At 37.7% G+C, this 60948-nt stretch overlaps 1 protein-coding gene across 8 annotated transcripts; it reads right to left on the bottom strand.

Annotated features, from left to right (window-relative positions):
* Nucleotides 1-950: 950 nt before the first annotated feature.
* SPDL1 (spindle apparatus coiled-coil protein 1) lies at nucleotides 951-26785 on the bottom strand. Of its 8 annotated transcripts, none has more exons than XM_068534606.1 (12): nucleotides 26656-26785; nucleotides 22254-22429; nucleotides 19949-20125; nucleotides 15351-15545; nucleotides 14341-14490; nucleotides 14143-14241; nucleotides 13956-14066; nucleotides 11843-11983; nucleotides 6726-6829; nucleotides 5952-6139; nucleotides 3677-4016; nucleotides 951-1410 (listed from the first exon to the last, which is right to left on the bottom strand). In XM_068534606.1, exons 2-12 carry the CDS (start codon nucleotides 22410-22412, stop codon nucleotides 1263-1265), a joined length of 1812 nt encoding a protein of 603 aa, XP_068390707.1. In that variant the 5' UTR covers nucleotides 22413-22429; nucleotides 26656-26785; the 3' UTR covers nucleotides 951-1262. The 8 variants fall into 8 exon arrangements, with proteins under 8 accessions (XP_068390707.1, XP_068390703.1, XP_068390699.1 ...); XM_068534602.1 differs by lacking the exons at nucleotides 951-1410; nucleotides 26656-26785 and adding exons at nucleotides 23113-23181; nucleotides 26307-26613 and having other exon boundaries at nucleotides 3478-4016; XM_068534598.1 differs by lacking the exon at nucleotides 951-1410 and having other exon boundaries at nucleotides 3478-4016.
* Nucleotides 26786-60948: the final 34163 nt, after the last annotated feature.

Genomic DNA, 60948 nt, shown 5'->3' with positions numbered 1-60948 from the left:
AGTTTATTAGTTGATTTATTTAGAAGTGAGAGGCAATTTCCTTTTGCCTAACATATTTCAATAGACATCTAATTAACCCACTGTTAATGGTTAAGTATGTGTCAACTTGGCTGAGCCACGAAACCTAGATATGTTGTCAAACATCATTCTAGATGTTTCTGTGAGTTCTTTTGGATGAGATTAACATTTAAAGCTGTGGACTCTGAGTAAAGCAGATTTCCCTCCAGAATGTGGGTGGGCCTACGCATGCAATTAGTTGAAGCCCTGGATAAAACAAAAGGCTGACCTCCCCTGAACAAGGGAAGCTTTTGTAGCAGACAGCTTTTGGACTTGAACTGTGCCATCAGCTCTTCTTTGGGTCTACAGCCTGCCAGCCCACTCTGCAGATTGTGGACTTGTCAGCCTCCCTATTTACAAAATGCAGTTCCTTAAAATAAACTTCTCTTTCCAATACATCCACTTAATGTATACATGAAATTAAGTTATAGACCAGGCTATAATCATTTACAGGAAAAAGTCTTTATTTGTAAAGTTTAGAATTGAAAATATATATTATATGTGTATGTGTATGTGTGTGTGTGTGTGTGTGTGTGTGTATATATATATATATAAATTATATGTACCAGGGAATTAAGAATCCCTGAAGTTTCTTTTTTCTTCCTTTATTCCCTTTGATAACACGCTATTATCTATACAGAGTAAAAAAACAAAAAGGGGATAAATTATAGCAGTTTTATTTTAAATTTCAAAATTATATTTTTCATGTAATTGAGACATAAAATTTAAATCATGTATATGAATACAAAGATGAACATATGCGCTTTATACGCTGACAAAATCTAGTTACAATATAATATATATTTTTAAACCAAGTTTTCTATTTTCACAACACAGTGAAAAACTACGTTCATAAAAATGTACATAGGAAAATATAATAGTTAATGTGTTCTCTTTTCAAATATATATGGCTCTGAAGGTACTTTAAAAATCTATATACAATGTAACCAATAAATTTGTAATAACACTTTCCTTCAGCTAATGGTTTATTCACTGTGATTCATAGTTCATCACTTAAGGAACTCTCCTGGCTAGAATCACAAACACATTTTGAATGTTTGGTCAAAGGAGCATGAAAATGCCAGTTCCTGGCACAACGAGTAGAAGGAAATAACCTACAGGATGGTATACTTCAGATAAAGACAATCTTAACTAACCTCCAGAGCAATCTTTTGGGCAAGTGGTACCTTACTCTCATTAAGTCTTTACTGCTGAGGGCACTGGGTCTCTGGAGTTGATTTGGAGGACACGTATACAATAGGGTGTGATTTCTTACAGGTTGCCTTTTCCAATTTGCTTGCAGTTTCTTTCCCTTCTTTAACTTCTGTTTGAAGCCTTGATTCAGCAGCTAACCTACAGGCATTAAAGCATCCACTCTGAATTCAAATGTGGTTAGGAAAAATTAAAGAAGAAACAATCCTCCAGTATAATGGACCTCTTAATGAGACATGGTGATTTTTTTTTTTTTAGGTATATAAGGAGAAAAATTATAGTTGACTTCAATACCATTAAAAAAACTCATTAAAAAAACTAAGTCACTGCTGCACTAAAAGAACCTTTTTATATCAATAGACTTAATTTTTCAAATGTCTAAAGAAATGTCTTTAAGGTTGAATAAAAAGCCATGTCAAAGCCTAAATTAAAGAATTAAAATATAATGAGGGTGCCTATCATGATAAACACAACTAACAAAAAAATTTTTAATGCTAGAGCAGTATTTTAATGTTAACATGACTTACAAAAGGCAAATGCAAGATAAAATTTAACAAGGAATCCTGGGCTGCATGAATAGATGTCTATTTATCTACTAAAAAAACTCAAATTGAATTTCAACTAGCAAAATAATAATTTAAGAAAAAAAACAGTAAAGAGATATTTTAAAGTGCCTATAAGGATATTTTATAACAAGAGCATCAATTAAATTATAAAGCATGCAATAGTGAAGTTCCCAATAAAAGCCGTATTTATTATTACAATATTACCATAGGATTGTGTGTCTAAGTTAATCATGCAGAGAGCAAAAGGTTGGAAACATCTAAAGTTAGCAGATGGACTCACACACACACACAAAAACAAATGTTTTGTTATTTTATTTGTTTTTGTTTAGCAAGACAAAAAAATTCCAACGTGCTACTTGAGTCAAACAAGTAGCTAAATACATTTGCTTAAATAATTTTTATCAAGCAAAAAAAGGCAGAAAAAGAAATGAAGACAACATAGATAGTAAGGTTTGCACTGATCAATTCTGGAAATTCACCTCCAGGAATATACAATGGTCAAAACAGACGTACACAGTGAATCACATATATACAAGCATAACCTGTTGAATTCAATTCAGAACTACTCGAAACCATGTGTGTATCAGATATCATTCATTTAAAGCTGCTTCTTCCTTGAGAATATTAATCTTTGATTTTATGTGACTTATGGGTTATAATGTGATTACATAAAATTTCAAGAAATGGAGTAATACATTACTCCTATTACTAATTCTAATAACTGCAATATTGTTGAAGTGCTTTCTTTGTTGAATACTGTTTAGTAGCACTGAAGACTTGAAAACAAATCAGATAAAACATACAAGAAAGCCCTTTTACATAAGGTGGGCTATGTCTTACTATTTCAATTCGAATGCATACTAGTAAAATGTCTTATTCTGTACCCCTCCATCGAAGACTGACCCTGGGAGTACCTTAAAGATCTCCTTTCATAGCAGACAATCCAAGCTAACTATTTTCACATCAATATGCTTAATTTTTAGAATGTCTATTTATTTTAATTACATTTATCATTCCACTGCATAAAGACATCCTTCATCTTTTATCACCTTCTCCATTTTCCACATTCACTTCTTTTTTGCCCATTCTTGGTCCTGCCACACACACCAAGAACGTGTTTCTTATACCACCCTAACCTCAGCCACTGTACCTACCTTTTCCTTCCACTCACTTTCTCTCACCTTCTGCCTTCTATTATTTTAATTTTTTTTTTAAAGGATAAGGTCCTTAAAACATTAATTCTTACAGACATACATGTCTGACACTTCCTCTTTTAGTCACAAACTCAATTATGCAGAAACTAGAGGCTTTGAAGTTTGGGTGTAAATTGAAAATGAATTACCTTTGATATTTTAAAATGTCAGAATAGGTATTAAAGCACATTCTTGAAGGCTTAGGATAAACAATTTCAAAAGCCGTAAAACATTTCACCTAACAGTTTTTTGGAAGGCTGAAATTTCTTAGACTAATGGAAAGCCCTTTTAGGAGATAAGTTAATTTTTTTTCATGGCAACTCTTGAACCAGGAAAAAAATAAAACTATACATTTATTCAAACCAACAAAACATTCAAAGAGGTACTAGACTGTGGTATTTCTGCCTCATGACACAGAAAAGTGTTACTTTTTAAAACAATTCCCTTATTCAGGAGTCCTTTTCCCCTGTAATCATTTTAGTCTTTCTTAAAGTTTTAGAAAATCGGAAGGTAGGCAGATGAAATTGGGGAATTATACTGCATGCAATACTAAGAAAATAGATAAAGAAACAGATAGTGCAGTTCATGCAGCGATAGAGAAGAGATGGAGAGGACTGCTCACTGCCTTGAAGGAAAGAGGACACTGACCTGGGAGAGTTAGGGGTGTTTCCACTTCTTTCACTTAAGGCTTCCGACTCAGCTGGAACTCCTATAAGTTTCACACATTTCTTTTCCTTCCTTGGCTGAATACCCACGGACAGATTTTTGTAAGGAGACAGAATGACTCCTGATGTGTTTACAGAAACTGTCTTTTCCAACTGCAACTTATCTTCTAAATTGTTAGGACAGGACTGTACCTCCTCTTTCTGAGGTGGTGATCTATAAACTTCTTCCTCAACAGCACTGGTGGTACATACATCGTTAGGGGTGGTTATATCCACAGGAAGTACCTCACGCCTCTTTTTGAGTACAGGCACTTCAATTTTCTCTGAGAAAAAAAACAATTAAAAATAGACCTAGTCAATAAATCAAACACACAATCAACATAAGGTAAAACTAGTTATAAATGTATTTTTTTCCTTTCCTTTTTTTCCACTTCCATTCCTTTAAAACCCATTCATCTCCTTACTGAAATACATTGTCTTTAATCCTTTCTTTTTCATGGATTCCATTAACTATATCTTTTCAAGGTTATCTGGCTATAAATTTTTCCTTGGGATCTCAATATATTTGACTCTAGGAATGAACACTTAAATGTTCTCTTCTAGGGTTATGATGAAAGTTGCATGGGGCTTCATAAGATCTCACCATGGAAATCAGGAAGGATATAGTGGCGAAGAGTCAAGGAATCCAGGTACTAATCCTAGTGCTAACAACACTCTGCAGCTGGGTGACCTTGGGAAAGTCCTTAACCACTCTGAGCTTTGTATTCTTTCTTTTTAAACCTTGAATATAATAGTCATCATTTATTGAGCAACTACTAAGTGCAAAGCACTGTGTTAATCTGCTATATGCATTCACATTTAATCTAAGGCATGAGCTTTGTTTTCTTTACCTGTAAAATGGGGATTAAAAGCACCCATTGAGTGAAGACTCGATACTGTGTCTTACAAGGATTAACATAACATCATTCCATCCCTTATGCGGGTCCATATACACAGTCACAGAATTAACTGTTCTAATTACCTTTTCTGTATCCCCATACCAATGTGTCTTTCATTTTCAAAATCAAAATATTAGTGAGGTTGGAGAAACCATGGTTGAATGTGGGGTTGGTGTTCCTGTTGGTATCACTATTGTTTTTAAATCAGTATTTTCCCTTTCTCTAGCACTGCTCCTTTGAAATCCACACCATCTAGATTCATTATACTTCCTCCTGCTTGCTGTATTCAGTTCACAGCAGACCTTTGAAATTTGAAACGGATAATTCTTAATCAGGACAGGCTATTAATCAGGGAAGGGAGAAAGGATGAGAGAAAAAGAAGCTATAAAGAAACTATAAAGAATCCTTATTATTGCTGACAACCTCCCCACTATTGTTGAGAATCACTTCAGTCACTGAAATAATAATGAAGAGAGAGTTGTAGACATGTGAACAGTATAGGGGCTGAAAAATCTATAACCTAAAACATGTAACAGAACTTTTTTTTTGGTCTAAGGACCATCACATTCTTAGACTCTTTTATTTTGGGCCTTTTATTTTTTAATTTACGTAATGTAAAATCACTTTTTTAAATGTATAATATGCAGAGCCTATATGCTTAGGCTATTTCCTATCTCAGTGATTAGACTTGATAGTTGTCCTCTAATATCTGTCCTGCTATTCCTTAATAGAATCCCAAAGATTTAGTTGGGAACGTGGACCCTGAGAATCAAGGCTGAATTTCTCTGCTATTCCTCTAGGCAGGTAAGGCCACGTGACTAAATTCTGCTCAAGGAGATATATGTTGATGAACAATGCAAAAGAAGCCTAGATCCTGACATTGACCAGTCTTAGAATGCCCCCTCCAGACTTTTATCAGGGAGAGGAATAAATACCTATCTTGTTTAAGTCTCCATTATTTTAAGTTTTCTATAAACATTAGTATTAACTAATATAGCTCTCAAACATCAGTTGCCTCAACAAAACTGAACTCTTTGGTATTACATAAGATGCTGCAATCTTAAATGGAAAAGTCTCAAATGTCAAGGTTCTACTATACAGATACCCAAAAAGAATACCCATTACATTCATGCACATCTAGTACCCAGTTTCTCTTTGAATTTTCCTACACATTTTGTAGCAATAAATTTATTAAATACAGATACATAGCCACAAATTAGTTTGTAATATGATGTGCATAAAGCTGTAGCAAGAAAAAAAACTGATATGATCTCTCAGAGCTTCTCGTGATATAAAAAACAAAATATGAGACATACATACCTTCAGGTTCATACTTCAGTTTTAACTCATCTAGTTTAGCTCTCAGTTTCATATTTTCACTTTGGGAAAGCTGGAGGCACCTTTCATTCAAAAAAAGTTTTCGCTCAATATCCAGAGCCCGCTGGCTCTCAAATAATGCTTTCATTCGCTGGATGGACAATTCACCTTTAGTTCTTTCATTTTCTTTACTATATTAATAAAAAAAAAAGAGAACCAAGGAATATTAGAATAACACAATAAGCAAGTGTAATAGTTAGTACAAATTATTTACTATATTATATATTTGAACTCTTAGTAAAATATATTTCCCTGGATTTTTAGTAACAAAGAAACAATAAGCAAAATAAGCTTTAACAATAGCAGTTTCAAATTAAAAAAATATCTCGTTTCAAAGGAAATGAACAAAGGGGAGCATATTTTCCACATTTATGCATGGATAAATAAATTCCTTTAAGTTTTACGTTACATGATATTTATTCTTTAAAAATTTAGACTATAAGAACATTTTCTACTTTAAAGTTCTTTTTTACTTACTAATCTGAAAAGCTTTATGAAAAACATAAAGAACTACAAACATTTCATTATTCATTGAAAGTATTTTTCTTCAATAACCAGCACTAATTATATCCTGAATAAATCTCATTTGCTGCACAGAGGTATTTCTGTTGCCATTCCTTTCTGGAATTTTCTTTTGGCAATTTAAAAATGAAACTATTACCACTTATTATGAGCAAGTCAAAAGAGTCTCTGTCTTCCCAAGCCCCCAACACTTACTTTAAGTTTTCAAGCTTTATTTGAAGTAAATCTGTGTAATAGGTGTCATCTTCCAGAGCAACAGAGTTGGCTGAAGGCTTAGATTCCATACTTTCATATAAACTCTAAAGAAAACAATTCTTATTACTTAAAATAAGTAACAAATTAGGTTAGCATAGGTTTATTAATAATGGTATCAGCTACCACTTATTGAATGCTTATCATATGGCAGACACTGTGCTAAGCACTATCCACTTAACTCATTTACCTTCTGAAGTAGGTACAAGAATGAGCATTCCTCTCCTACAGATGAGGGAACTGGCTCACAATGCTACAGGCAAGTAAACTGAGAAGAGAGAATCCGAACGCAGATCTGTCTCCAAAGCCTGTGGTTCTAAGTACGCCTGTATCCTCCCTCTGGTTTCTCTCTTCTGGCTTTTAAAATGGAAGAAACAAATACTCACAGGGTTTAATTCTGGCCTTTATGACAAAGCCATAAATTACAAAAATATGAACAAGAGTGGAGATCCTTACAGTTATTTTTGGTGCCCACTCTTCTGAGATTCTGATGGAATCTCTGTACAATTTCTCTAGGGGGAAAAAAAATGTAAATCTGCTTAAAAACATGTAAACAATTTCAGAGATTGCAGGTAAAAGTCCCTAATTTAAAGCTGTAATTTTCAAAGTCTAGTGCAGAGTCCACTAGTGAGCCACATACACCGGCCAATAGATGTTTTGCAAATTTAACCAAAATTGCAGTCCTTTCAACAGTTCTTACAAGAGAAAGAAAGTTATATAAACTTAAAATTTTATGATACACTAACGGCTACAATTTAGAATGCCTAAAAGGTTATTAACGTTTACAAAATATGTCATTTGTAAACTTTAATTAATTCTTTAGTGAGAAGATATCTGTGCTCCCTAAGTTAATTTATAAATTCAATGCAATCCTAATAAAAATGCCAACAAATTTTTTTTGGAGCTAGACAAGATGTTCACAGGGAAAAACAAACATGAAAGAATAGCCAGGAAAAATGCTGAGAAAGAAAAGCTATGGTGGGAGAATATCCTTACCAGACAAAACATACTATAAAACCTCTAAAATTAAAAGCATCAGTCTGATGTGCAGAGAGGTAGGCCAGTGGAATAGAATGGAAAATCCAGAAATAGACTCAAGCATAAATGGAAATTTGATATATGGTATAGGTGTCATATTAAATCACTGCCACAGGAACTTCCCTGGTGGCGCAGTGGTTAAGAATCTGCCTGCCAATGCAGGTGACATAGGTTTGATCCCTGGTCCGGGAAGATCCCACATGCTGTGGAGCAACTAAGCCCATGTGCCACAACTACTTAGCCTGTGTTCTAGAGCCCGCGAGCCACAACTACTGAACCTGCGTGCCCTAGATACCATGCACTGTAAATACTTAGCCCACTCGCCGCAACTACTGAAGCCTGCGAGCTCTAGGGCCCATGTGCTGCAACTACTGAGTCCACGTGCTACAACTACTGAAGCCCACATGCCTAGAGCCCATGCTCTGCAACAAGAGAAGCCACAATGAGAAGCCTGTGCACTGCAATGAAAAGTAGCCCCCGCTCGCCGCAACTAGAGAAAGCCCACGCGCAGCAATGAAGACCCAATGCAGCCAATAAATAAATAAATAAATAAATAAATAAATAAATAAATAAACCACTGCCACCAAGATTGACTTCTTTTTTTTTTTTTTCACACACACACACTGTATTTTATTTTTACAAGAGATAAATAGACTGACACCAAGCATTGTACATGGATGATCACAACAAAAGCAACGATGATTGCAATTACCAAACATGAAACACACTCATACTATGTCATAATATTGACATTCAGTCCAGTAATCCTCCACTGTAACAGCTCCTTTACTTTGCAGTGAAAATTGATTTGTATATTCTTTGCCTCTGAGTCCTTGTGGGATTTTTTTTTTTTTAAATTCAGACAGAAAGTCACAAAAATTATACTTATACTTTATACTTAATAAATGATGCTGGGACAACTGGCTAGTTATTTGGAAAAGATAAAGCTCGACTTATATCTCACACTATACACGAGAATAAAATTCAATAGAGATCAGATCTCTAAATGTAAAAAGTGAAACTGTACAAATACTACAAGAAAACGTGTTAATTCCTCTATACACGCAGGCAAATAAATACACCTATAAAACAAGCACTATGATACATTATTGCCAGCGGGAATCTAAATTGGTACAAGCCATGTGGAGGAGTTTGGGAACATCTAACAAAACTACGTATTAATTTACTTTTGACCCAGCAATTGCACTGTAGGAATTATCCCTGATGATACATCTACAACAATAAGGAAACGCAAATATATGCAAAATGTACTTTGTAGCACTGTATATATAGCACTGTATATAATTGCAAAATAATGGAAATAATCTAAATACCCAGACACAGGAGAATGTATGAGAATCCATACAATGGAATTCTTTGTTGCTGTTAATAAGAATTAGGAAGTCTCTCTAAACTGAGATGAAGTGATTTCCAGGTTAAAGTTAAATGAAAAAAAGGAAAGTGTAAAAGACTGTGTTATGCTACATTTTGTCCAAAAAAAAAGGGAGAAAATAAAGCCTACATAAAGCTGCTCTTTTTGCAAAAAGAAACAGCATGAGTAAATCAGAAACAAATGAAACTGGCTACCTAAAGGGGTGGGGTGGAAACAGCATAGAAGGGATGGGGAGACAGATAGGTCTCTGAGTGTATCTTCTTTATAGTTCTTTTAGAACCTTGTTTATGTTTCACTTGGAAAAAGTATATACATAAATTCAACAAGGATGGATGGAGGGCAACAAAACAAAATAGAAACAGAAACAAACAAACCTAACTGTATTTCAGATGCTTAACACACTCATACCAAACAGGGGTAAGGGAGGAGGGGAAAAAAAAAACCCAAGTAACTTTTGAACACAGTATTTTGACTATATACCCTCAGGCTAAAAACAAAAAGAACTACAAACAAATCCTGAACTTTAGTGAGTAGGGTAATTCCGAAACTATCAATATACGTATCCTAAGAATGAGTAAATACGCAAATATATTGAGGACAATAACCGCCAGGTTTTCCACTGTTGGATAAAATGGGGTAGGCAATGAAGCCTGTGGTATCAGATTCAAACTGGAGTTATTAAGTATGAAATCAAGGTTTTCTTATGTGTGTATATATATATATATATAAATACATACACTCACACAAACCTATTCACACAAAACATTCATAAATATGCATATAACACATGCATAAATACACTAAATATACGCACACAGACTTCTAGCTCTGTCTGCTAAAAGGGTCTAGAAGCGATGACATTCCAGTAAGCAATAAGCACATCTAGTGCCCAGTTCTTGGTTTCTAAGTGCCGTTGTCCTCTTAAAGGAACCTGCACTCCTTGCAGAAATGCTGATTCCAAGGCTGGGGCAGGTGAGCTAGGAATATCTTGTAATGGCAGAGTAAGGAAGTATTCCTACTGGCCAAATCTGGGTGATCAGAGTAAATAAAGAAGTTACAGACTACAATCCATAGGATAAAATAAGAATTCATGAGGCTATATGATATCAATAAATAAATAAGTGAGGAGGAAAATTCTTTTCAATCTCTTTATTATTCTTCTAACTAATAAATGTAGAAGGAATGATGAAATTATCATTTGGCAATCATCACAGTAATACCTGTTTCAGGCAAGAATCATCAATGGATGTTCAAGTATAAGGAAAAACAGATATATACTTGGTCTAAGAACTCCCCACAAGATATTTATTAATTACAAAGGGAAGAATCGTAACCGTACACTGGAGAAACCTGGCAGGCATAACCACAACCAATCAAGGTTAATATAACCAGTTATGGTACAAACAAACATTATGTACCACCTGATGTACACATTGAGAAGGGTATAATAATACTCCTGTAGTATTCCCGTCAAAAATACATAGCCTGAGTCTAATTATATCACACACCCCCTAAAATGAGAGAAAATCTACAAAGCAAACGGCTGTACTCTTCAAAAATGTCAAGGTCATAAAAGTTAAAGAAAGCCTACAGAATTGTTCCAGGTTAAGGGAGACTAAAGAGACTTGGCAATTAAAGACAACATATGATCACGGATTGGACCCTAGAAAGGAAAGCATTTGGGTATTTTTGTTTTCCAAGAAGGACATTAGTGGTAACTGGTAAAATGTAAAAGGCAACTTAGCTAAAACTACATATCAATGTTAGCTTCCTGATTTTGATCATTGTATCAATACTATGGTTATGTAAAAGGATAAGCTTCAACATTGAGGTACAACATAAGGGTTAAGGGGTATCTGGTTTGTAACTTACTCTCAAATGTTTAATATAAAAATGTACACACATGGAGAGAGAGAGAAAATAAAAAAGCAGATGTGGTGAAATTGATAATTGGGGAATCTGGGTGAAGGGTATATAGAAATAATTTCATGACTTTTCTGGGAGTTTGAATTTATTTCAAAAAATTTTAAATAGTTTATTAAAGACCTCTATGAATTCCAGTTGCCACATAATATTGGACAATGTGACAAAAATATTACTATGCATCCATTAAAAAACAGAGGTGGAGAGCACTGAAGAAGAATCAATTACTGGTAACACTCAACAGGAGAAACAAATCTCACTGACATAATGTTGAGTGGAAGACAGAAACAAAAGAGTATGTAATGAATGATTCCATTTATACGAAGTTCAAGAGTATCTGTACATGTAAAGCTGATAAAAAGTTAGAAGGTAGGAGTACTCACTTAAAAGGGACATGACGGTGCTGCTCTGGAGTGCTGGAAGTATTCTATATCGTGAGCTGGGGAGTAATTATAAGGGGGTATATGTATGTAAAACTCATTAAGTTGTACACTAAAGATATGGGCACTCTGAGTATAACTGAGTTACAATTTACAACAGCAACAGATATGAAAAGCATAAAGAAACTAGAAGAAAACATTAAATATTGGTAAATCTCAACGGAAATTATACACTAATTACATAATAAAGAAACTCGTTCAAGTTAGAAGTATTAAGATACTCAAACCAAAATTTGGCTGTGTTTTTTAAAGGTGTTTATACATACCTTAAATTTCTCCAGATTCCTAATTTCACCTAAGAGATGTTTAATTTCACCATTCTTTTGCTCCAGCATGGCAAGTAACCGTTCCTGCTGTTCAAATTCAGCTTGAGACCCTTTCATTTGTAGCAATGTGGCGATTTGTAGCTAGAAAAAAAAAATCCCTCCCCCCCCCATAAAAATTGAGTGGGGGAGAGGAAGAGTCTGATAACCATATTTTCGATACAGTTCATATTTTGTACTATATTACTTTGACCTCATTTTGGAAGCTAAACTAATTAGCTATTTCTAGTCTAATACTAGACTAGAAAAATTTGAAAACATTTTATACCAATAATCTAGTTAGACATAACTCTTTAGTACTTATTTAGACTACTTATGAGTGATATTTGAAGTCCATAACAATTATTTGTACTTCTGTGGAACATAATTGAACTGCATGGCTGTGGTCTGGAAGCACGTCACTTACGCAGTAAATGGGCCTGGCCAAATGCTGTGCTGTACTCATCATATGCACTCTCATTAAGGGTCTGAAGCAGTTTCTCAAAAATTTTGATTAACTTCAGTAGTATTAAGTGGGGGAAATTATTAAGCTACTCACATTCACAAATGTAAGATTCACAAAGAACAAGGATGGAAAGCAAAGGTAAAAGGCAATCTAAGGATATTGAAGCAAACTTTAATACAAGTATAAATTTATTTTGTAAGAGCAGCAATCAACTTACCTAATTATGACTCCACCTAAACCTGGAGTTACACAGCAATCAGAAGGAAATTAACTAAAATCTAAACCTAGCAATCCTTTCTGCCATGGGAAATTTCTGGAGTTCTTAAAAAATGTCAATTAATTTAAATACATTTTTGAGTAAAGCAAGCAATGATATGAAGTTTTAGCTATGGTTACAAGTAAGAGAGAAAGGTGACTTTTAACATTTTTAAGGATCCACTCTTTGTTCCTGCTTCAAACTGGAGGCTAGACACATTTAGCCTCGGAAGATTCAGAATGCTACCTGTGTCTAAAGACAGTTTGGGGTATCATGGGAACATTCAGAGATTAATAACAGTAGCCCAACAAATACAAAAAGAAAACAAAGAGCAAATATGAGAAAATTTACAGAGAAACAATTCCCAGATAGGGGAGAGCCTCAGTAAACCAGATGGCACAGTTAAAATCCTTAGAAATAAAAGCCACAACTATTGTTTAAGTCAGCACTTCATTTAACTCCAGGACAACTCTAAGAGTCAAGTTGTATCATCTCTATTTTACAGATGAGGTGACTGATGCTCTGCAAAATAAAAATACTTGTCCAAGGTCACACAACTAACAAGTGACAGACTAGGATTCAATCCCAAGTTCATCTAATGCCAAAGTTTAATCATTGACCTTTCCTATTTCTTTGGTAAATCTCATCATCCTGAAAGAGAGGCAGGAAGCCTTACAGACTTCTAGTTATCACCTCAGGAGGGTTAGGCATAACAGATCAGGTATCAGGAGTCTAAGGATTGGTACAATACTGGAATCTTTCCAGCTTCAGCATGTTTTTCTGTTACCGGCTGTTTGAAATGACGCCCAACAAACGCTTAAAATTACAAGGGCTTATATGCTTGACTTGAGAAACTACAAGGAAAGGAAATTCAAATTTCAGTCTATAACTAAGCCTTTGTGGGAGAATTGAAGAATTGTGGGAGAGCTAGTTTTAGTTGAAGTAGGAACCTTAGAGCTATCCTCAGAAAGAAACTAGGCCAACAGTAGGAAAGAAAAACTTTTTAATACTTGTTTTTTCCCACTCCACAAAGAAAGAGCTAATGGCAAGGCTAGTGAGTAACAATTAAAAGCTCAATCTCTCTGGAAAGGCTAGTGAGTAACAATTAAAAACTCAATCAATCAATGGATGCTAAAAATACCACTACTAAATCTACACAGGATTAATTTTTTAAAATAAAATATAAAAGGGATCTTTCATTCAATTAAAAAAAGTTTTTTCTAAAATCATGCAGTTCTAGAAATAATTATGTAAGTATATTCCTTGAAGGAAAAGATGCTTTCTTTGATATATTTGTACATGTAATGCTGATTCAAAATAGGTTTAATAAATCTTTGATCATAATAATTCTGTACCTTCATTCTTTGCATCTGTTCTCTATTAAATGCATTTTGCTTCTTTAGTGACTGATACTTGACTTTCATGCTGATAAGCTGACGTTCCATTGCTGCCCTTCGATCTTCCACCTAGAAAATATTAACATGTTTAATTATGTTTTTATTAAGTGAAATGCCAATTTAATCAATGGAATATTTTAAGTACCTCTGCAAACAAAGAGTTGCCTTTACTGTTAGGGTCCAAGGCTTGCTGGAGTGCCTGGTCTAGCTGCACCTGAAGATCTTGATTTGCTACACGAGCTTTCTAAATTCAAAAGAAAACAATTTAGCTAATAGAGATTAGATTAGCAAGAAAACAATTTATTATAAATTGGAAAGGATGATGTTACTGTAATCACAACACCTCTAAGGCATTATAGTAAGAAACTGCTTCTTTCTGTCGCTCTTCTTTTTCTTCTTTAAGCCGGTCTACCTGGCGCATTAAATTAGTATTAAGAAGTTCTAGTTGTTCTTGTCTGTACTGTAGTTCGTTCACTTCTTCTTTGAGGGTGGTCTATTCAACAGAAATGGAAAAAGAAGAAACTCTCTTGAATAATCCTTCATTTAGCAGCTGTTCAGTTTATCTATCAGCAGTGGTTCACACCCAAAACTAAAACTAAGAAACAGTCAAAGGTTATAAGGTGCATAATAAAATTTTTAAAAAATTATACTCATATACATATCAACTTCCATGCTGCCAACTTTTTATACTGGGCTTTTATGACACAAACTAGGATCAGGATAAATGTCTTAATTCTTCCAGAAGTTTTATTAATCTAAAAGTAAAGTCTGCCTTACATAATCATGTAACCTAAAGCTTTACTTTATTTGAAGTAATCCATCTAAAAATGCTGTAAGGCTGCCCTGGTGGCGCAGTGGTTAAGAATCCACCTGCCAATGCAGGGGACAGGGGTTCGAGCCCTGGTCTGGGAAGATCCCACATGCCGCGGAGCAACTAAGCCCGTGTGCCACAGCTACTGAGCCTGCGCTCTAGAGCCCGCGAGCCACAACTACTGAGCCCACGTGCCACAACTACTGAAGCCCACACGCCTAGAGCCTGCAACAAGAGAAGCCACCACATTGAGAAGCCTGTGCACCACAACAAACAGCAGAGAACTAGAGAAAGCCCACACGTAGCAACAAAGACCCAATGCAGCCAAAAATTAAAAATAAATAAATTTATTTATTTTAAAAAATTAAAAAAATAAAAATAAAAAATAAAAATTCTGTAAAACATTTTTTAATTAGTTAGATCAAAGTTAGGCCAAAAAATATTTCAGCCTTAAAACTAGCTCATAAGGATTATTACAAAAACATGGAAAATATACAAGGGAAAAAAAGAAAACTCCAGAATACACATGCCATAAAAATTACCTTCATACTTTCCATTTCAGTTAGCTCAATTTGAAGAGCCAGCATCTCTGAAGAGATGCTTTCGTGTACACGTTCAGACATTATTCGCATTTCCTCTGATTTGCAAGAAAGGAGTTCCTTCTGATGATCCACTTTGTGCTTCAGCTGCTTTTCACTAAGCCTAGCTTCATCTAATTCGGCTTTCAGCTTTTCTAACTAAAGTAAAAAAAAAAAATCACAATCTTATAAATCAAAAGGTAGTGAAGGTCATCAGAACATACAATTGCAATACAAATTGTTCTGGTATCTGCAGGATAACTATTTTGGAAGGTAGTCAAGCTGAACAAAACTATTTAACTCCTTTTCCCAAAATGTCACATAGTTCCAAATCTTGGAACACTAAGAATACAGGCATACCTGTCTTATTGCATTTTGCTTAATTGCACTTCCCAGATATTGCATTTTTTTTTTTTTTTTTACAAATGGAAGGTTTGTGGCAACCCTGAGCCAAGCCAAGTCTACCAAGCGATTTTTCCAACAGCATTTGCTCACTTCCTGTCTCTGTGCCTTATTTTGGAAATCTTTCCAACTTTTTCATTACTATTATATTTGTTATGGTGATCTGTGATCAGTGATCTTTGATGTTATTATTGTAATTATTTTGAGGCATCACAAACCACACTCATATAAGACGGTGAACCTAATCGATAAATGTTGTGTGTGTTCTGACTGCTCCACCGAATGGTCATTCCTATCTCTCTCCCTCTCCTAGGGCCTTCCTATTCAAGACACAACAACTCAAAATTAGGCCAATTACTAACCTTACAATGGCCTCTCAGTGTTCATATCTCTCACTTTAAATCAAAAGCTAGAAATGATTATGCTTAGTGAGGAAGGCATGTCAAAAGCCGAGACAGGCCGAAAGCTAGGCCTCTTGCACCAAACAGTCAGCCAAGCTCTGAGTGCAAAGGAAAAGTTCTTTAAGGAAGTTAAAAGTGCTACTGCAGTGGACACACAAATGATAAGGAAGCTAAAGAGTCTAACTGCTGATATGGAGAAAATTTTAGACGTCTAGATAGAAGATCAAACCAGCCACAACACTCCCTTAAGCCAAAGCCTAATCCAAACTCTCCTCAATTCTATGATGGCTGAGAGAGGGGAGGAAGCTTCAGAAGAAAATTTTGAAGCCAGCAGAGGTTGGCTCATGAAGTTTAAGGAGAGAGGCTGTCTCCATAACATAAAAAAAAAAAGTGCAAGGTGAAGCAGGAAGTGCTGATTTAGAAGCTGCAGCAAGTTATCCAGAAGATCTAGCTAAGATAATCACTGAAAGTGGCTACACCAAACAATAGATTTTCAATGTAGACAAAACAGCCTTCCAGTAGAAGAAGATGTCATCCAGAACTTCCATAGCTCGAGAGGAAAAGTCAGTGCCTGGCTTCAAAGGACAGGCTGACTCTCTTGCTAGGGGCTAATGCAGCTGGTGACTTTAAGTTGAAGCCAATGCTCACTGCCCATTCTGAAAATCCTAGGCACCTTAAGAATTATATTAAATCTACTCTGCCTGTGCTCTATAAATGGAAAAATAAAGCCTGGCTGACAGCACATCTGTTTACAACATGGTTTACTGAATATTTTAAGTCTACTGTTGAGACTTACTGCTCAGAAAAAATATTCCTTTCAAAATAGTACTGCTCACTGAAAATCCACCTGGTCACCCAAGCGAGATGTACAACGAGATTCATGTTGTTTTCATGCCTGGTAACACAACATCCATTCTGCAGCCTATGGATCAAGGAGTAATTTCAACTCTCAATTCTTATTACTTAAATACATTTTGTAAGACTATAGCTATCCAAGATAGTGATTCCTCTGATGGATCTGGGCAAAGTCAATTGAAAACTTTCTGGAAAGGATTCACCATTCTAGATACCATTAAGAACATCTGTGATTCATGGAAAGAGGTCAACATATCAAAATTAACAAGAGCTTGGAAGAAGTTAAATCCAACCCATGGATGACTTTGAGGGGTTCGAGACTTCCGTGAAGGAGTAACTGCAGATATAGTGGAAATAACAAGAGAACTAGAATTAGAAGTGGAACCTGAAGATGTGACTGAACTGCGGCAATCTCATGATAAAATGTTAATGGATAAGGAGTTGCTTCTTATGGATGAGGAAAGAAAGTGGTTTCTTGAGATGGAATCTGCTCTTGGTGAAGATGCTGTAAGATTATTGAAATGACAACAAATGATACAGAATATGACATAAACTTAGTTGATAAAGTAGCAGCAGGGTTTGAGACAATTGACTCCAATTTTTAAAGAAGTTCTACTGTGGATAAAATGCTAGCAAACAGCATTGATGCTATAGAGAAATCACTCATGAAAGGAAGAGTCAACTGATGCAGCAAACTTCACTGTTGTCTTATTTTAAGAAATTGCCTCAGCTACCACAATCTTCAGCAACCACCACCCCGATCAGTCAGCAGCCATCAACATGGAGGCAACACCCTCCACCAGAAAAAAAGATTATGACTCACTGAAGTCTCAGATGGTTAGCATTTTTAAGCATAAAATATTTTAAAATTAAGGTATATACATTGTTGTTTTTAGACCGAATGCTATCGCACACTTTAATAGACTACTTTGGAAACTAAAAAATTCATGTGACTTACTTTACTGTGATATTCACTTTTTTGTGGTGGTCTGGAACTGACTCTAAAGTATCTCTGAGGTATGCCTGTATGTAGTTTAAAGGGAACGAACTTATAGCAGAAGGGTGAAACTTTAGGGTCAGGCCTAGGTTTAACCTGTCTCACTTACATTCCTCAAATGTAAAACTGTTAAGTGATTGTACCTACCATCACTGTGTTATCGTGAGGCTCTCAACTGAGACTGGGTGGGTAAAACATTCGGCACCACACCTAACACTCACTAAATGGTTTGTTATCAATAAAAAGCTTTTGCTTGATGTCCAGGGTTATCATTATCATCTATATTGAATTATCTTCAATAGGGTCTCAACATTCTTAGAATATATCCTGATATTTGTTTTCTATTTAAAAAATAAGAGCCTTCTAGCATAATTTCTTTTCCCTTTTCTATTTTCATCATGTGAAATAAAAATTTCAGCTGATTGATCTATGTTGAAATGTGGACATTCTTCTGAAAAACATCACTGAATGACCCAAACTTATTGTATGATGAGATGATTGGGGTTTCCTATTTGGCCAAGGCTAGGCATCTTTTAACAGACAGTGACATGCCTCGTTTTATAAGCATACAAATAATCCATACAAGTAATCAGAGTAGGTCTGGATTCCTGGCCACTTTGGCTGCCATGTGAAGAATGAGTGGTATGACAGCAATGATGGAAGCAGGCTGCCTGGATAGTAGGGGAGAGACAATGGTGAGCTGGACTGCAGTGTTATAGCAGAGATGGGTATTTCATAGTTCAAGTTCTGAGAACTTGTTGATGGATTAAATATGAGAAATAAGTGAAAGAAAGATAGCAAATAAAGCTCCAAATTATTGGCACAAGTAATTTGAGAACATCAATAAGACTGAAAATTTTTTTTGAATTATTTAGTCTTTACTCCACCAAAAAGCCATCTCTATAACTGGCCTTACTTCAGACTCTGAATACTTCCTACATTACTCTTTTTGGTTTAGGTAATGAAAATTACTGCTAAACTGAAAATAATATCCAGGAAAAAAAAAAGCATCATTAACAGTTATTGGTGTCTCAACTCAGAGTAGCTTCAGAGAAGCTGGGGTCAGAGTGGTATGCAAGATGATTCTAAGTATTACATGAAAGCATATTTTGATAGTTATGTTTTACTGCATATCAGGACAAAACATAACCAGCTCAAATATATTTCATTGATACCATTACTTAAAATGAGAAAACATTTAAAAAGGGAGTCAATTTAATGAGAATTAATTAACAGTATAGGTGTTACAGGTATATATAAACATCTTAAAAGATGGTACATGAAACACAGTGAAACAGGCTTTGAAATCAGACAGCCTCAGTGCAAATTTGGACTGCTAATTTCTAACTCTATAAACTTATCCAACTTTACTCACTCTGTTTAAACAATGGCTTTCTCATCTGTTATATGGAGGTAATAATGGTACCTCCCTTATGGAACTGTGTAAGAAGTGGATCATATGTATTAGTTTATCTTCAATAAACAAACTATAAAGTATCAACTCTAGTGTACATTAATTTACCAAAAACTATTGGCTTCTTCTGTGGAATTGTAAAGTGCACCACTAGTTGCAGTGAAGGTTAGGGAACTAGTCTTTCTGAAAAGGGACTCGCATACTAGGCACTCTAAGCAAGGAGGTTATGCTGATCACTAAACTAAAACTCCCTAACAGATACTCAGTTGCTAAAATTAAATAATCCTATTTAATTAATAGAATGTTATTTATACAAGTCTCTTAGGTGAACTATTGTTTCTCAGTGTTCCCTCTCCTAATATTAAAATGATGGAGCCCTTAATCTCAGCTGTTTTGCATAGATGTTACTAAGAAAATCTTCTATCACCTAAAGTTTACAAATGGTTGCATAAGCATGAAATATTTTTGTTCTAAAATACAGAGATATCCAAACCTTATTTTTTAGTTCATTCACTTCCTGCCCATGGCTTCTGCTCAGCTGTTCTTCTAATTTCTCCAGGTGCATTTTTTGTTGTTGTTTAATAGCTTCACATTCAGAGCTCAAACTTTCTAACATTCGACTCTTGAGCTCAACTTCTCTCTGAAGAGTATATTTTTCTTGTTCATAATTCTGAAAACAGATTCAATTATAATTCAATCACATAAAAATAACTTAAAGCCATCACACATAAGCAGTTTTCACCTTCAGCTGAATCATTCCTGTTTCACACATTTGCTGCTTTCTAAGTAACAACCACATGTTAAATCTGAAATAACTGAAGTTAATATTAATGTTAAAAACCCGAGAGGTATTTTGAGACTATATTAATGTTCGTGCTAGGGATATGGTAATTGCTTCTATGTCCTGCCAATGAAGTAAAAAGTGCTCTAAGGCTGTCAATGAGTCAAGTTCTCTCTGCTAGGGAAAAAAAAAATTAATAGCATTTAAGTTTTCCTAGTGAGAATTATTTGGTTTGATAATAGTATGCTCTACTGGGCTTCCCTGGTGGCGCAGTGGTTGAGAATTTGCCTGCTAATGCAGGGGACATGGGTTCGAGCCCTGGTCTGGGAAGATCCCACATGCCACGGAGCAACTAGGCCCATGAGCCACAACTACTGAGCCTGCGCGTCTGGAGCCTGTGCTCCGCAATAAGAGAGGCCACAACAGTGAGAGGCCCGCACACCGCGATGAAGAGTGGCCCCCGCTTGCCGCAGCTAGAGGAAGCCCTCACACAGAAACGAAGACCCAACACAGCCAAAAAAATAAAAATAAATAAATAAATAAATAATAATTAAAGGTGAAAAAATAATAATAATAATAATATGCTCTACTTGTAGCTCTGAGTAAAATGAAAAAATAGTGGACAAGGTATAAACAGAAATACTGAATTAGCTCTCACTTTCAGAATGTAGTCATCTGAAAAATGTTCATAAATGTTCATAACACCACTCAGACGAATACAGTGCTAAGACAAAAGTAGTATTTAAGAGGGCTTTTGCTTACTGTCAGGGAAGTTTAAAGGTAAAAAGGGCATTAGTACAAACTTCTTCAACAAGCTTTAAAAAATAACATAAATAAAATCAGATTTAATATGAGAAAAATTTTAAAAAAGGGTTGCCATTAGTTTTTTTTTTTTTTCCTGATATATTTAAACTTTGAGATCAAAGTTTAAATACAATGCTGAGCATTTACTAAATAAAACTGACTTATTCATTCTTTCAATAAATGTTATGCCAAATATTAGGGATATGGCCGTGAACAAGACAGACAAAATTCCGTCTCATGTCATGTCTCTCATGACAGTGGGGCATGAACCACTCAGATGGAGGCAACAGCTCCTGTAAAGCCCATAAGGCAGGACTAGTATAGCTAAAGAACAAAGGAAAGTAGTTTGAGATGAGGCCAAAGGTTGAAAGAGGTCAGATCACATGGGGATCTACAAATCCAGGTAAGGAGCTCAGATTTTGTTGTAAATAAAACTGGAAGCTGCTCTATGCTTTCAGCAGGGCTGTGACATGATCTTTTGCATATTCTTCAATGACCACTTGGCTGATGTGTGAAGAATGAATGGTGTGAATGGCAAATGCAGGAAGCAGGCAACTTAGTCAAAAGGCTACAGTAGTAATCTAAGGGAGAGATGACGGTGGTCTGAACTAGAGTGGCTGTGGTATAGATATTTTGTAGGTCAAGTTCTTAGAGCTTACTAATGGATTAAATACTAGAAATAAGGGACAGAAAGATATTGAGTAAAACTCCTAGATTTTTGGCTCAAGTAACTGGATGAACGTTATTACATTTACTAAGTAAGGTAAAGAATTCTGCAAGAGCATGTTTGGTTAGTGGGCAGGGAATTAACTATTCTGTTTATGTTAAGTCTGAGATGCCCATTAGTGGGTAATTGAATACAAAAATCTAAACTTTAGGGGAGAACTAAGGACTTGGTGTAACAATCATGGGGCATTTAGATGTTATCAAAAACTATGAAGCAAGTGAGGTCACCTAGGAAGAGTGCAGACAAAGCAAAGTCTAAAATTCAATATGTAGTAAAGAGAGTGAAAATAACTTATTTTTCAAACTCAGAACACACTGAGTCAGAAAAAATATTAGAAATTCATTTAGTTCATTTCCCTTTAATGGGGATGGGTGGGAACTAGGCCTAAAATCCTCAGAAAAGAAAAATAATATTAATAATTGCTGGACAACACAGATCTTCAGTAGCTAAGCACATCTTTGTAAGCAGAGGAATCTAGTGTCCTACCTCAGTCACGGTCATCATTTCATTACGACATTTATCCAATTGATTCTGCAATTCGTTCTGGCTCTCCACTAGTTGTAAACCATACTGTGCAGCTTTTAGTCGCTCTTCTTCAACTTCTTTGAGCTTGCATCGAAGATCTGCTATTATATCTGCCTCCATGATTTTTTTCCTGTCTACTGTAAATAAAGGAAATAAAAGCACTTAAGGTTAAACAAAAAACTCCATATCAATAATAAAAGATATGTGTGTGTTTGTGTGTTGTGTGTGTATGTATATATTCAATACCACTGTCATATAAAAACACAGCATTAAAGATTTTCTTCCTGACTTTTAAATGGTCAAATTTGCATTCTTGTTCTAAGAGCCAGGTCTGACTATTTTGTTACCCGATTTGAGACCAAACACAAAAAAAGATGAATACATTTAATTTTGCTTCTAAGGAATGCAGTGTCAGGAAACCATTCAGTTATTGTGTGCTAAGCTTCCTTAAATGCTAAGGTAGGATGGTCTCATAATTATATCACTATACAGGTAACCAAGTTAAGAGAACAATAAAAGAAGTCAAGAAACTTTATAGTAGCATAACTGCTACTTAAAATATAAAAAGATGGCTTTGAATAAGATTCATAAGGTAAGGACTAGCATGTCCACAATTTTTCACAACAGTGTTAACTTCCTGAACACATTAAATTTGCCACATTAAATGTGCTTTATTGAAAACAGACTCACTAGCATTTTCCTAGTTATTCATAAGAAGGCATGCAAAACAGACACCATGTTCAGAGTAATTAAAGAACAATCTCATTCTAGATTTTCAAGCAAGGACTTAAACATTATATATAGAAACATTCCACTTTACCTCAACCTCACTCATCATCCTTTCCAAATTGGTTCCAGGCTCTTAGGCCAGGCTTAAACTCAGCTTTGCCTTCAAAGAGTAACAAGCCATTATTAAGTTATTCTCTCATGTCTCCAGTCAATGTAGTCATTTCATTCAACACATACTTCTTGAACGCCTATGTGCCGAGCTCCATTCTGGGCACTTCAGACACATCAAGTGGTCAAATGGACCCCAAAAAAGGCTCTGCTTTCATAAAACTTACCCTCCAGTAGGAGAAGACAAGCAATAATAATATAACTAAATGCATTAGAAAGTGGAAATGGAAAAAATAAATAAAACAGGGTAAGTAAGCTTGGAAGAGGTGGGTGTATCCTAACTAGGATGAAATTTAAAATGTGTTGAATGGGGATCCCCTCAGGTGACTTCTGAGCAAAGCCTTGCAGAGGATAAGAGAATTAGCCATGTACTATTTAGGGAAATCATGTTCCAAGTAGAGGGGTAGCACTACAGTTGAAGGAAGTCCAAAGAATGAACAAGATAGAGTATACGTCAGAGGAGATAACAGAGGAGAATATGGAGATCAGGCCATTGTAAATAAAGGCTTTAGCTTCTACTCTGGGTGAAATGGGGAGTCACTGCAAAGTCTGGAGTAGAGATATGATACATTTAAAAGGATCATTTTGGCTGATACGCTGAATAGTTTGGAGGGAAGCAAGTTGGAAGCAGAAAGATCAGGTGGGATGACCACTCACACCAGAGTGGCTGCCATAGGAGGTGACGAGAAATGGTCAGATCTAGCATATATTCTGAAGGGAAAGCCAACATGATTTTCGGACAAATGGATTATGTGGGATGTGTGAAAGAGAATTTTAAAATGCCTCCAAAGCTTCTGGCTGAGCAACTAGTAGAATAGATTTGCCGATAGCTGAGGCATCAAAAACTGTGGGTAAAGACTGTTTGGGAAAGAAAATAAGAGGTTTAAGTTTTAAAACATGAAATGTGTCAAGTAAGCAATGGCTGTAAGAGTAGGAGATGGGTATGGGCTGGAGATATAAATTTGGGAGTTATTAGCATAAACACATGAGCTTTGTTATCACTAAAGTATGAGCATAATTAAAGAGAAGAGGACAAAGGTTGGAGCCCTGTTATGAGGTGGGAAAGAAGACTGCAAAGTATACTCAAGCATGACCAAGTGAGGTGGGAGGAAAATGAAGAGCATGTGTTGTCCTAGAAGTCAATAAACAAAAATGTATTAAGGAGGCAGAAGGTCAACTGCACCAAATGCTAAGTTAAATAAGGTGAAAACTGAGAACTGGCCAATGGATTTGAATTCATGGAGGTCAATTAGGAGATGACCCTAAGAGTAGCTTTGATGGGGAGATGTGGGCAAAAGCCTGATTGGAGTGAATTGCAAAGAATGGTAGGAGAACAGTAGACAGCAAGCATACTTTTGCTGCAAAGAAGAGCAGATAAATGGGGCAGTAGCTGGAAAGAAAGTAAGATCAAGTTTTTTGTTTTTTTTTTTAAGACGAAAAATTTTTTAAGAAAAAATAATTTAAAAAAAATTTTAAGAACAAAATTACAGCATGCTTGTATGACATGGGATAGATCCAGGAGAGAAGGAAAACTAATGATATAGAAACATGGAGAACTACTGGAGTGATGAATGTGCAGGGTCTGATTTTTGGACAGGAACATGAATGCTTCATCTAAAGTAAAGGAAAGCATATGGGTACACTGATAAGTAGGTAGATATAGTGTTGGGAGTCTGCCTAAGTGCCCTTCTAATGTCTTCAATTTATCAGTAAATTAGGAAGCAAAATCTTTGAGAATGAAGATGAAGGAGGAAATACAGGATTTTAGAAGCAGGGGGAAAAAAAAGGTATCCTATGTTATCCAGGGCTGGCTGTCACTGCTCTAAAATGCAAGACCTTTCCAAAGCCTGTACATGATGGGGCCAGCCACTAATTGTTGCACTGTTAATAATAATTTATATTTGCTAAGGATTTACCATTTGCCAGGCAGAGTGCTTCAAATGCATTATCACATTTAATTCTCTTAATGGACCTGAGCTAAGTACTACTGTCATCAGTATTTACCAAAGAAAAAATGGAGCTAGCCTCAAGACATCCCAACCAGCAATGTCCAAGGCAACCTAAAAATTAGCTCTCATTCATTCCAAAGATTTGCTGGAATTCCTATTTTGTGTCAGGTACTGTGCTATTGCTGAGGATACGATGTGATCCCCAAACTAGACAATATCCCCGCCTTCCTGAATCTTACAGTCTATTAGTGGAAAGGCATTAAATCAAATAACTGATATGTAAAGTTACAAGTGTGATAAGTGCAAGAGGGAGAGGTACATGGTGCTGAGCCTATAACAAAGGGCAGCTGTCTTAACCTGGGTAGTGGGATGAGGACAGGGTCGGGGGAATATGGACAAGAAAGATTTCCCTGAGGAAGTGACTTTTCAACAGATGTAATGAATGTGTAAGAATTAACCTATCCATCTGCGGAGAGAGGTAGCCAGGGTTGAATAACAAGCACAGCTAATATGTGCCAGACATTGCGCTCGGTACTTTGCAAACATTATCTTATTTAATTCTCTCAACAATTTTATGAAATAAAAGGCTCCCCCCCCCATTTTACATATGTACAAACTGAGGCACAGAAACGTCAAGTAACTTGCCCAGGGTTATCAGGTAGTAAGTGGCTAAATGAGATGGGAACAGGATCTAGTTCCATAGCCTGGTGCTCCTAAACACTTTTCTGTTCTGCCTCTCAGAAACGTCGCATATACAAAGCATTAGGGAGACAGGGAGCTCAGGGAATCAGGCTGCTTGAGTTCTTACCCCACCTTCACTACTCACTGGCTGCATCAACTTGGACAACTTACACAATGTCTTGTTTTGTCATCCGCAAAACAAGGACAATAACATCTACCTAAAAGGGTTTTTTTTTTAGAGGATTAAACCAACAAATGAGTACAAAGCAGCTAGGGCAAAATCCAACACGTAACTGTCTGAGGCAGCGCTGTCCAGCAGAAATATAATGCGAACAAGACATGTCGATTTTTAATTTTCTAGGTGCCACATTTAAAAAAAAAGTAAATACTGGTGAAACTCACTTTAACAATATGTTATTTAACCCAATACATCCAAAAGATGATCATTTCAACATGTAGTCATTATAAAGATTATTAATGAGGTTACTTTTTGGTGTAGTCTTCGGATTGCCAAATGGGGCTATTGGCTGTCGTACTGGACAGTGCAGATCTAGTGTTGGTTATCCTCCGGAGGCCCAGGCAGCGGACCCGGCTTTCCGTATCTACGCAGAATCCTCGGGAGCATCGAAGCGGCCCAACGGAATATTGAGACCGGCTCGGAACCTGGTTTATAAGAACTGAGTTCCGCCGAAGAAGCTGTTCCAGCTGAAAGCCTGGGCGGAGACCCAGGCCCCCGGTTTCCTTAGGCCCTGCTCTCCCCTCCCCAGTAGTCCTCTCCATGCCGCTCCCCAGCTTCCCTCTTCACACGCACTTCCATCCAGGTACCTTGCCCCTACCTCTCTCCTCACCCCTTCCCCTGCTGCTGCAGCTCGCCGCGCTCAGATTCTCGACGTTAACTCCACCGCACCGCAGAGACACCGGCCCATTCACTCAGCAAGCTCTCGGTTAAGCGCCAGGGCTTTTTGAATGTAGTTCCCGCGAGAACTCACATGTCTCGCGAGACTTTCCGCCCTAGCGGTGCGTAAAGGCAAAAAGGGGAGGAAGGTCCAAGACTGCCACGCCCCGCCTACAGCGACTGCGCAGGTGCAAGTGGAGAGCCTTGGGTTTGGTGCAGGCGCAGACGTGGTTCTGTGGCTCGTCAGTCTTACTCAGGGTTGGTCTTCTGGGTGTTTTTTTGTTTGTTTGTTTCTTTTCCTAACGACTGTACCTTCTGGAGGGATAGTGTCACTAGAAGGCGAGGCGGTGGGGGAATTCCATAGTGTGCTGGCCTAACAGCGCGTTGGCCAATGTGCGTTCTGAAAGCTCTGCCCTGTGATACCTAGTTTATGGTTCCAGGAATTTAAATCAGTGTGACAGTGCTGAAAAACGTTATAGACAGAATCACAGTTACTCTTATAGGACAGAATGACAGTTATTATAGCGGCCTTAAACACTTGCACCTTCACCATGCGCGAGTACAGTGCTAAATTTTACACGGATTATCTCATTTAAGCCCGCCAACAGCCTTATGAGGTAGGTATTATTGTCTTTTTCTGCAAAGGAAAGCAAAGCCCCAAGAAGAAAGATATCTTGGCCAAGTGGTAGAACCAGAATTTGAACTAATGCAGCCTGCGGCTAAAGTCCAAGCTCTTGCGTGTGTCTTTAAATAATGATTTTATATTTTGTAAACCTGATGCCTATTCATTATTCAAAATTTTAAGCAATAATAATAATGCCAACATTTAATAAGCACTTCTGAGTCCTAGCAACTGTAGTATGGATCATGTTGTGCTTTTGAGCCCATCTTTTCTTGCCTGCTTGGAGATTTGGCCATAGGTGCTCTGTTTTTCATCGTCAGTTTTTTCTTCCCTGTCAACAAATAAACATGCTATAATGACTTATATCTCAAAAAATAACACTAACCTCCCTTGACCTCAATCAGCTACCACATCATTTATTTGCTTCCCTTGATAACAAAATTCCTGAAAAACAAAAAAAGTTTAGGCTCATTATTTCATTTTCTTACTTTTTATTCTAACTTTTTTCCCCACTTCAGGTTTTGGTCCCATCACTCCAGTGAATGGCTCTTCTCAACGTCACCAGTGAGTTCTATCTTGCAAAATCCATTATTCAGTCCTCATTTCTCTTAACAATTGATAGAGTTGATAGTTCTCCTTGAGTCTCCTTAGGTCTTGGGATGCCACACCCTCCCTGCTTTTCTCTTCTTAATTTCTTTTGCAGACTTCTATTTCTAACTGAGGTAGGCCATACTAAATAAAGGATTGATCGGGGTTTGAAGACTGACAACAATGATGTCTTCATGTTGTTCACAGTGTACCCTAGCAGGTGCATTTGGGGTCTGAATGAGTCAGATGTTCCTTCATTTGTCACCACTCCCATGTTCTTGAATAAATGAAATCTGATTTTCCCTTTCATTTGACAAAGATTCCTCAACTCAGGAGTCAGGAAGATACCTATTCTAGCTTAGGCCAATCATGACTGGCTGAAATTAGGTAATCTATAATGTATCTGAACTTCATTTTTCTCCTTTGTTACATGAGAATGTAAACCTACATTTCATTGATGTTTCTTTCATATCTAATATTTTTAAAATATTTTAAACTTGTAACTGAGTGACCACAGTGTGCTAGGCATAATGCAAGGAATTCAGAAGGTGGTAATTGCCACTTGACTCTGGAAGATGCTCGCAATGTAGTAGGGGATTAAATAAAAGCAAATATAAATAACCACAGGGATGTGTATAAATGTCACGTGAATGGTATATACCCTACACTAAAGGAGATGTGTGATGGGAGAGGTCAATTTTGTCATGGTGTTTCTTTAACATTCCACAGTGCAGGAGGCACTTGAGCAGGGCCTTGAAGGATGGCTGAGCTAAGTAAGGAGGAATGCACTCAAGGGGAGGGGACAGTATTAGTAAAATCATAGAAGCTACCCATTTCAAAATTAAAGTCAGTCTTTAGGAACTGTCTGGATAGGGTGCTGCGTATACCACCACTGGACACTAGATGTCGCAAGTGAAATGAATTCTAGATGGTCCCTGCTTTTTTTGGATAACTTGCTTAAGATTCACAGTTACAAATGCAGTTCCACATACTGAGATGAGGTCCACATACCATGTGCTAAACGCCAAGGGTCAGGGAAAAAAATGCATCTGTCATTTTCAGTTTATATAATAAGAGATTTGATTTTGCCTCCTCGTACAGAGTAATGGATTCCTCAAGCATAGCAAAGGAACTTAGATGCTGGGAATACCATTCCTAATATTATTGCTATAATATTACTTCTAATAATAATAATATTTCTAATTGTATAATTCATACTATTATAGCTGTTCAAAACTGGGATAGACTGCTGTAGTAAACTGGCCATCATTCCTTCACTGTCTAGTGGAAAAGAGAGCACTGGTTATCAAAAATGGTGTAGAAGGGAGTGGTTGCATTGCACTGAAAGCTGTGTGTATTTTGACATGCACTTATTGAATGATTAAGGTTTTTTTGGTACCACAGGTGAATAGTCTCTGTCATCAAGGAACTTAGAATTTAGTGGAAGGGGCATTTACCAAACAATAAACCGTTACTCAGAGTATGACTTAGACTTTTTTGTTCCTTCATAATATTAAGGAAAGCTCTAAGCTAGGGGCCAAAGAAGAACAAGCCCAGGACCATGAGACACAGAGTTTGCAAATAAGAACTGGATTAATTTACAAAGTTCCATGATTCATAGGATGGACCAGGAGATGAAGTTTTGGAAGTTGATACTCAAGGTTGTGGTAATTAAAACATGGAGAATGGCTGAGGTCAAGAAAGAGGCTTAGAGAGAAGAGAGGGCTGTGTGCAGGATTTTGGTCAATGTCCTAATCTTTGGAACAGGAGGAGAATAAGGATCCAACAAAATAAACAGAAGAGCCATTTGAGAAGAGATCAGGAAATTGAATTGTCACAGCTCCTTCTGTGATGATTTGATACCAAAATGAATAATTGTACCAGGTGGTGGGTTTGACTATTTAGTAGTAATAATGACCATGCCAGCCTAGTCTGCAGTCTCTCCTGGGTCTGCTATGTATAGCAGCAGTTTCAACTCTTCATGAGCCCTACTGCTATATTCCTTTTCCCCCTGAATAGGTGCAGTCCTCATTCAGAGCAAAGGTGCATCATCCCAATATTGTGGACATTTATTGGTTAACTTTTCAGCATCAGTTCCCTCCTGCTTTTCCTTCCCAAAGCATTCTGATTATTCTTTGGGTAAGTCACCTTCCCCTCCATTTTCAGCCATGTGGATTGTTTAAAACTGATCCTACCCTTCAACTCTAGAGTCACTCCAGTTGTAGTAATTGGTTCAGGGATGTGCATGTGACTAAATCCAAGTGGGTGAAATAAAATGAAATATTCACTGGGACTGCTGGAAAAATGGATTTTGTTAACCCCTTCTGTACTTAGACTTTGCAGCCCAGAGCTGCCAGCTGCCATCTTAGATCCATGAAGCTTAAGTCAGCTTGAAATAGAATCAAAAGCAGAGCTGATAAATAGGAAAAAAGAGTCTTGGCCATGCTATTTGGGCCCTACATCAAGCTCCTCTTGAAGCTAAAGATATCCCTGAACTGTTTAGTTTTTGCTCAAATGTCAATAGCTTCAATTTGAGTTTTCTGTTACTTGAAATGTAAATAATTTGAACCAATACACTCAATAATACTTATGTCTGAGCTTGAATGGACCAATTAACCTGTCAACTTCCCATTCTACATTTAGGAGTTTATGAGGCTAAAACTGAAAGTTGTTAACTTCCAGGGATAAAATCTAGTGATGGCTCCTCTGAGAAAAATGTCTTGGTTGAACCAAAGGGAAGGTTTACCCTAAACGAAGGGGCCTAATCTACAGTGGAGGAAAATAAGGATCCAAACAGCTTGTATGTAATCCCTTTCTTGGCACCACTTCACATTACCATTACATCCCTGTTAAACTTACTTCTTCAGATGATTTTAGCACCTAAGCCAGTTAGAATTAAGATGCAGTGTTTATACCAGTTATGGTTTTTACTTGCCAAGAATAGTACCCACTCTAGTTAGTTCAAGATATATATGTACATAAAAAATTCTAGAGTCCTGATTTTTGCAACTATTCACAAAACTGTAGTTACTACTTATGACTTCCTGTCTTCCAGTATCCATTACATATTCCTTTTATTTTATGACGGTACCTCAACTAGTTGGGGCTCTTTATCCAGTACTGTGACCCTGGATAAATCTACACTGCTGAATAAAACATATTCACTAGTTATGATATATATATATTACTCACTATGCTGCTGGCCCATATTTATTTGGTCTGACTCGAAGTGGGATGGGATAAAATTTAGGGTCCTGTTCTTTCTCTGAGAGCTTGGAACTGTCACACTACTTTTCTGTATGGAAAGAAGTGGTGACTGCCTCAGTGTTGTAATGCTTAGTTTAATGCATTTTATTCTTAGGAAAAACAACTTGGGAATGCACACAAAATACATTGAACACCCCGGTTCAGTAATACTCGCCTATGAGCTACCTCCTGCCTATTGCCACTAGGTGACAGTCTTTGCAAATATTTTATCTGACATGACCATCTTTCTGTTACAGACATTAAATTCTGTTGGTAGATATGGTTACCATTCTAGTTTCAGGCAGAAGATAAGCCAAATGCACATATTTATTAGCACCTATACTCTCAGTCTTTTGAGATCATAGTTATTCCTCATCTGGATCATTCTTCTCCTCCTACCTAGTTTACTCCATGCTATAGAGTGAATTGTGTCCCCTACAATTTCATATGTTGAAGTCCTAACCCTCAGTATGACTGTATTTGGAGATAGGGTCCTTAGGAGGTAATTATGATTAAATGAGGTCATAGGGGTGGGGCCCTAATCCCATAGAATTGGTGGCCTCTTATGAGGAGAGGAAGAGAAAGAGATGTCTCTTTCACTCTCTTTGTACCACAGAAAAAGGGCCATGTGAGAGAAGCATCTGCAGGCCAAGAAGAGAGCCCTCACTGGGAAATGAGTGGGCCAGCACCTTGATCTTGGACTTCCTAGCCTCCAGACCTGTGAAAAATAAATTCTCTGTTGTTTAAGTATTTCATTATTGCAACCCAAGCAGACTAATAAACACCATCTTATCCTTTTCACTAGAGAAGCCCTATGACTAATAGTTAAGAATACAATACATGTTCTAGACTCAGCATCTGGGTTCAATTGCAGGCTCTGTTACTTCCTCTGGTTGCCTTTAACAAACTACTTAGCCTCTCTAAGCCTCAGTTTCCTGGAGTACAAAATGGGATAATCAAAGTATCTAATTCAGTAGTTTGTTGTATGGTTTAAGTGAGCTAATGCTTTTTAAACCTTTAGCATAATGTCAGTAAATAGTAGCTGTTATTATTAAGAGCATTGTCTCAGTTCAAATGTCATTCCCTCTGGGACCCCTTTTCTGAATCCTTAGCCTAGGGCGTGTCCTCTGTGTACAGTTCATATCAACTTGTGCTTATCCTTTGGAACAATTATAATAGTTTGTGGTAATTTGTGTAATTTATGTCTGCTTCCCTCACTAAAACTTAAGCTCTTTGAGGATGGAAAAGGCCAATGTATGTTTTGCTCACTGTGGTTTCTCCCAGCAAGTGCTTGGGACATGCTAGATGCTAAAGTCAAGTTTGACGAATGAATGAAAAATGCAATTCATTGATTTATATGGGGAATCTATAAACTCTCTTTGAAACATCAAAGTCAAGTAACTTGTGAAAAACAATGCTATTCTTAATCCTCAATGAAAAATGCTAAAAATTTATTAATCAGTTTACATGAAACAAATTACATGTCACAGAGACAGTACACTGAATAAATAGTTTAGGGTACTTGATACCCTCTGAGATTTTTATTGCTTCATTCACCTGTGATGATTTGTATCCCTCATTTTGAACCAATATTTCTTCATTCAGAATTTATGTATTGATATAATTTCTGTAATTCAAGCATTTTAAATTGAACCAGGGAACTTGGTATATAAAATAACCCTATTGGAGAGGCCTGCAAAGCAAAGACTCCTTGGCTAAAGTAAATGTTCACTTTTGTGTAAATACAGACTTTCATGTAGTAAGTTCTCTTAAAGGAAGAGCCACCCTCGATGAACTTAAAGTTTTAAAACTCATGTTTTCCTAATATTTTGTTGTGTCTTGGACAGGTTTATCTATTTCCTGCAAAACAAATCTGGCACATGTCGTCCTATTAATTTTCCAAAAATAGAAAATATTAAAAAGAGTGGACATTTCCAGTAATCCTTAAAGTCCTTTGATTATGTAATAATCAGCTATGTAAGAACACTCAAAAGCACAGTAATAAGAAATGTTAGTTATGTGTATTTAAAAGATAATTTTATGTTTTCAAAGTTCTCTCAAAATATGAGACATGAGAAAGTGTTTTGCAGGCTTTATATACCTTATGCAGATGGTAAAAGCTCCCTTTTTTCCTATCATGGTGATAAAACTTTGGGCAGCCCTGATATTAGATGTGATCCTTTCTTTGTATTAATCATTGTGTTACCATTTACTTGCCTCTTGTTATCAGGCAGGATGCTCAGACTCTGGCTTCATCACAACTGAACCCCATCTACTCCCCCATGATGCACTGCATGCTGGCAGTATTTGGCTACTTTTGATAAATTGGTTAGTCTTGTGAAATACTTCCCTAAGTTCGAGTTCTGGAACTCATCAGGTGTCCTCTCTGACAGTCATGTCTTCCCTTGGCTCTCAGATTACCCCACCAGCTGGGGTAAGGCCCATATCCTCCCACAAAGCATGCTTCTTTGGAATTCAGGTCTGTTGGCTTTTGGCACTAAAAAGCAATGCTCTTGCACTTTCTGTCAGATCAGGGCTGAATAATCTCTTGGGGGTGAGTAACCTTTTAAATGTTGGAAGACTAACAGTTTCAGGGATCAGTGTGAGCTTAGCAATTTGTAAGAAAGATCAGAGGAATACATGTCCCATTTGACCATATTTGAATATAGCAAGACCCAGATTATTTTTTTTCCTTTTTGCAAATTAGTCTGGAGGTTGGCATCACACTCTTCCCTCCATGCCAATCCATCAGTTTGTGCATAGAGCAAATCTTTATGTACAGAAGAAGTATGGCTTCTGAATCACACTGGCACTTAATCATTATTATTATATATGACTGAAGCCAGGGAGTTACGAAAGGATCCTGGGCGACTGTCCTCCTTCCACCTATAAAACTCCTGGCAAAGGGATTAATAGGCATCCTATAAACAGGCAGAGTTAAGCTCTTGAAAACAGCGTACTATTCGTAGGGTTTAAATCTCCCAGCCAACATGGGAAAAATAGCTTGAAAAAGTAACATCTAATTTATTCTTAAATATGGTTGGAAGGTTTGATTTCATTCCTACTCCCACAAAAGTAATTAGTACTGCTTCCATCCTAAGATATAGAGGTATATAAGTTTCAAAGAGTGGTCTCCAAACTTTGTTGTACATTAAAACAACTGAGAAGCTTTTATAACTCCTGATGCCTAGTCTGTACCCAACACTAATGGAATTGAAATGCCTAGGAGTGACTGTTGGGCATCAGTGCTTTTTAAAGATCCCCAGGGAGAATGCAATATGCAGTAAAGTTTGGGAACCTGGGTTAAAACAGTCACACTCCCTGCCACACTTCAGCTTTTCTCCATTGCTTCTTTAGCTCAGTCGTTCTCAATCTGACTCTCATTAGAATCACAAGACATCTTAAAATATTCCACTCTGATCCATTTGGTCTGGGGCAGGGTGTAAACATGAGAAATGTTTAGCTGTTCCCCCAGTGACTAACGTACAGCCATGGTGGAGAACCACTGGGCTAGCTGATCATATAAAAAGGTAGGATAAGGTGGGTCCTTTAGCCTTTTTCTTGCAGTTAAGAGCTTTCTACATTTTAAAATTGCTATTCACTAGCTTTGTTGAATGAATATTCTTCTTCAATTCACCAGGCTCTAAAGTCCAACCATCTTCCTGAATCCGTTGGTAGTAGATTACCCGGTAAAATACAGGATAGACAGTTAAATTTTATTTCAGCTAAACAGTGAATAATTTTTTAGTACAAGTATGTTCATGTGGTATTTGGGATGTATAATAAAAAAGATTTACTGTCTTCTGAAATTCTAATTTAACTGGTGTCCTGTATTTTTATTTGCTACATCTAGCAGTGTTAATTGGTGGGAGAGCATGGCTAATTCTTGGAAAAATTAGCAGCTGAATATTGGGAGAGTTCCATCATTTTAATCTTCAGGGTTTATGGCCTCCCTTCTAGTTGCAGAAGTGGTAGATAAAAAGGCATGAGCAATTTGGGAATTAAAAACTATTTAAGATCCCCCACTGAGCCAGGAAGACCCACATTTCCCTTTTACTTAGAGTGTCGTTGGGTGATCAGCGGGGGAGGAGTATAGGAGAGGTGGGGTGTTATTGTGCAAGAAGATAGAATATAGCAAGAGGTGAGGACCTGAATATTGAGTATATGCTTTGGTTGAAGGAACCTAGTTCTTCACTCTCAAAAGGATTGCTATTTTGAGCCTTTTCTATGACTTTCAAGTACTTCAGACTTGCTTTTTTTCTTTCTCTTTTACTTTTTCTTTTTTTTTGCATCTTATTTCTTTTTAATCTACCTGAATATCAGATGCTTGCTGCTTTGGCTGGAGTTGAGATAGTTTCCTGGTGAAACTCTTCTCACAGCTTACTGAGTCTGAACTGATGGAAAGTTCAGAAGTCCCTGGCAGTCTTGCAAGAACCCCGTAATCTCAAGAGGCTTCCCAAGCAGTCTGGATGCCTTTCAGCGTCATCCTCTAGGACCGTTCACCACTAGCTGATTTCTGAAATTTCCTTCCTCCCCACCATCCCCAAATAGGCCTTGAACTGTAAATAAAAGTCATGGGTGGGTGTATTTCTTGGCCAATAGCAGACTCTATACAAAGTGAGGAGTGAGATTTCATGAGAATTCCCAGAAAGCAGGTGTTATAATGACTTTACCAAATTTGTTCATTTTGATGAACAACTCTTGAGCACCCCTCATAATTTCCTCTGTGGAGGAGATAGGCCAACAAGTAATATGTCAAATCCTCCTTTGCCGGTCCAAGCTTACTAATGGCAGGAGGTGAAACAGGTGAAGCACATTAACTTTTAACCTGTTAACAATGATTTTTTTCACTAAGTATTAGATGTTTAAAAGGGAAATGCACGCTGGCCGAAAGGAGACAAAAGACAAAGGGTGATAGAAAGGGGCTGAAAGCTGGCCTGCATCATGGAAATATATTTGCAAGCCTGCTGGGCCCACTTTGCGCAGATGTTTTATAGGAATGAGAGGGAGGGGCAAGTGTTCTAATGTTAGGCACATCAGCAAAGCAGTGGAATATTTCTTTGCATAATGCTCCTTTCTTGTGGTTGGAGGTAAGGGAAGGGGTGGGGCTCGGAGGATTTGGGATAATTTTATTGTTCAAATTGAATTCAAGTAAATTGCATACATTGATGATAAGACTTTTTCCCAAGATCATGTAAAAGGGATTAATTTACATTTTAGGATACTAACTCTGTTAGACTAAAAAGCTGAAAACCAAAGAGCTGTATGTCCAATCATCATCAGCTAGTTTATTCATAAGTGAGGAAACACATAGCTGTTTGGAGGAAATACTTCCAAAATGGATCTCCTTGGGTTTAAATGTTGAGCATCTTTTAGGACAATACAGATGAAGCTCTCTCTTCCCCAGATGGTAGGCTTGGTCTTCCACTTTTTTCCTGAATGCTTCAGTAGTATGTCTATGCAGCATACATTCCAGAATATGGAGGGAGTCAATTTTTCTATACAAGCAGGAGGTTTGCAAATTTGTGGCCCACAGTTGTACTGTTTGGCCCACACAGTTCAGGGGAAAAAAACCCAAAAAACAAAAAGGAACTTTGAGCCAAAATTAGAAATTTGGAAATTTACACACACACACACACACACACACACACACATCTGGATTGCTAGCTTTTCTTGAAAAATCAGAAGATATGGCTATACTATGCTCACATTCCTCCTGCCAACAATCTGGTGGATCTTTGTCTTTTTCTGAGCATGCGTTTTCCAGTTCTCCACAGCCCCTGTCACTGTATCATTGGGTTTATTCATTCAGTGAAATGGGACAGATATAAGGAGGCATTTATATTACCTGTTTGTATGGTTCCTATATGCATTTGAGTTTGCCATCCATGATATGAGGCAAGACTAGATTATACCATTGCTCCAGTGTCCTCCAAGCTTATTCTGTGATTCTTCTCTTTTCTACAAATGGAGTTCTTAATATTGTTACAGATTAACTGATACTTTGCTTGAGGAAAGAACTTGACTGTACTGCAGTTTTTGTTTTTGTTTTTTAACATCTTTATTGGAGTATAATTGCTTTACATTGTTCTGTTAGATTCTGCTGTATAACAAAGTGATTTATCTATATGTATACATATATCCCCATATCACTCCCTCTTGCGTCTCCCTCCCACCCTCCCTATGCCACCCCTCTAGGTGGTCACAAAGCACTGAGCTGATCTCCCTGTGCTATGCAGCTGCTTCCCACTAGCTATCTACTTTACATTTGGTAGTGTATGTATGTCAGTGACACTCACTTCTTCCCAGCTTATCCTTCCCTCTCCCAGTGTCCTCAAGTCCATTCTCTACGTCTGTGTCTTTATTCCTGTCCTGCCCCTAGGTTCTTCAGAACCATTTTCTTTTTTAGATTCCATATATATGTGTTAGCATACGGTATTTGTTTTTCTCTTTCTGACTTACTTCATTCTGTATGGCAGACTCTAGGTCCATCCACCTCACTACAAATAACTCACTTTCGTTTCTTTTTATGGCTGAGTAATATTCCATTGTATATATGTGCCACATCTTCTTTATCCGTTCATCTGTTGATGGACACTTAGGTTGCTTCCATGTCCTGACTATTGTAAATAGAGCTGCAATGAACGTTGTGGTACATGCCTCTTTTTGAATGATGGTTTTCTCAGGGTATATGCCCAGTAGTGGGATTGCTGGGTCATATGGTAGTTCTATTTTTAGTTTTTTAAGAAACCTCCATACTGTTCTCCATAGTGGCTGTATCAGTTTACATTCCCACCAACAGTGCAAGAGGGTTCCCTTTTCTGCACACTCTCTCCAGCATTTATTGTCTGTAGACCTTTTGATGATGGCCATTCTGACCGGTGTGAGGTGATACCTCACTGTAGTTTTGATTTGCATTTCTCTAATGATAAGTGATGTTCAGCATCCTTTCATGTGTTTCTTGGCAATCTGTATATCTTCTTTGGAGAAATGTCTATTTAGGTCTTCTGCCCATTTTTGGATTGGGTTGTTTGTTTTTTTGATACTGAGCTGCATGACCTGCTTGTATATTTTGGAGATTAATCCTTTGTCCATTGTTTCATTTGCAAATATTTTCTCCCATTCTGAGGGTTGTCTTTTCGTCTTGTTTATGGTTTCCTTTGTTGTGCAAGAGCTTTTAAGTTTCATTAGGTCCCATTTGTTTATTTTTGTTTTTATTTCCATTTCTCTAGGAGGTGCGTCAAAAAGGATCTTGCTGTGATTTATGTCATAGAGTGTTCTGCCTGTTTTCCTGTAAGAGTTTGATAGTGTCTGGCCTTACATTTAGGTCTATAATCCATTTTGAGTTTATTTTTGTGTATGGTGTTAGGGAGTGTTCTAATTTCATTCTTTTCCATGTAGCTGTCCAGTTTTCCTAGCACCACTTACTGAACAGGCTGTCTTTTCTCCATTGTATATTCTTGCCTCCTTTATCAAAGATAAGGTGACCATATGTGCGTGAGTTTATCTCTGGGCTTTCTATCCTGTTCCATTGATCTATATTTCTGTTTTTGTGCCAGTACCATACTGTCTTGATTACCGTAGCTTTGTAGTATAGTCTGAAGTCCAGGAGCCTGATTCCTCCAGCTCCTTTTTTCTTTCTCAAGATTGCTTTGGCTATTTGGGGTCTTTTGTGTTTCCATACAAATTGTGAAATTTTTTGTTCTAGTTCTGTGAAAAATGCCATTGGTAGTTTGATAGGGGTTGCACTGAATCTGTAGATTGCTTTGGGTAGTATAGTCATTTTCACAATGTTGATTCTTCCAATCCAAGAACATGCTATATCTCTCCATCTGTTTGTATCATCTTTAATTTCTTTCATCAGTGTCTTATAGTTTTCTGCAAACAGGTCTTTTGTCTCCTTAGGTAGGTTTATTCCTAGGTATTTTATTCTTTTTGTTGCAGTGGTGAATGGGAGTGTTTCCTTAATTTCTCTTTCAGATTTTTCATCATTATTGTATAGGAATGCAAGAGATTTCTGTGCATTCATTTTGTATCCTGCTACTTTACCAAATTCATTGATTAGCTCTAGGAGTTCTCTGGTAGCATCTTTAGGATTCTTTATGTATAGTATCATGTCATCTGCAAACAGTGGCAGTTTTACTTCCTCTTTTCTGATTTGGATTCCTTTTATTTCTTTTTCATCTCTGATTGCTGTGGCTAAAACTTCCAAAACTATGTTGAATAATAGTGGTGAGAGTGGGCAACCTTGTCTTGTTCCTGATCTTAGTGGAAATGGTTTCAGTTTTTCACCATTGAGAATGATGTTGGCTGTGGGATTGTCATATATGGCCTTTATTATGTTAAAGTAAGTTCCCTCTGTGCCTACTTTCTGGAGAGCTTTTATCATAAATGGATGTTGAATTTTGTTGAAAGCTTTTTCTGCATCTATTGAGATGATCATATGTTTTTTATCCTTCAATTTGTTAGTATGATGTATCACATTGATTGATTTGTCTATATTGAAGAATCCTTGCATTCCTGGGATAAACCCCACTTGATCATGGTGTATGATCCGTTTAATGTGCTGCTGGATTCTGTTTGCTAGTATTTTGTTGAGGAATTTCACGACTATGTTCATCAGTGATATTGGCCTGTAGTTTTCTTTTTTTGTGACATCTTTGTCCGGTTTTGGTATCAGGGTGATGGTGGCCTCGTAGAATGAGTTTGGGAGTGTTCCTCCCTCTGCCATATTTTGGAAGAGTTTGAGAGGGATAGGTGTTACCTCTTCTCTAAATGTTTGATAAAATTCGCCTGTGAAGCCATCTGGTTCTGAGCTCTTGTTTGTAGGAAGATTTTGAACACAGTTTCAATTTCAGTGCTTGTGATAGCCTGTTTATATTTTCTATTTCTTCCTGGTTCCGTCTCGGAAGGTTGTGCTTTTCTACGAATTTGTCCATTTCTTCCAGGTTATGCATTTTATTGGCATATATTGCTTGTAGTAGTCTCTCATGATCCTTTGTATTTCTGCAGTGTCAGTTGTTACTTCTCCTTTTTCATTTCTAATTCTGTTGATTTGAGTCTTCTCCCTTTTGTTCTTGATGAGTCTGGCTAATGGTCTATCAATTTTGTTTATCTTCTCAAAGAACCAGCTTTTAGTTTTATTGATCTTTGCTATCGTTTCCTTTATTTCTTTTTCATTTATTTCTGATCTCATCTTTATGATTTCTTTCCTTCTGCTAACTTCGGGGTTTTTTTGTTCTTCTTTCTCTAATTGCTTTAGGTGTAAGGTTAGGTTGTTTATTTGAGATTTTTCTTGTTTGTTGAGGTAGGATTGTATTGCTATAAACTTCCCTCTTAGAACTGCTTTTGCTGCAACCCATAGGTTTTGGGCTGTTGTGTTTTCATTGTCAGTTGTTTCTAGGTATTTTTTGATTTCCTCTTTGATTTCTTCAGTTATCTTTTGGTTATTTCATAGTGTATTGTTTAGCCTCCAAGTGTTTGTATTTTTCACAGTTTTTTTCCTGTAACTGAGATCTAGTCTTATAGCGCTGTGGTCAGAAATGATACTTGACACGATTTCAATGTTCTTAAATTTACCAAAGCTTGATTTGTGACCCAAGATGTGATCTATCCTGGAGAGTGTTCCATGAGCATTTGAAGAGAAAGTGTATTCTGCTGTTTTTGGGTGAAATGTCCTATAAATATCAATTAAATTCATCTTGTTTAATGTGTCATTTAAAGCTTGTGTTGCCTTATTTATTTTCATTTTGGCTGATCTGTCCATTGGTGAAAGTGGGGTGTTAAAGTTCCCTACTATGATTGTGTTACTGTCGATTTCCTCTTTTATGGCTGTTTGCATTTGCCTTATGTATTGAGGTGCTCCTATGCTGAGTGCATAAATATTTACAATTGTTATATCTTCTTGGATTGATCCCTTGATCATTATGTAGTGTCCTTCTTTGTTCTTGTAATAGTGTTTATTTTAAAGTCTATTTTGTCTGATATGAGAATTGCTACTCCAGCTTTCTTTTGACTTCCATTTGCATGGAATATCTTTCTCCATCTCCTCACTTTCAGTCTCTAGGTCTGAGACTTTCAGTGTCTGAGTGTCTGAGACTTTTAGTCTCTCACTTTCAGTGTCCCTAGGTCTGAAGTGGGTCTCTTGTAGACAGCATATACATGGGTCTTGTTTTTGTATCCATTCAGCTAGTCTTTGTCTTTTGGTTGGAGCATTTAATCCATTTACATTTAAGGTAATTATCGATATGTATGTTCCTATTACCATTTTCTTAATTGTTTTGGGTTTGTTATTGTAGGTCTTTTCCTTCTCTTGTGTTTCCTGCCTAGAGAAGTTCCTTTGGCATTTGTTGTAAAGCTGGTTTGGTGGTGCTGAATTATCTTAACTTTTGCTTGTCTGTAAAGGTTTTACTTTCTCCATCAAATCTGAATGAGTTCCTTGCTGGGTAGAGTCTTCTTGGTTGTAGGTTTTTCCCTTTCATCACTTTAAATATGTCCTGCCACTCCCTTCTGGCTTGCAGAGTTTCTGCTGAAAGATCAGCTGTTAACCTTATGGAGATTACCTTGTATGTTATTTGTTGCTTTTCCCTTGCTGCTTTTAATATTTTTTCTTTGTATTTAATTTTTGATGGTTTGATTAATATGTGCCTTGGCGTGTTTCTCCTTGGATTTATCCTGTATGAGATTCTGTGCTTCCTGGACTTGATTGGCTATTTCCTTTCCCATATTAGGGAAGTTTTCAGCTATAATCCCTTCAAATATTTTCTCAGTCCCTTTCTTTTTCTCTTCTTCTTCTGGGACCCCTATAATTTGAATGTTGGTGAGTTTAATGTTGTCCTAGAGGTCTCTGAGACTGTCCTCCATTCTTTTCATTCTTTTTTCTTTATTCTGCTCTGTGGTAGTTATTTCCACTATTTTACCTTCCAGGTCACTTATCCATTCTTCTGCCTCAGTTATTCTGGTATTGATTCCTTGTAGAGAATTTTTGATTTCATTTATTGTGTTGTTCATCATTGTTTGTTTGCTCTTCAGTTCTTCTAGGTCCTTGTTAAACGTTTCTTGTATTTTCTGCGTTGTATTTCCAAGATTTTGGATCATCTTTACTATCATTACTCTGAATTCTTTTTCAGGTAGACTGCCTATTTCCTCTTCATTTGTTTGGTCTGGTGGGTTTTTACCTTGCTCCTTCATCTGCTGCATATTTCTCTGTCTTCTCATTTTGCTTAACTTACTGTGTTTGGGGTCTCCTTTTTGCAGGCTGCACGTTCGTAGTTCCCATTGATTTTGGTGTCTGCCCCCAGTGAGTGAGGGTTGCTCCATGGGTTGTGTAGGCTTCCTGGTAGAGGGGACTGATGCCTGTGTTCTGGTGGATGAGGCTGGATCTTGTCTTTCTGGTGGGCAGGACCGCATCTGGTGGTGTGTTTTGGGGTGTCTGTGAACTTATTATGATTTTAGGCAGCCTCTGTGCCAGTGGGTGGGCTCGTGTTCCTGTCTTGCTAGTTGTTTGGCACGGGGTGTCCAGCACTGGAGCTTGCTGGTCGTTGAGTGGAGCTGAGTCTTATCGTTGAGATGGAGATCTCTGGGGGAGCTTTGCCGTTTGATATTACGTGGGGCCAGGAGGTCTCTGGTGGACCAATGTCCTGAACGTGGCTCTCCCACCTCAGAGGCTCAGGCCTGACACCTGGCCGGAGCACCAAGACCGTGTCAGCCACACAGCTCTCACTGGACAGATGCCTGGAGTCTTCCTGCCTGAAGTGTTCAGAAGGGTTACTGAAGGAGGTTGGGGTGGCAGGATGCTGGGGCAGCTTCCTCTGCTCAGGTATTCCTCCAGCAAGGCTGCTGCCAGCCACCATGCCTTTCTACTCTGTGTTTCTCCAAATATGAGATCACCCAGCTGAGAGGGAAAAAGGCTGTACTGCAGTTTTAAACATCATTTCTGCCCTATTTCAATTTAGTCTTCTTAGAGCGTGAATGAATTTGTGAGTAGCAGAATAACTCAAGTTGATTTTCTTCTTTGGCTGTGTTTTCACTGATGGAGAATTAAAGTGATCATCTGGATGAACTCGTCTATGAATAGAAAACAGAAATTAGTAATTTGCCTATCAGAGGTGGTTGCTTGCACAGGTCAAATCTAGCAAAGAAATGCTCAACTGTTGATTCTAATCACCTAATTCAGAAAACTTTAACACAAGAATGGACTTTAGGGATAAAATTCAACCCCTTCATTTTACAGATAAAAAACTGAACTTAAGAGAGGTTAAGCAACCTATTCTTTTTTGGGGGGGAGGGTGAGCCTCTGTTTCTTCTCAAGAGTTTTGAATCACCCCTTCCCACTCCCCTCTACCCACTCCCTGGTGCATTTGAGACTAACATCTGTTAACATCTGATCCCCAGAGTGTGGGTGGTAGTGAAGAGAAGCACTCCTTTTTGTCCCGTGCACCTCTTTCTTGCTTTTTCATTTAGCTAAGACCTAGCTAGAATTCTTGATGAGACAAATCTGCTATGAGCCTTTTTCTCAAAGAGCCCCTTTTGTGCACTAGGCGCTCACTGTCTTCTATTTAGGGAAGAGTAAAGTGGTCCCTTATATCAACAATACAAAATCTCAGCTGGGTAATTACAGGAAATACTCGGAGTTTCCAAGTAGAGTTACCACAGGTTTGGCTTAAAGCAACCTATTCTTAATCACACTATATGCTGGCAGAGCTGAGACCCAAACCCATTTCTTTTGATTTTAATCAAGGCCAGTGTTATTTATATTATCCTTAATTGACTCTAAAATTATATAGATAGTTTCAGGTTTATTTCTCAGTTTTCATTGTTGCTTATTGTTTACTGCAATAAGCATTAGTTACAACAAAAATTATAAGAACTTTGCCGTAACTATATATTTATAATGATCAGAATCATGTATGATGCAATGATAACTCATTTCACAGGTACTTATCTTAAAAATATGAAAATAACTTTTAATAATGAAAAATTTATAATTCATATTTTAATTAAAAGGCTTCCAAACAACAGGAAATGCTACCAGTCGTTGTCTTTGCATGACTTTAGGTGGCTTCTCCCATTTCTTTTCTTCCTTACCTGTGTTCCAAATTTTCCATAATGAATCTGTATCACTTTTATAATTGTTAGAATTTTTAAACAGTTATATAAAAGTAACAAAAGCAAATCCATTCTGATAAAGACATGAAGCATTTATGTGAAATTAAAATGTTCTCACACCTCATTCATTCCTGTGAGTGGAATGTAAAGACCGTTTCCTGTGACTCAAATACGTACCCAAAGAGAAAGGATTTGACACTTTCCCACAGTGAAAGAAAAATGTCTGGTGGCCGTGATTGCAAGGGACATGTGCTGAGGACTGCGACCTAGGGCGCATTCTGGGCTGATTAACACTGACGTTAAAATTAAAAATCCAGCAGTTCCAGCTCCTTCGTTATGATCCCCTCACAGTATCTGGCTAATCGACTTAGGCCAGTCTTCTGGGATGGACTTTTTTTTTCTCAGAAATTATGAAAGCTGAGAAGAATTTGAATTTTGATTTACCTTTGTCTAGTGTTACGGAACTTAAAGGAAAGCACCCGACCCCTCTCCCAAAGGCTACTGCAACAGCTGCGTGGTTACCAGGGGAAGAGTTTACTTGGAAGGAGAGAGGATATACTTCTTTATAAATAATCTGTTTTTACTACTCCTGTTTCTGGGAAACCTGATACATACAATGCACCTATGAGTATTGGAGGTCAAGTTCCCACTGTGTTTTCATTAAATATTTGACTGTGTTATGTGATACTGTAATTGACTGAGTTTGCGACCTGGGTGATTAAGGAGCCTATCTGTAAGGAGCTTACCTCTCTGTCTCTCTTCTCTGCCCTCCTCTCTATTTTGAAAATATTAAGTTTTAAAATATGGTTCACTCTACTTTCTCATGCTCCTTAATCTCAGTATTTCGATTTCTTAAGAAGGTGAAGCATCGGAGAACATTGCATAGCTCAGTGTCAATGAATCAGTTAATGCCCTCAGTCCTTTAATGTCCTTTCTGCAAAGCTGGGGTGCTTGGGGGAATACTGTTGACAAGTAGATCCAATGTTTTGTGTCTGTGAGTCAAGCACTGTTTTACTTACTTTCCCTTCATTTTGGAAGGGACACAAGCCCATTTACAGAAAGATATTTTAGGACCCCAGAGAAACAATTTTAATTCTGAATCTCAGTAAAATATTGCATCAACATTTTGTATCAGCAGTTCACTCTTAGAGGGACCACTCTCTTTTTTAAATTTTGGTATGTTTCTAGATAAGTCATGACCTCTTTTAACTTCTAAATCAGTATGAAAACACACACACACACACACACACACACACACACACACACACACACACACACACACACACACACACACACCCTACCTCTCCTTAATCTGCATCTATATACTTTCCTGTTACAGCTGGGATGTGGCACTCCTGCTGCTGATGGAGTTGGAAGATCCCTTCAGGCAAGGCCCAGTGACATTTCACATGGCATAGGTATGATATCCCCTCCCTCCTGTTTCCCCACTAAGTGTTTTGGTAAATTATACCTTCTCACTTCCTCAGAGCCGGGAGTGATAAACCATGGCTTCAGGCAGAGTAGCTGAGGCTCTGACACAGACAGGGGAGTGCTTAAAAGTGACAAAGAGCACCTCAGTATAGAAGGAAGAGTAATTCAAAAATCCCAGGCTGCTCCATGCACATCTTCTCAGGTCATTCCTGGAAACAAACTTTCATAGTCAAAATCCCCCTCACTCATGAGTCTTTTTGCTTCTCGCCCTGCGATGGTGCAGGTGTAAACTAAAGGACATTTACAGTTGAGGATGTTGGTGAGGAAAATTCCAAAGGGGAACTTTGCCACAAGTTTTGGCTTCTTTTGAAAGTCTTTAAAAATAACTTTTCAAATAGTCGTTGTTTTAAAATGCCAGTTAAGTTGGAGAATGAGTAGACTTTTCCTCTTTATAGTTTAAAGCACTTAAGGTACATTATATTTCTTAGTAGAAGATATAGAAAACCCAGTGGGAAATAGGTTGTGCAATTTAGTCCTATCCCTGATTGAGTATGGGGTATTAATTGTCAATATAATGTGCAAATTTAGGAGGTAGAAACTTGGACAGGCAATGGACTGAAAGCACATGACTAGGGAAGCACCCAGCTCCAAAAGTCCCCGCCTGCCACCGTAGAATGGGTAAGTCCTGCCACTAGAGAAAGGCAAACCTTCATTCTAATCTCAGCTTTACTTCTTTGTTAGGGAGTGGTCTAAGAGTGGGGGCTTTGGCGCCACACTTCATGGATCCATATTCTGCTTTCTCTGCTTATTCTGTGACACTGGGCGACCTCTTGGTGTTTCTCATCTCAGAATGGAGATAATAACACCACCTGGTGCATAGTGTTTGATGATCAAGGGGATATGATATACAATGTGATTGGACAGGTGCTACCATGTTGTATGTCTTTAATAAATATTAGCCATCATGGCTAAATGTGTCACCTTTGCAAAGGCCAGTCATGTGACTGGTCCCTATCTCAGTGTCCCCATATATGAGTGGAGAAGAGAATTATTATAAGGATTAATTGACAGCATGTGTTTTGTTAATTTAATTTTAACCTTTTTACTTGAAAAATTGCAAACACACACAAAAATAGAGACTGTTGTGACTTCAGTTTCCAGTTGCAAATGTAAGGAGCTTAGAAGTCGCACTCTATCCTAACAACAAGTAAAATGCTGAACAAACTGAAAAATTAGCAGCTCTTCTTGGATCTGTAAAAGAGGGTAGGCCATAGGACAAACTGTTGCCTCCAAGGTTGGAGAGACAGACAGGGGAATACATGGAGGCACGGCTTTTTGGAGCAGAGACTCACAAGCAGGTCTGTAACTGATGAATTGCTGGAGGCTCAGTGTGGACAGGTCTGAGAGTTAAAACCTCCCAGGGTACCCAGGAATCGGGGGGGAACCAAAATATTTTGAGATTTATCACTAGGAGCTCAACCAGGTTCCCATAGTAAATATCAGAGAAAAATCCCCTCGTGCTTCCAGCAGCGGGGGAGAGAGGAACCATTTTGAAATATGCCAGAGCACTGTTCTTCTTTAACAAGGCCTGCCCTCAGGAGAAACTAGTTAACCAGAGCCTAACCAGCACCTAACCTGCTGGGGTATTATCAGAGCCTAACTAACCTGGGGATGAGAAATACTCAACTCCAGCCTACTCTAGCCACTTTGTCCCACCTAAGTGGGGAGAAAAAAATTCAGAAACATTTGTCAAGTTTACAGTGCAGAGACATAGGCTCGCTAAAAGACTGAAACCTGATCATAGGACTGTAGTGCATTTCCCCTCCCCTCACACCTCACCACCATATTACAAAAGGCCTATTTACAGCAGTATCTTTTACCTGCTATATCATGTCTGGCTATCAGGAAAAAATTACAAGGCATACTAAAAGTAAAAGAAACAAAAAAAACACACCTAACAATTTGAAGAGACAGAGCAAGCATCAGAATCAGACATGGTAGGGATGTTGGAATGATCAGACTGGGAATTTAAAACAACTATCATTAATATGCTAAGGGCTTTCATGGATAAAGTAGATGGCATGCAAGAACAGATGGCCAATGTAAGCAGAGAGATGGAAATCCAAAGAAAGAACCAAAAAGAAATTTTAGACTAGTGTAAATACAGTGGACCCTTGAACAACATGGGTTTGAACTGTGAGGATTCACTTATACATGGAATTTTTTTAATAAATACCTGCTGTAGTACTACATGATCTGAGGTTGGTTGAATCCAAGGATGTGGAACTGTGGATATAGAAGGCCGACTGTAAAGTTTTACACAGATTTTCGACTGCACTAGGGGTGGGTGCCCCAAGCCCCACATTGTTCAAGCGTCAACTGTAACCCCACATGCCAATCATCAAGTTTTTTTTTTTTTAATTTTTAAAAACTTTTTATTTTATTTATTTATTTTTGGCTTTGTTGGGTCTTCGTTGCTGCACGCAGGCTTTCTCTAGTTGCGGCGAGCGGGGGGTACTCTTCATTGTGGTGCACGGGCTTCTCATTGCGGTGGCTTCTCTTGTTGCGGAGCACGGGCTCTAGGCATGCGGTCTTCAGTAGTTGTGACTCGTGGGCTCTAGAGCGCAGGCTCAGTAGTTGTGGCGCACGGGCTTAGTTGCTCTGCGACATGTGGGATCTTCCTGGACCAGGGATCAAACCTGTGTCCCCTGCATTGGCAGGCAGATTCTTATCCACTGCACCACTAGGGAAGCCCCATCATCAAGTTTTAACAATGATTATTTTTTGTTTCAACCATTGCCCCATCAATTTTTTCTAAGACTTTTTGACAAATTACAGACATGATATTATTTTAACCGTAAGTTCTTCAGCATGCAGGTGCAGTAGATTGTTTGCAAGATGGGTGGGTGCAATAATTCTGTGTGCAACTTCTTTGTAAGGTGACATTGTGACTCCTCCCATTAGGAGGTGGAGCCTGTTTCTGCTTTTGTGACATGCCTTGACTAATGAATGTGGCAAAAGTGATGTTTTGTGGGATTCCAAACCCACACCTTGTAATTCCTAGATAAAAGAATTGTTCAGATGAGCCCAGTCCAAGTTGCTGACCTTACAAAATTTTAGGTAAATAACACTACTAAGTTTGGGGTGGTTTATTATGCAGCTATAGATACCTAACACAATGACATGTTTTTTAAATTGCCTAACACAGGTCATCATACATAACAAACACATTGATTTTACCCTCCAGATCAGGAGACTGAACTTACAAGGCATGAAACATTTTATAACTCTGAGGAAGTGTGTCAGTGTGTTAGGGTCAGTGTGGAAATAGTATTTCATGATATTCATTTGAACTATGAGCCTTCTGTGGCTGAATTGGATATTCCAGCTTAAGATCCAAAGAATGTTGATCCTTGATCCAAGCTTTATTGGTTCATGGTCTCTTTTGAGAATCTGATAGAACTTTTCCATAGAAAAAAAATGTGTGGGTACACAGCACCCCCCCACCCGATACACACACACACACACACACACACACACACACAAATAAAAGTTTGTTTACATCAGTCAATGTATGGATACAGTTGAGAAACTCTGACCTTGGGTGAGCAGATCCAATCCCCAGGCTGCATAGTTAACACTAACTGCCAAAAACTCTGTGTATGACTATTTGCCAGGTATTTGTTTCCATTGCTATTGCTGTTGCAGCTACTTATGAATGAGGAGGAACTGTTGATATGGGTTTCTGGCTAGATTTCAGGTTTAGAGTATGACAACTTCTTGACCAGTGCTCGGTTTAATCAGATTTGTTTCAAAGCCTTTCAAAGCTTTAAGCACATTCTAACTACTCCCAGCCCAGACCTTCCTTTAGCCTGAGCTCTGTTGGATAGAATGTTCTAGAACTTGACAGCTCCTCAGCAGAAACTCAGCAGCTGCCCTTTAGCATGCTGTTGGCACTGTACAATGTGCCGGATGCTTCCACATGACTTGGCTGTGTGTGTAAGAATCCCCTAGGGAGGGCTTTTAAAAGATTCAGCTATTCAGTCTTTATCTTTAGAGACTCTCATCATTAGTATGGAAATTGAACTCCAGAATCAAGTCTCTAAGCTCTCCAAATTGATGCTGAGGCAAGTGGCCCTAGGAAAGGGTTTTGAAAAAGCTGCCTTAAGTGACTTATATTCCCTCTAAAGATGTACAACAGGAACACTTAGTAAAATGCTTAGTAAAACAGTAGAGTTTCATCCTTTGTCTCTGGCAATTTGGGACAAATCAAAATATAATCAAAATTTTAAAAATAATCCAATAGAGGAACTTCCCTGGTGGTGCAGTGGATAAGACTCTGCGCTCCCGATGCAGGGGACCTGGGTGCGATCCCTGGTCAGGGAACTAGATCCCACATGCATGCTGCAGCTAAGAGTTCGCATGCCGCAACTAAGAGTTCGCATGCCACAACTAAGGAGCCAGCGAGCTGCAACTAAGGAGCCCGTGAGCCACAGCTAAGGAGCCCACCTGCTGCAACTAAGACCCAGCACAACCAAATAAATAAATATTTTAAAAAAATAATCCAATAGATAATTTAATAACTCATTCTCATTTAAAATAATTTTCTTCCTGTTTTTGTTCTCCATCTTTTCACTATGTCCCTTTTTATAGGTTTTTCTGAGATACACATCTCACAAAGGCTGAAAATTTCTTTTGACTAGGTATTTCTTTCAAACTGAGAAAATTTTGGTAGCATTCATTGAGAATTTAAAAAGAAATGTTTGGTGAATTGTCAGACTCACTTTCTCCACTGGAGTCTTTAATTTAAAGAGCATATAGGCCAACCAACACCTGCAACAAAAAATCAGTTAAGCCTTGAAGGATACAATCAAGTAATTCATTAAACAAACAAAAGGAACATGAATGGTTAAAAATATTTTTAAGTTTTAAACTTTTTTACTGATCAAAGAAATACAAATTTAAAGAGTAATGAGATTTTTCCCTGACCAGTTTGGCAAAAATTAATATTCAGTGATGGAAATGGTATGGAGAAACAGGCAGTTTTGTGCACAGAAAACAGGCACTCCTACATGGCCTGGAACAAGTTTTCTGAAGGGCAGCTTGGAAATGAGTGTCAAAATTTTAAACGTGGATACCATTTGGCCCAGCAGTTATATTTGATGGAATGTATCCTTAGAAAATTATTGGACATGTGTCCAAAGATGTATTTCAAGGATATTAATGGATGGGCCATTTATAAAATCAAATATTTTAAAACAACATATCTACCAATTCAGGATGATGAAATTAGTTGACACATTTCCATACATTAAAAACAACTGACATTTACTGAGCACTTACTATTTGCCTAATGCTGTGCTAAGTTCATTATAGGCATTAACTCATTTAATTTTCACAACAATCCTCTGTGTAGATAGTATTATTGTCTCATTTTAAAGATGAGGAAAGTGAGGCACAAAGAGGTCGAGTTACTTGCACGAGGTTATGCAGCTGGTAAGTGGTAGAGTTGAGGGTGACACCCAGGCAGTCTGGCCTGAGTCTGTACTCTTAACCCCTACATGTGGAAAGTAACACAACAACCATGTGGAAAGAAGACAAGGATATATTCAGTAGAGGAAAGTAGATTTCAGAAGAAGCTGGCATAGTAACAGAAAGAATGGAGTGAGGAAGGAAGAATATACGTAGAACGCTTAGAAGAACGTTTGAAAGGGCGTATACCAAATTTATTATATCAGGGGTCACTTTTAGGTGACTTTCACTTTCTCTTTTATAATGCCTTACAATCTGAGATTCTTGTTCAATTAGCTTGTATTTCTTTTCAGTTAGAAAAGGCAGTTTTAAAAAATTGACCAACTTTTAGCCATAATTGGTTTTGATAAATGTTGAGGCATTCCTGTTTGACTCAAATGGTATTGGTTTTCCCCCCTTCCTAAATTTCAATTATTCAATAGTTTAATGTTTGTTCCATATCTATATTTTAGTGGAACCCTTGTTATTACTCTCCTGGGAGCTGTAATTAAGGAGATATGTAGGGAAATGAAGGTGTTATATTGAAATAATTATAATAGACATGGGCACTTGGCCGGCCCAAAAGCCATTGAAGGGGTCTCCACCCTGCAGGCTGGAGATGCTGGATACTCACTTTTGCAGACCCCTTTGCACCTAGAGTTGGCCGTGTGACACATGAGAGCAATGGGGCTGGCTGCTGCATGAGCTTCTATCAAAAGCTTTGTTTTCCTGGTAGAAAGATCCAACCTAACTGGCACTGCTCCCCTCTCTCCCGAGCTGTTCAGCTGGTTGTGAGGGTCTGTTTTTTGCAGTTGTAGCAGCCATTTTGTGAACTTGAGGATACAAGTGAGGGAAAGATCAAGAGAGAGTCTTACCCTAACAGATGGTGCTGGTGAACCAAACCCAGCGGAAGCCTACCTCCAGACTTCTTCCTTTGTGGGAAAAAGAACACTTTATTTGTTTAAGCCACTGTTGACTCTTGTTTCAGTTGCACCAAGCATATTCCCAATGGACACAGTGCTCAGAATGCTCAGGTATTACTCTTTCTTGCATTTAAAAAATGTTTTCTATCTTACCTTGCATAAAAATATTTTTGAATCATTTTAGTGGAATCCTAAAAGATGAAAATTAGAACTAAAATTAGAACCTACTTAGAATTAGAGATCATCTGGTTAAATTTCTTCTTTTTACATACAAAAAATTAATATTTGGGGAGGGTAAATGATTAACATAAGGTTATGTGATTAGTGGTTAATTTTTAAAATCGTTTTTAGAACTTTGCATGGTGACATTTTCTGATGGCTATTTCTGTTGACTGTTAAGTCATAAGTCATAAGGTATATGAAGTACAAGATGATAGACTATGACCATCCTACAGCATCTCAATAGGTAAACTGCCTGACAAGAACTATGTCTGCTTTTTACCCTGAGCTTGGGAACGGCTGGCTGATGAATTCACAGAAGATATGAATGGAAGAATGCTTGCCTGGTGTGTTAGTAGCTGTTCTTCATCATAGGCACTTAAAGAGTCATTTTGTTGGATGATTTTGGTCACTGATAGAGGCTGAGATGTGCAAGCCTATGGCAGCCAGCACAGCAATGAACTCATTATCTTTGTCTGAAAGGCCAGCACAGCCTCTGCTGGAACATCTTTTTGGGATTTCTGTATCACTCACAGCTAATGGGTCTGGACTTGCCACTTGTATTTCCAAAGTGGATTCCAGTGGTATAATATCATTTTAGAGTGAAGCTTAAAAAGGAAGAAGGTGGACACTGAGGTCATAATATAGAACCCTATCCACAAGATGTTTATTCTAATAACTGCATTTGAATGTGTACCAAGGAGATCTTTTCCTCCTGGCCAAGCCATAAAATGACCCTAAAAAATCAGAAGACAGAGCTATTATCCTAAACACTTGTGAGTCAGCTCTCAGCCCAAAAGTCACCTCCAGTGGAACATTCCCCGATCCCTCAATCTGAGGCAGACCCACAGCCTCTCTAAGGTATCTCACTCCAGTTCAGTTTCTTCTAGGCACTTATCACCATCTGACCGTTATTTTGTTGATTTTGTTCCTTGTTCGATGTCTCTCTCCCCTTTCTATTTTTTTTTCACATCTTTATTGAAGTATAATTGCTTTACAATGGTGTGTTAGTTTCTGCTGTACAACAGAGTGAATCAGCTATAGGTATGCATATATCCCCATATCCCCTCCCTCTTGCATCTCCCTCCCACCCTCCCTATCCCACCCCGCTAGGTGGTCACAAAGCACCGAGCTGACCTCCCTGTGCTACGCAGCAGCTTCCCACTAGCCAACCATTTTACATATGGTAGTGTACCAAATTTGGTACACTACACTGACCACCGACTACACTCTCACTTCGTCCCAGCTTCCCCTTCCGCCCTGTGTCCTCAAATCCGCTCTCTACGTCTGCGTCTTTATTCCTGCCCTGCCACTAGGTTCATCAGTACCGCTTTTTAAATTTCCATATATATGCATTAGCATACAGTATTTGTTTTTCTCTTTCTGACTTACTTCACCTTGTATGACAGACTCTAGGTCCAACCACCTCACTGCAAATAACTCAATTTTGTTCCTTTTTATGGCTGAGTAATATTCCATTGTATATATGTGCCACATCTTCTTTATCCACTCATCTGTTGATAGACATTTAGGTTGCTCTCTCCCCTTTCTAACTAACATGTTAGATTAGAGGCAGCAGGACCCACTCTGTCTTGTTCACCATGGCATACTCAGCAAAGATGTCAGGTTCCAGAGTAGGAGTTCGATAAGTATTTGTGGAATGAATGATGCTTTCTCTAACTACTCTGGCTGCTTAGTCAAGTCAATAAATTGTCTTTTAAGGGTGAGATGGAAGATGATTCTCTGTTTTCAGTTTTGGTGATGGTGTTGATTTATGTGTTAGCCAAGCACTTGTGCACCTCAGTCCAAAGAGTCAATGTAAATATGTGGAAAGAAATAATTGGAGCAATTAGAACTAGCACGTGCCTTAGTCACAATAAAATGCATATTTGTGTGTGTGTGCGTGTGTACACATATAGGTCAGGTTTATATAACTTGGTTTTTGCCTGAGTGGCCAATGCTCTGGGTTAGTGAGGAAAAGATAAAATTCTTTAAATTGTGCCAGAATTATACAGATCTTTTCACATTTCATTACCTAATATCTTATACAGATATTTTCACAACCTTCAACTGATCCTGTGCTCTAGGCATACATACACATTGTTCTGAGACCCCAATATAAAAAGCATTGAAACCAGACCAGCACTAGCCTTGCTCAGAAAACCTGCAGGGAGCGTGATTGAAAGGAAACCTAGGCATCTGCAAGCACTACATAACAAGAGCAAGAGCTTGACGCTGTGCCTAAGAAAGAAGAGCCTGTAGAGAGCCCTGAAGCGCCCCACCCACCCTCGGGATGGAAAGTGTGTGGGATGTGGTGTAGCAAGGGTATTATTCAACTCCAAAGAGCAGCTGAGCTGCCAGCAGACTGAGTTTTCAGAGTAAGATAAACGTTAATTGCAGATGTCAAGATCAGAGTTTGCTTTTTCTGCAAATTCCATGGGGTCTCTAAGCAACTTGATCTTTGAATTCCCAAGGTACTAAAATCCGCAGAGAAGAGATTATTATCTTAATGTCGCAAGAATCCCCACCTTGAGTGCTGCCAAGTAAAAATCTAGCTTAATGACACAGACTACAAGGAATATTTCTGGGTTTTTTTTTAGAGGGCTGACATTTAAAACACAATTTAAGTTGATAATTGTAACTATAAACTCTTCCAAAATTCAATGAGTATACAAAGTGCCTTGCCTGAGCTTAGAGAAACAACTGTGATCACTAAAATCGGATTCTGATTTTAGAAAGCTTTTCCACATGCTACTTTTAAAAAGTATTTGTCACTTTAAAAGTGTTTGTCATTTTAACAGAGAAGCACTTCCCCGAAGAGGAATTGGCTGCTGGAAGGCAAAAAGCTGAGTCCTCATATTTGATATTCATAAATGTGAAGTCACCTTCTGTTCTCTTCTTGCCCCAGTCCGTTAATACTGATTGCAGAGGATCCTTGGGAACAGAAACCAGATTAAATGACCAGTGTCCAAGGTTTGGAATAAGTCAGGAACATCCAGGCGGTATCTGGTTGTTATGCTGCTGTTGTGGGTGTATAGAATCTCAGGCCACAGAAACACAGGTGTAGAAGAAATGTAACACTGCTTTTTTTTTTTAAGCACTGACCCTCATCTCAATGTTAAGTCCCCATTAAACTGAGTGACATAAAACATAAAATTAGTCATTTGTGGGTAAACTCAGTCTTTCCAGATTTAAAATCAGTAAGGTAAGAGTTTCTTTCTCCATCCTTCTTCTTGGAGTGGCAGATAGCATTTGGCATCAGGGAGATGAGCCCACTGCTGCCGATTTACAGATCCCTCTGAAGCACTAGAAATGATGCAAACCTTAGCTACTCTGCTCTGCCTTAGGTAACATGGTTAGCTGTCTTAAGCCCTCTTGGCCCTCAACACTCCACACAGCCTTCTTTACCTTATTCCTCCAAGCAAGTCTACTACCTCCCAGGGATCCAGGTGGGAAGTGGGGTACAGGTTCCCTATGTTACCACATCTGAGCATTGTATCATTTTCCATTTCTCAACAAACATCCCTTTGCTGAGAGCCCCTGATCAGCATCTCACTATTTTGCTCTGCTTTCTGATTCCATCTCTTTTCTCCCATCTCAAAAAGCGTGTTAATTTTGAAAACCTCAACCTTCAGGAAAGTTGTAAGACTAATATGATGAATATCTGTGCACATTTTATCTAGACACATCAACGGTTACCTTTTGTCTCATTTTGCTTTATCTCTCTCTCTCTCTCTACACACACACACACACACTCTCTCTCTCTCTCTCTCTCTCACACACACTTTTTTCCCCTCAATCAATGAAGAGTTAGTTGCCTACATGATGCCATTTAACCCTGAATTACCATGTATCTCCCAAGAACAGGCATTGTTCTACCTTATCACATTTGGAAATTTAAGATTGACACAATGCTTTTACTTATATTTCTAATACACATCTATATCCCAAAATTTCCAATCATCCCAGCAGTGTCTTTAATAGATGTTTTTCCCTCTCTAATTCAGGATCCAATTCAGGATCACTAACTGCATTTAGTCATCATGGATCTTTACTCTCCTTTGATTGAGAATATCAGCTCAGAGAATTGTTATCTCATTTGAGTACATGGAGAGAGAGGAGGTGAAAGTAGGGAGGGAAAATCTCACTTTGTTCTTTAGGCATAGACCTTGGTTTTGTTTTTTGTTTTTTTTTTAACATCTTTATTGGAGTATAATTGCTTTACAACGGTGTGTTAGTTTCTGCTTTATAACAAAGTGAATCAGCTATACATATACATATATCCCCATATCTCTTCCCTCTTGTGTCTCCCTCCCTCCCACCCTCCCTATAGACCTTGGTTTTTAAAGTTCAAAAGCCAAGAGATCAATTCTTTTGTCACTATTTGCATTTTTGCTCATAGATGCCTATCCTGTGGGCAGTGAGTGCCAGCAAAGGAAGGCTGGAGGGAGGATAAACCATGCTAGTTAATATTACACTTCACATTATTGTCCTGCCTCAGCGTTATTACAGAAAAATGGATTTTTGTCTCCCATTAAAGTGCATTTTTTCCTTGAGAATTTTTGATAGTCCCCCCAGTGTCATCTTGTTCTCCCTTATGGAACTCAGTCTTAGAGGATGATGTTCTTCCCTCTCACCTCTCTCTCTTTCACTCTGTCTCCCCTGATTCCTTTCTACTGTTGTATTATTGCAGTTGATGCCACAGAGCAAATATTTAGGAGGGTCATTTTGGACACTGACTAAATTTTTTTTTTTTAATTTATTTGTTATTTATTTATTATTTATTTTTGGCTGTGTTGGGTCTTCGTTTCTGTGCGAGGGCTTTCTCCAGCTGCGGCAAGTGGGGGCCACTCCTCATCATGATGCGCGGGCCTCTCACTGTCGCGGCCTCTCTTGTTGTGGAGCACAGGCTCCAGACGCGCAGGCTCAGTAGTTGTGGCTCACAGGCCTAGTTGCTCCGCGGCATGTGGGATCTTCCCAGACCAGGGCTCGAACCCGTGTCCCCTGCATTGGCAGGCAGATTCTCAACCACTGCGCCACCAGGGAAGCCCCTGACTAAATTTTGAAGGACAATCATGTGGATCAGGTATGAAATCAGTGATGTTGCAGATGAACATTTGCAGGACCGTGTAACAAAGTGAATTGCTTTCACACAGGCTTCCTGAATAGCTAAAAGCATCAGTAGCAGCCTCAAGTTTAGTGTAGCAGGTTAAGACCATCTTTGCGTTCTGATAGTCTCTGAAACTGTCTTTTGGAGGATGAGCTCAGTTTATTCATTAGAGCTGATAGCTCGTGAACTTTAAATCAGTTGCAGATTTTCAACATGACAACCTTGCTACTTCTGAGAGGCTGACATCATAAAGCCAACAACTTTATGACAATGAACTCAGGGCCTTTTGTGCTGTTCTAGGCAGTATTTTATTTGACATCAGGGATATGTTGTATAAATACTTCACTGATGGAAACGCAGAAGAGTAGTTATTCTTGTTCAAATAATAGCGTAAACAATTGAGCTCAGGTTCTGGGATTTACTCAACTAACCCTCAAAACATGCTTTGCTGCTGCTGGGATGTGCAGGAAAAAGAAAAAGAAAAGAATCTTTCTTTGAAAGATAAGTCACAGACTGGGAAAAAAATTCACTATGCATCTACAATATATGATAAAGTAGTTGTGTCAGAATATGTAAAGAACTCTTATACTTCAATAATAAGAAGGCAAACAATCCAATTTAAAATGGGCAAAAGATGCAGACACTTTGGCTAATAAGCAGACCAAAAAAAGGTGCTCAATAACATCAGTCATTAGTGAAATGTAAACTATAATGAGATACCACTTCACAACCACTAGAATGAATAAAGTTAAAAAGACCACTAATACCAAGTATTAACAAACCAAATGTCTATAAACATGCAAATACATTAGTATGTCTGTATAACGGGATACTACTCAGAAAAACAGTAAAAAGTAATGAGGTAACAACATGGATAAATCTCAAAATAATTATACTGAGTGAAAAAAGACAGGCAGAGAAGAGTGTACATATTGTATGATTCCTTTCATATAAAATTTTAGGAAATGCAAAGTTACCTGTAGAGACAGAAAGCATAACAGTAGATGCCTGAAGATGGGGCTGTATGTGGGGTCGTGGACTACACAGGGACATGAAGGAACTTTGGGGATGAGGCAGGTGTTCAGTGTCTTGATTGTGGTGATGGTTTCACAGGTGTATAGATATGTCAAAACTCATCAAATTGTACACATTAAATATGTGCAGTTTATTGTATGTCACTTATACCTCAATAAAACTGCTTTATAAAAAAGAAAGCACAGATTGGGAGAAAATATTTGCAATATGTAAAACTAAAAAAGGACTAATATCCAAAATATTAAAAATAAAAAAGTTTTCACAGATCAATAAGGAAAAAAAAAGGCAACCTAATAGGAAAATGGGCAAATATCTCTAATGGGATATATATATCTGACCACAGTAGCACAAAAGTAATAAGGCAGGATGAAAGTAAATGGTTTTACAATGTTCTAACATCCTTGAGTTTCTTGGGATGTGGCAAAAGTACTCATTTATATTAGATTTAAGTACAGTAAGAATGAATATTGTGATTTTCAGGAAAACCACTGTAACATAAAAATATATGACTAACAAGATAATAGAAAAGGGAAATGAAATAAATACCTTTTTTTATGCTTCCCAGCCCAAAAGGTCTGAGCTTAAATCTTCCCTATCCCTCTATCCCTGGTTCACTGTTCAAAAAGGACCAATTTGTGAATTGTTCAGATTTCTTACTTTTTGGTTTTTCTTTTTTCTAGTTTGGGGTAAGAATTGTGTGTGTGTGTGTGTGTATATAACATTTTGTTTTTTATTTTTGCTGCTGCTGTTTATTACTATAGCTGTTTCTGTTGTTATTACTATGACCAATTATTTGCCCTATGCTAGAGGGAAAATAATGAAGGAAAATTTAATCTGCTACTTACCCAAAGCCCATGTAACATACTTAGCTGAGGAGTTTGAAACTCATAATTTAAATGAATGATGCATGTTTCCTGTAGTTTTATCTGTGCCGTCACAGTGTCCTTTTCAAGTAGATAACTGAGAGTTGCTGTATTTTGCTTTCAAATTTGTTACAGGGACAAAGATAGATTCCCATCCCACTTAGATGCTTTAGCTGCTTAATGCAGGCTCCTGCCCTTTAGCCCCATGCTCATTAGTTTACCTCGTCCTTTTCCTTCTCAGTCAGGCCTGGGGAATGCCAGAGAGTCAGGTGAGAGATTTAAGTTTGTAGACTTAAATCTACAGTATCTCCACAAAGTAAATTATTACTGTTTTATCACGTTAATATTTATATATATTTATTCACATATTTGCTTTTGCTATTTATTACTTCCTGGATCTCTGGTGCTTCAATCTGGGATCATTTTCCTTCCACTTGAATAACTTACTTTATTATTTCTTTTATGGTGAGTCTGCTGCTGACAAATTCCCTCAATATTTGTTTATATGAAAATGTCTTTATTTTGCCTTCATTTTTAAAGAATGTTTTTTGTTGGGCATTGAATTATAAATTAACAGTTATTTTCTTCCAGTGTTTTCCAAGTGTACTTCCATTGTCTTCTGACTTCCATCATTTATATTGTCAGCATCATTTTTTTTTAACATCTTTATTGAAGTATAATTGCTTTACAATGGTGTGTTAGATTCTGCTTTATAACAAAGTGAATCAGTTATACATATACATATGTTCCCATATCTCTTCCCTCTTGCATCTCCCTCCCTCCCACCCTCCCTATCCCACCCCTCTAGGTGGTCACAAAGCACCGAGCTGATCTCCCTGTGCTATGCGGCTGCTTCCCACTAGCTATCTATTTTACATTTGGTAGTGTATATATGTCCATGACACTCTCTCACCCTGTCACATCTCACCCCTCCCCCTCCCCATATCCTCAAGTCCATTCGTTAGTAGGTCTGTGTCTTTATTCCCATCTTGCCACTAGGTTCTTCATGACCTTTTTTTTTTTTTTCTTAGATTCCATATATATGTGTTAGCATACTATATTTGTTTTTCTCTTTCTGACTTACTTCACTCTGTATGACAGACTCTAACTCCATCCACCTCATTACAAATACCTCCATTTCATTTCTTTTTATGGCTGAGTAATATTCCATTGTATATATGTGCCACATCTTCTTTATCCATTCATCCGATGATGGACATTTAGGTTGCTTCCATGTCCTGGCTATTGTAAATAGATGTCAGCATCATTTTTGTCTCCTTTGTTACTAATGCATCTTTTTTCTTTATCTACTTTTCTTTTTATTTTGAAAAAATTCAAAACAATAGAAAATTTGAAAAAAGAATACAGTGAAACCTATATTTTACCACTAGAGACCAATTTTTAACATTTTCCACATTTATCTTCTCTCTCTGCCCATATATTTAGAGAGAGATAAAACACACACAACACTCATACACACACATATGTATGTGTATGACTGTGTGTTAGATCTTTAGGAATATATTGCAGATGACTCCATTGTTGAAGTTTGGATTTGTAGGTTGGGTTTCCTGGAAAG

This window comes from Eschrichtius robustus, chromosome 2 (assembly GCF_028021215.1).
Source record: "Eschrichtius robustus isolate mEscRob2 chromosome 2, mEscRob2.pri, whole genome shotgun sequence".
NCBI classification, from domain to species: domain Eukaryota; kingdom Metazoa; phylum Chordata; class Mammalia; order Artiodactyla; family Eschrichtiidae; genus Eschrichtius; species Eschrichtius robustus.
The sequence above is the reverse complement of the archived record's forward strand: the minus strand, read 5'-3'. Positions and strand labels throughout refer to the sequence as shown.

What these genes read in the sequence shown, in the direction of transcription:
- SPDL1 (XM_068534598.1), bottom strand. Translation starts at nt 22,412, where the DNA reads ATGGAGGCAGATATAATAGCAGATCTTCGATGCAAGCTCAAAGAAGTT. An exon ending in GCAACTCTTTGTTTGCAGAG is followed by an intron (nt 14,067 to 14,142) that starts GTACTTAAAATA and finishes AATATTTTCTAG; the next exon opens with GTGGAAGATCGAAGGGCAGC. An exon ending in AACAGATGCAAAGAATGAAG is followed by an intron (nt 11,984 to 13,955) that starts GTACAGAATTAT and finishes TTTTTTTTCTAG; the next exon opens with CTACAAATCGCCACATTGCT.